Source organism: Zeus faber (assembly GCF_960531495.2).
Source record: "Zeus faber genome assembly, chromosome: 1".
NCBI lineage: Eukaryota > Metazoa > Chordata > Actinopteri > Zeiformes > Zeidae > Zeus > Zeus faber.
In genome coordinates, this window is record NC_137193.1 from 29,256,907 (window position 1) to 29,326,906 (window position 70,000).

Genomic DNA, 70,000 nt, shown 5'->3' on the forward strand with positions numbered 1-70,000 from the left:
TTGATTTATTAATTCATTAATTTCTTTATTTCATTAATGTCTTTACCTGTGAGATTATACTTGTTGTATATATACCTTGTTATGCTTTTGACAATATAAGAATTTGTCTTATGCAAATATAGCAATTTTGAATTGAATTGGATTGACATACAGAAGAGAAGAAGAAAGAATCATCATTTTTATGAGTCTCAGGTGCTAATACACTTAGCACACACACACACACACACACACACACACACACACACACACACACACACACACACACACACACACACACACACACACACACACACACACACACACACACACTTTTTATGCTGGAGGAGACCCATGTGAGCATGGGGAGAACGTGCAAACTCCACACATGTAGAAAGGCCCCTAATCAGAAGTTAACCTACCTGAGCACAGTGCACCCTCTTTGACCGTCGCAAAGATCGCATCCAAGCGGGAGAGTTGGTTGGAGTGCTTTTTTTTTTTCATTTAAAGGTCACAGTGTGTCTGCCTTTGTGCAAACACAGCTTTATGTATCTGCTGTGTGCAGTCGTTTCTTTTCTTTTTTCACTTACTGTCACATTATATGTCCTATACCTGCGTGCATGTATCCTGTTGCCTACGTTGCTTGTCCTTGCCCTGAAAGTTAGGGCAGTGTGTGTGTGTGTGTGTGTGTGTGTGTGTGTGTGTGTGTATACGTGTGTGAGAGATGAGTTTGTGACCTTCACACACAAAGCAGGGTCTCTCTCTCTCTCTCTCTCTCTCTCTCTATCTCTCTCTATAAACTCGAACTAAAACTCAGATGCAGTCCATCTGATGGCCACAAGGGGGAGGATCCGACTTTCGGATCCGGTTACGCATTTGATGTGAAGCAAGCTGTACTGTATGAAACATAGAGTAAGTTTAGCTTTTGAGAGAAGGCGTTTGTACAGCACATTTTATATTCAAGGGCGATTCAAAGTGCTTTACATCAGGCATAAAAGGCATTATATAAAAGCATAGAAATAAAATGCTGAAAATGGATGGAAAGACATTAAGGGGAAATTTAAACTTTTACGGGGGACCCTAACCTGCACCCATTTTGGTCATCAGCACCCAACCAGAAACTCCGGAGGACTCTTAGTCAAGTCAAGTCAAACTTTATTCATAAAGTGCAATTCATACCAGGGCAACACAATGTGCTTTACAGAGACATACAATCAAAGAAAATATATAAAAAGTCTGTGCAATCATAAGAACAGTCAGTGCAGAATAACGGATCTCACAATATACAGAACACACACATAAATCTCACAACATACAGAACACACACAGGAATCTCACAACATACAGGACACATATATACACACACACTACACACTTACACACGAGAGAGGTGGATAGACGGGCTCTCTGGCGCGAGACAGCCACTTCAATCAGGACGGGCTGCCCTCATAATTGCAGACAGATTGGAGACAGTCACCCCCGAATTTAGCCCCAGATCTGCCCAGATAATGAACGGACGTGCTGCCGCACAAATTTCGTGGCGAGGGCTGATAATCAGGTGGCGTAAACACACACACACGCACACGCACACACACACACACACAGACACACACACACACACACACACACACACACACACACAGAATTCAGCCATAGACTGTAGTGAACAGCAAGGTTTTTCACCTGCTTTTAAAAGTCCCTCCCTCAGGTCCCTCGGCGTGGTATTCCATTTACTAGGCCATACAGTAGATACAGAAGGCAGCCTCCTCCTGCTTTAGAGTTGGTACGAGGGATAGTTAAAAGACAACTGCCTGTGGACCTGAGAGTTCTTGCTGGTAATGAGCTTTTATTTTATATACTGAGGTGCAAGGCCATTTAGAGCTAGTTTTAACAGGGAGCCAATGTAGAGATCCCAGAACAGGTGTGATGTGTTCAAACTTTTTTGTCCCAGTGAGAACACGTGCAGCCGCACTTTGGATTAACTGTAGCCGCTGCACAGCTGATTTCGGGAGGATGGTGAATAGGCCGTTACAGTAGTTTAATCTACTCGTTATGAATGCATGGATTCATTTTTCAGAGTCTGCTTTTGACAGGAAGCCCCTTAATTTTTAAATGTGTTTTAGATGGTAGAAAGCTGATTTTGTGATGTGATTGATGTGATTTTGTGCTGATTGTTATAGCTCTTAAAATGTAGATGTCGACGTCTACGATTACACCCAGATTTCTCATTTTTGCTCTCCTGAGAAAGAGAACTGAGATGAGCTGCAATTCCCTGCAAGTCTCTGAGCCTTTGCACCAAAGATGAGTATTTCTGTTTTGTCTTTGTTCAGTTGTGAAAGGTTCTGTGACATCCTTGCATTAATATCATTAATACACTGAGTGGGGGAATGTATGGGATGTAGGTCATCAGGAGATAGGGATATGTACAGTTGTGAATCACCTGCATAATTTTGGTAATTTATTTTGTGTTTCTTTATAATATGTACAAGTGGGATCATATAGGGATTCAACAATAGTGGTCCAAGAATCGAACCTTGGGGCACGCCACATATAATATCCACTTTGTTCGAGACAAAATCTCCAATGGACACAAAGAACTGCCTGTCCTGTAGGTAGGTTCTGAACCAGTTTAGAACCGGGCCAGATAGGCTGACCCATTTTTGTAATCTCTCTAATAAAACAGTTTTATGGATAGTTTTTCAGTGTTTATATGCAGATCATTCACAACTTTATTAATAATAATAATAATAATAATAAGAAGAAGAAGAAGAAGAAACAGTCTTTATTTGTCACACAACACACCACACTACAACACATGCTTGCACACACACACACACACACACGCACATGCTTTGGATGGTGGCCGGTGAAATGGATCCTCTGCATTTAACTCATCCTGGCTTGTCCTTCCTCCGGGGGCACAGCCAGGAGCAGTGGGCAGCATACGTAGACGCGCCCGGGGACCAGGTGATGAGTGTCCATCGCTGGTCAGACGATGATGGGTGCATGTTTTTGGTGGGGGTCCTTACTGACGTGAGGTGGAGGAAACCCCATGTGAGCACGGGGAGAACATGCAAACTCCACACAGAAAGGCTCCTATGTGGGAGATAACCCGCCGGAGCACGATGCCAACAGCGCCCCAGGCGGGAATCGAACCCAGGACCTTCTTGCTGTGAGGCAGTGCTGTTTCTGTGCTATGGTGAGATCAAAAACCAGATTGATAAGTGTGTAAAAGGCTGTTTGATATTAGATAGTTGTTAGATGACGGTAAAGTGATTTTTCAAGTACTTTGCTGAGGAATGGCAGGTTGGAAATGGGCCTATAGTTATTAATAACGGTTGCATCGCGATTGCTCTTCTTCAGGAGTGGTTTAATGACAGCTGTATCAAGTGCTGCAGTAAATATATGTGATTGAAGAGAGCCATTTAACATTTCTCACACCTCATGTGCTGAGCAGTTAAAAACAGTTTTAAAAAATGTGGCAGGGAGAGGGTCCAGGCAGCAGGTGGAGGACCTGAGCTGACCAACAATATTGCCTTTTTTTTTGTCTCAGGGGACAAAGTGAGACATGGCAGCAGTCATGATACTGGAGAACTGGAAGGTAGGTTCATTTCTGGATGCTGACGTGCTAAGATTCTGTGTGATAGCTATAATTTTGTTATTGAAAAATGTCACGAATTCTTCACATTTTTCAATGGAGGGCATCTCTGATGGGGTCGTATGGTGGATTAATAAGTCCATCAACAGTGGAGAAGAGCATTTTACTATTGTTGATATTTTCATGAATGATTTTAGAGAACAAAGACTGTCTGGCCAGTTTAATGTCTTTGTTGTTCTGATTGAGCCTGTCCTTGTAAATTTCATGGTGAACCTGAAGTTTTGTCTTTCTCCACTTCCGTTCTGCCTCGCGACACTCTCCCTTAGGCTGCCTAACAACCGCTCCATTTCTCCAGCTTTTGGTTTTTCTATATTTTTAGTTTTAGGTGCGATTTTATCAATGATATTTTTGTTTTTTCAAGATTCAAGAGATTTATTTGTGACAGATATACCAACAAACATTCATACATACAGTGTATGCAGTGAAATGTCTTTGCAACGCACGCGGAGACAATGCACAATAGTTACTAAACCGTACATAATAGCTAACCTAACTCCTGCCTAGCTAACTAACTGAAACTAACCGATTCCTAATATGTAATGTAGTTAGGGAATAGAATAATATAAATAAAATAATACTCAAAGATAATACAAAGTGAGGGTACAAAATAGAAGGGAATAGTTAAATATATATATATGGGATAAGCTATTTGTATATACAGATATGTGGATTAAAGTGCATGTGAATAAATCGAGGTTGTGTGTAGATACAACAGTACCATACAACAATACAGTAACACCGAACAGAACAGCAATACAGCGCAGTATGCAGTAACCCAGAACAGTGACACAGTATGCAGTACAGTATGCTACATACAGTAAGGCAGTGGGGCCCGTGTGTGTGTCTCAGTGCTTTTTGTTAGGACCCCTGGTGAGGTCAGCGTTGACAGTTCTTATGGCTTGAGGGAAGAAACTCCGTCTCAGTCCCTCTGTTCTCGCTGTGTGACTGCGGAGGCGCTTGCCTGACCGCAGCAGCTGGAACAGTCCGTTGTTGGGGTGGTGAGGATCCTTCATGATCCTGCGGGCGCTGCTCCTACACCTCCTGGTGTATAAGTCCTGCAGGGAGGGGGGGGTAGTTCTAGTGGTACGTTCAGCTGAACGCACCACCCTCTGCAGGGCCCGCCTGTCCTGAGCAGTACAGTCCCCAAACCAGGCAGTGATGTTGCCTGTCAGGATGCTCTCCACTGCTCCAGAGTAGAAGGACTTGAGGATCCTCACCGAGACCCGGAATTTCCTCAGCTGCCTTAGTTGATGTTGCTCACAGAAACCTCAGTTGATGATGCCATGAACAACAGTAACTCATTTCCGGGTCTCTGAAAGATTTCAATGGTATTATTGTTAACGATATGTATTGTTGTTTGGTTACCCCTCTGTTGTACAGGAAAAGCAGACACATAAAAAAAAATATGCAACAGTGATCTGAAATAGCAACGTCCCTGACACCGGGCGGGTCCAGACACATGCTGAGCGAGGTCAAATGCCTCCAATAGGCTAATGAAGTGTCGAGCATCTGGGTCTGTTTGATTGTCAACATGAATATTAAAATGACCTGAGATAATTACACAATCATAATCAGTGGAGACCTTGGACAGTAGCTCAGAGAATTCATCATGAAAGCCACATTTAGGCAATGGCAATAGTAATGATTAAAATTGGAGCGCTGCAGTTTATAGATGTAGCAAGGTGTTCAAAAGACTCGAATTCCCCCGAGGGGCGTTTCCGTGCAGCTATAACTATCAGAGAAGACGGCAGCTATTCCACCGCCTCTCTAATCAGCTCGAGAGGCTTGGATGAATTTGAAGTTGGGAGGTGCTGCCTCAATGAAAGCAACTGCGACATTTCTGTCCAGCCAGGTCTCAGTCCCTAAAGTGAAATACAGGTTATGGTGACTTATAAGGTCAATAACTAAAAATGACTTATCAGTTAGTGTCCTGACATTAAACTAAGCCATTTTTATTGTTCTAGGTGCATGGCTTTGTGTGGGACTGATAGTTGAAGCCCTATTTCTATAGATTTCTTAAAAGATGAAAAACGCAATGATAATTCCCATGAAAACATTCAGCACCAAAGTTGTTAATGTCGACAACCAGAACACTATAAACAAACAAACAGCAGTTTGATCAGTGAGCTAAAAATCAATAAGCTAAAAACTTATAAATAGTAATTTACAAATGTATTATGTTAGGTGCTTTTTCTTAAAATGGATTAAAGAAAAACTGTTAGGCTGCCAATATACAGTGTATATATATATATATATATATATATGGTTTTTTTTCTACAGTAAATTTCCCCCAAACCGGGAGGGAACACAAACAGTGCTTTCTCCAAAGGAGAAAATGACCAAGAAAGACCTTCAACGGGGGTCCTTTCCATTAAGTAATGAAAAAATAACCTTGATACCCCAAGCCCCTCTTGAGGCTTCACTTCACATTTCTACCTGTCTGTCTGTTCTATGTGTGTGTGTGTGTGTGTGTGTGTATGGGTGTGCTGAGGGTCCTTTCTGGGTTGTAATTCAATGTGCGTGTGTGACACCATTGCTGCTTTTCTCAAACTCCTGGCAGAGCTCCCTTTGAGGAAAGACACTGTTCAATAATGCAGGTGGTTAAGTAAGCTTGTCGGGATGAATTGTAAAAAAAGAAATAAAAAAAAGAGACAGAGAACGAGAGAGCGAGAGAGAGAACATGACTACTAGGGCCTCCAGAACCCCATTTACACACTCAGGCAGAATACAGAATGTGGCAGGGAACGTGTGTGTGTGTGTGTGTGTGTGTGTGTGTGTGTGTGTGTTTTACGATACTTGTGAGGACCAGTCTCCAAATTGAATATTTCTTGGTTTAGAAGTGCACCAGAAACACAAATCCTCACTTTGATACCAAAACAAGAATGTGTGCGCGCGTGCGTGGGCTGGTAGCGCTCAGCAGAGTATGATAAAACATGAAAAACTGGAAACGGAAAATCTCTTAAGGATATATGTATTTATTACATCCATTAAAATATTCATATTTAATACATATTTTTAATCATCGTGTGTGTGTGTCTGTGTGTGTGTGGGGGGGTACCACCGATTTAGTTTCTATATTCTCTGTGAAGCACTTTGTAACTCTGTTTTGAAAAGTACTCCGTAAGTAATCACTCTATTATTAAATTATAAAATAACTTTTTTTAATCACAAGAGGAAATGTATTGATCTACTGTATTTAAAAAAAAAGAAATCTGTTAATTCTGTAATATATGTCTGTATGTCAGTCAATACATTTCTATTCTCATTTATGCTGCAAAAATGACTCAAATTCTTCAGAGATCATCACAGTCCTGTGTAACTTCCCCACATCATGACTTGAGTTTTGGGAGAAATTATAAGTAAAATAAAATAGAGGGACATCTTGTTGAGATTACCCTGAGGTGTGTAAGAGGACATGGGATGGGAGTCATAATAATGCAGGACTAGAGTAGATAATTTGTCCAATTAATACAAATAAGTAAAAAATATATATATACTGGATATACACAGCAATCAGCCACAACATTAAAACCATCACTTACATTGTGTAGCTCCCCACGTGTCACCAAAACAGCCCCGAACCGTCGAGACTCCGCAAGACCTCTGAAGGTGTCCTGTGGTATCTGGCACCAAGACGTTAGCAGCAGATCCTTTAAGTCCTGGAAGTTGTGAGGTGGGGTCTCTATGTGTCAGGCTTGTTGTTCCAGAACATCCCACTGTTGCTAGATGGGACTTAACTCCGGCCATCAACGTGATGTAAAAGAAAATGTGATTCATCAGACCAGGCCACCTTCTTCCATTGCGCCATGGTCCAGTTCTGACATTCCTGTGGCCATTGAAGGTGCTTTCAGCAGTGGACAGGGGTCAGCATGGACACTCTGATCGCTCTGCGATGCAGCCCCATACACAGCAAGCTGTGATGCACTGTGTGTGCTGACACCTTTCTATCATAGTAGCATTACCTTTTTCAGTAATTTGAGCTACAGTAGCTCTTCTGTGGGGTTGCACCAAACACTCCCCATGCGCATCAGTGAGCCAATGGGCCCTTATGACTCTTTTGCTGGTTCACCAGTTGTCCTTCCTTGGACCACTTCTGGCAGGTATTGACCAGCATATTGGGAACACCCCACAAGACCTGCCTTTTTGGAGATGCTCTGACACAGTGGTCTAGCCATCATAATTTGGCGCTTGTCAAAGTGGCTCAGATCCTTACGCTTGCCCATTTTTCCTGCTTCCAACACATCAACTTCAAGAACCGACTGTTCACTTGCTGCCTAATATATCCCCCCCCTTGACAAGTGCCATTAGGTTCCTTCCTCATGATAGTAGACTGCTGCCCCCTGCTGGTATAACACCAGTATGCCTACTGGAATCAGCTTTTCCTCTGCTTAAACTCTACAGCAGGGCTCCAGAACCCTGTTCAACTGATGACCCACGGGCCAAATGTGGTCCTCCTATAAACCTATTTGAATACATTTGAGAGTTATAAATTAACTATATGAATTATATTGATGTCAGAAATTCACACATAATAAAACTAACTAAAATTATTGCTATGCAGAAGGAGTATGTATATAATTAGGAATATTAAACCTAAGACAATAAAAAAAAACCAAGTGTATTGTTTTGCCTTTTGATTTTTTGAAAGTGAAATACATTTTGCCGAATATGGAGTGTATTTTATTTTATTTATTTTTTATTATTATTGTTGTTTTACAATGCCTTTTTTCAACAAATAAACATGCCTGCTAAATTTGTGCGGCCCCTTATTTGGTAAACGCCCCCAGCAGAATATAGTTAACTCGCCCTGCCCGGGAGTTGAATAGAATCCGTTTGTATAACAATGGACAAAGTGGTCCATTGTGACACATTTTGCGCTGCTGCGTAAGCAGCAAAGTGAATCATAAATGACCTTAGGTTTACGTCAGCCAACGACTCCGTTATCTGTATCCTAGTGCAGCCCTTTTGAGAACAATGGACAAGGAGATAGCAGAAGATTATATTTCTTATTCAAACTTTTTTTTTTTTCCATTTAAGTATACAATATTAAACTGGCTCAAGGTAGAATCTACTGAATACTTCTGGATTAAAATAAACAAAACAAACAAACAAACACAGAGGATGGCACAGTGCAAATCTAAACATTTTAACCGTATAGTCACATACAACGTTTCAATGAGTAAATGTTACCAGACTTTAATACAGTAGCTTGAAGGCGTTTAAAAGGCAATTTCTTTTTTAGCATATTGTCTATAAAGAGACCGTCAAAAAGGCCACATGGTGCCCGATGTGATTGTCCTGCGTTTACATCTGTTATTAAGGCCTTGAGTTACAGAGTAAACAAATGGAACAAACTGGCTTCACACAGCATACCTATAGTTATCTGAAGTGCATTGTACTCTTGGCATCCCCAATAGAAAAGATCAAATAAAAATATATCTATTACAACTAGACACATGTACACAATCCCTATATTTAAATCAAAGGGAAATGCCTCAGCTGTTGAATGACATTGACAATTCGAGCCAGACACAAGGCAGGCAAATCAAACGTTTCTCACACTCAAAAGTTGGTCAAAAGACCAAAAAATATAAAGTGAGATTTTGTACAGGATAATGAGGCGATGTAGATGTGTTAGGGAGGTGGTGTAACTGTGGGCTTTGGTAACGCAGGGGCCGACTCCCCTTCCAGTAGTGGTGGCTAAAGTGGAGAAGGAGAAGCCCCTCACTTTTAATCAAGCCCCTTCATCCTGTTGGTGTTGCGGCGGTCAGAAGCCAAAGATGGCATCCAGAGGGGGGCTGGTGCCGCTGGGGGCGTTCCCGTCGGTGCTGTCCCAGTCGGGCTCCGTCAGCCATTCCTGGGGAGTCACCCCAATGTCCAGGACCTGGGGGTTAGTACGGGACACCGCCAGTCTGACCAAGAGGAGGAGGAGTGAATGGAAAAAGGTCTTGGGTTACGGCTGACCCAAAATGAACAAAACAGAACAATGGAATAGATGGGAAAAAATATTCTAGTGAGCAATAATCTCTGTTAGCTCCTCGGTCTTGGAATGGACAGTTATGAAACAATTCCAAAAAAAAAAAAAAAAAAAGGTGAAAAGCTTTCAAATTGTTTTTTTCCCCCCCAACCACTGTGGCGTGGAGCTCGCCAGGTGCGCCACGAAATCTTTTCAAATTCCATTAAAAAAACAGACAAAAATAAAAAGCTGAATAATGGAAATGAGCTCTTTTTTTAGTATTTTTAGAGCTTATAGAGCTTATTGTGCGTAATCACCGGGTGTCATGACATTTCACTGCATATATGTATGACCGTATGTACATGTATGTGACAAATAATCTCTTGAACTTGAACTTGTGGTGCAAAATCAAAATTGCGAGGATGTACAAATTCATCTATTTCAGCCAGAATACCAACAAGTCTGACCTTTCTTCTGCTGAAAGGTTCATCACTATTTCGAGATTCGGTCACTAAGGGGAAAAGATTTGTTTGACTTTCTGACTGCTTTAATTCAGTCACAATCATTTATTTGAGTGAGCTATGAAAGTGGAAATCAGTCACATTCTACATGAATTGAGCCAAAGTCATTGTTTGTTTGTTTTAACCTTTAATTTAATTGAATCCTCAATGACTATTTTCAGTTTGTGAGTCATAGATTCACTTGCACGCCCACTCTTTTGCCAGAGTGACTCCAGACTCCCAAGTCATTTTTAAAGATATTTTCTATATGAACTAATTGCTTGCGAGTCGTGCATCAGCAACTATTAGTAGGCCACAATAATAAGCAGAGTTGTACATGTTTGCGACTCCTTCAGTGGTTAACTGGATAGTCTTCTTGTTCTTGGGAGATAGAAATGTGCCATGGCAGCAACAACAGGTTGGGAAACACTGACTTAGGGAGCCTACTGACCTACTTTGGGTCATTTTCTGTTGTTCAGGAAATGCTTGTGTGCTTGGGATAAGAAAGGCGTAGTGGCTCAGGGTGGAGGTCGGCGGGATTAGTTGGAGACATCTCGTTCACGTGGCTCATGGGTCTCGAAGGGGGCGGCCGGTTGCGAAGAAATGTCACAGAGTTTGAACGAACTCGCCGTGCTACTTTTAATCGCCGACCAAAAACGGACAAATATGTTAATCATACCAAAAGGCCCCGGCTCTGAAACCACCTCATTCCCTATGGATGTACCTTCACACACACACTATATATTCAGTCTGTGTGTGTGTGTATACATATATATATATATATAAACACACACACACACACACACACGTGCATATATTAATACACACACACACACACACACACACACACACACACACACACACACACACACACACACACACACACACACACACACACACACACACACACACACACACACACACACACACACACACACACACACACACACACACACCTTTTTTTATTGGACGCATTATCTACTCTAGTCCTGCATTACACATCACACAAACACTGATCACCACGATATAGTGAAATTTTTGGACCTGAGCACGAGGCCATATTTCACTTTGACTGGAATTCAATACTCCAAAAATTGGCTTTCCTTCCCTTGAGCCCAGTTGTCTATTCTGTCCCTTCTCCATCCACAAGAGCGTCAAGGAAGGACAAGTGCAGTTTTTGGTGCATTGAAAGCCAGCCAAGGCTTTCACTCCACTACAGAATGGTAATAAATAAATAAATAAGGGTGTTAGGATCCAGCGGGGGCGGTGAGTGAGATGGATTAGGGGGAGAGTTAGTCATTAGACTGCAGCTAGAGGGTGAGTCGGCTTGGGGGAAGAGGTACTTGGCTTTACCTGGAGACGAGCCATAGCTATCCAGAGCACGGCTGGAGACACAAACACACAGGGAAGTGATTACCGCTCAGTCTGGCCGCCGACTAGAGACTTTCTTAGAGGTAATATCCACCGAAAAAAACATTTAACCTCCCCTCACCGCCCTCCTTCTGACTACCACTCAACTCTCCCGTTGCGTAAAACATGCCATCTAACGGTACCGGGTAAGGCTCTGTTGCCTGCCGTACACTCGAACAGCCAGTAGGTGGGGGCCAAAGAGAGGTGCTGAATTTAAATCAAGAAGGAAATTTAAGGGCAAATTTCTGGTCAGTCGTCATGACCAGTACGGATTCCGTAAAAAGCCATTGAGTCAAAACTCCTCACCTGGAGAAGGCTTCGTCCAAACCGTCTTCCATATCCTAGAAGAGATTGAAAAAAACAAAATAAACATCAAATGATGAAAACAAATATTTCTCCACCCTTTCAAGTTGACATGGTGGAACGCAGGGACCCACCAAGGTGGGCTCATTGTTGTTATTGAGGTGCTCGGGGGCGCGGCGGTTGTCCACCTGGCTCTCCTCGGAGTTGGTCCCCAGCACCAGATCTCCGTGCGCCTCAAAGTCCAGAAGATTCTCTGTGGGAACATCTGGAAGAGACGGGGGGAGTCATTTCACTCCCGGCTCTGCCAAACATTTTTTTTTTATTAAAGGCAGAAATGAGGTGTTTGGGAGTGGGTGTACACCTGTCCCTTTGAGGCTTCCCACGCTGTTGGATCTCTCCGATTGGGAACTGCTGCTGGCCTCTCCTGACGAACCCGACTTCACTCTCTTCTCTTTCTCTAACACACACACACGCACACACGCACGCACGCACACGCACACACACACACACACACACACACACACACACAATCAGTGTCCTGGGAGGACAGGACAATATGTCTCGACCTCCTCTGGAGATAACGTAGAACAAGCTCTCCTCCGCAATCCACTTGTGTTGACACAACATGGTGGACAGTACGTGCACACACCCACCTTCTTTGGCCACCTGCCACAGCTCGAACGCCACCCTGAAGGCCTGGGCCACAGTCAGCGTCACAGCCTGGGCCTGCGGAGGAGGAGACCAGGGGAGTGATGAAGGCTGCTTTAGAGACGACGCTTTACACAAACTATGTGCTATGTTAGTGCAACATCAACATATTCAAAATACAGACATCTTAGTTCTCGCGCTGGCTCAGCCGGTGGCCTGTTTCAGGAGCTCCATACTTGGTTTTTTTTTGGCATTATTTCCTTTTCCTATTTTTTGGGTTTATTGAGTAAATATTGCCATTTTTTATTGTTTGTCTTTTAGTTTGAAATTTAATCTTATTGTTTTTTGCAAATTGGGTACATTTTAGGTACATTTTTTCATTTATTGTAAATTTGTATTTTAATTATTGTAAATTCGAAGGTTTGTTATATATTACTAAATGTGTCTTTTTTTAGGTTTATTGCCATATTATTTTATATTACTTTATTATTATTATTATTGACTATTATTATGACGAGAGCTCGTGTACCATGTTGCAAATTTGTTGGACAGAGGAAAGCGTAGACGTAGCAGCAATTTGGATAAACTGATGTTTGCAAGATGTATGAGGACGAGTGACGAGGTAATGTGGCAGTAGGCTGTGCGTTATCTTTCAATAACAACACACTCTGGATGGTTTTATCTTGTTTCCCAGATCACTTAAAGATTTAAATATAGGGATTTATTCATACACATTTTGCGGCCATTTGCTCCAAAATGTCAAACTTTGTTTCTCTGGAGAAACCTGTTCATATAACAATTACAATGAGTGCAATGAGTCAAACAGTCAACGTGGAGGAAATAAGGAAAGTAAATGTTTATAGAAATCAGGAAACTTAATGTCACTACATCAGTAAATAGCACATAGCTGTGCTCAAGCTGTATAGAAGAATTACACCAGCTGTCAGCATATAACAGATCCTTTAAAAGGCCTGTAACTAAATCATAAAGGGCCTTGGAATAAAATAAAAGTATGACCATGATTTATGATGAACATAATTTAATTCTTACAAAAACGCAGCATATAAAAAGACGTTATCGAACCCGACGGAGCGTTGCGAGAGAGTTAAGGTCAGGTTCAACCTTTCCCACGGACGCAAAAGAAGAAGGGAAGGGAGGAGAAGGGCGTGAGGCCTGTCGTGCCGGAAACCCTAGGAGAGCGTGGAATCGGAGGGAGAAGAGGAGAAGAAAAGTGCACACTCAGTGTTTTGTGGGGGATTCGGCTTAAGGGGAGAAGAGAGGGAGGCACCGGAGGGGAAGGGTGTGACAGCCAAGATGGACATCTATCAGTTCTAATGGAGATCTTGGACTTTCATCCACTCACCACTTTCCTCTTGGAGCAGAGGTAGGCGTGGCACTCCAGCGTCCCGTTCAGAGTGTTTTGGGCAATGTAGGCGAAGACCTTGTCGTGCAGCTTGTCGGCCGTGCAGTAAGATATCCTGATGGCACAAAAGAGGTTGAAAAAAAAAAAAAGGACCAAACTGGTGTCAAATGTAGTTTGAGCCCATTTGTGTGAGCACACACACTTTACATTTTAACCGCTGACCATTTTCCTACAGCTTACTGCTTACCTTTGCTCTCCCAATAATTAAAACAACGCAATAAATCGTCCTTTTTATTTTTCAAATAACAACTCGACTCCGGACGTTCCTTTCTTCAAACATGGACAGCTATAATATTGGTGTCCCTGTTTTTGAACTGAATCTCTTAGGGTATTATTATAAGAGACTCGGTTCCTCAGTTAAACGTCACATTTGTTGCACTTCCATTACAGAAAACCCATTCATTGACTCTTGCTCTGGTTTTGGGAATGGTGCTTCCGCCTTTTCAAATGGATTTTAAAATGAAAAGCAAAAGTTTGACGACAGCTTTGAGTATGGAAATATGGAACTGGAATGGAAAAGACTATAAAAAGGTATTCCTCCTGTATTAAATTTCACTCAGCTTACCTAATACATATGCAAGGATCCCAATTCTCAAATATTATACAATTAATATTATTATTATTACTTAATTATCTGTATTAAGATACTACAATCCACAAATCTATTTAGATTTTTAAATGCAAAATTAAAAAAAATCCACAAATAAATAATGCCCCTTTAAAAAATAACATTTAAAAATTAACTGGATTAAGTGCGAACTTAAAGCCAAAGGAAAGACATATTTTAAGCTATATCACCATGGCAAAAATCCCAGCCGTTTCTAGTGTCCTACTGAGATGAACTTGACAGCTTCAGCCCAATGACCAAAAAGAAAAAGGTTTTAAAAGTCGACGACTCCACACACACACACACACACACACACACACACACACACACACACACACACACACACACACACACACACACACACACACACACACACACACACACACACACACACACACACACACACACACACCTGTAAATGGAGATGTTCTCCAGCACTCTGTTGGTGAGGCAGTCGTAGAGGACGATCCCCTGAGGGGAGACCTTCAGGGCCACTTTGGGAGGCTTCTTCCCACTGGCTTTAGTCTGGAATAAAACAAAACGCATAGAACATCCAATAGAGGTAGGTGGGTGTACCTTTTCTTCATCATCACCACCATCATGGGTCCAGCTCTTACCATGGCAACAATCCTCTTGACGGCAGCCGCTGACAAGTCCTCGCCCTTGGGCTGGTCCACAAGGGTCATGCCGAGGTGGCGGAGGTTAAAGGTCATGCCCTCTAGAATGGTCTCACGTGTGTCAGTCCAGTTCTCCGGAAGCTCTACGGAGAAGGAGGAATAGAGAAAACTCAGCCGGTTTTTTGGGCGGGGGGGGGGGGGGGGGTTGGGGGAGGGTAGGGGTGGTCTTCCATCCACTTCAACTTCACATTGAGTCGCCACCATTTGTCCTCCATGAGACCAAGCGTCCAATACCAAGAAGCCGGTATCAATGAACTCGCCAACCCATTCTGTAAACCCCTTTTACCATGGCCTTACCTCTACAAAAACAAAAAGTGAAGCCTGCTCCCTACTTATCAAAATGTATTCATTTTGAAGGCCGACATGGAAGGAACAAGATGTCCGAAGAAGAAGCGAAACATGAAACGTGCCTTATCGGTTTCACTGCGATGTAGCCCAGCCCTGACCCCGGCGCTGTGTTTACACAGGGTTCCTCAGAGACCCACAGGGAAGAGGGAGGTGGTGGGGTGGGAAGAGAAGAGGAGGAGAGGCCCAGGACCTGACAATTATCCGCATGTAGGAAATTAGGAATCCACTGCCCTCGCTTAAAAGAGCAACAAAAGGAAAAGAAAACCGCTGGGGACCCAAGTACGTGCATTTTCAAATTTGGTGCAAGTTGGACACGTGGCACATGTAATATTAATAAACTTTCAATAAACAAGCAAAGAGCAAGCCGGTGAAGGAATGTCTGCCTCGACAACCGTTCATCTGATGTACTTCACACTCGGCGGCTGTATTACTGGGGACCCAAGGACGTGTCCTGAAGTGTCGGACGTGGACACTTGACAGGTGTAATATTAATAAATGTAGCAGATCCACCTCCCGAGTGGAGTTTTCAGGGCCCTGAAGACGATGGGGTTGCAAACACAGCAGTTTTATTTTAGTGAGTGGGCTTGGTGGAACAAGCCCCAGAGCAGATGGACAGCATGTCATGGGCTCCTCTCGTGTGTGTGTGTGTGTGTGTGTATTATATGTTGCTTGTTGATAACTTTAACGAGCAACAGGTTTACAGCCACCCTAATCCTGGGCCCAATTACCTAGACCCAAGACAGGTGTGGATGCTCAAACTACAGCGGGGGGGGGGCTTCCCGTGAACCAATGAGCTTGTTCCAAACAGGCATGTTTGGTGCTGACATTCGATACGCGTATTAATAAACTTTGAATAAACAAGCGAACAGGGAGTTTATCCAAAAGCGTTTTTTTTTTTTCCCTGCGAGAATTTAACCGGTGTATTTCCAGCGTGACGTTCACAAACAGGCATGTTTTGAACAGGCACTGCACTAGTGAATTTAAATGGAGAGAGAAGGGAGAGAGGAAGAGGGGAGGAAAGCAATGAAAGAAAAAGACAAGAGCAAGAGGAGGAGAGAAAATTACAGTTCCTGGGTCATCACTCAAATCGAACAGTGATGGATGACCATTCGCTCGGTACCAGAGAATATAAAAAAATAAATAAAAGAACAACTTTCTCAAACTGTGACAACGAAGCCCTGAAGCAAACATGCTGATCCGCACCGTACCACCCGACAGGCAATTCACGTCTGGGGGGCTGATTTATGTGTGTGTTCACGCCAAACACTAAATCACTGTGGAAACCGACTAAAACACGGCCGCTCTCTACATCCAACTCCTGCCCTCTCTGCCCAATTTCCTTCCTTTTGACTCCACTCCCGAGCTGGGAGTTCTGCTTCCTGGGAATCCGAGAGCTTCTAAGTTTCTGGATAGAGTTCAGGCCTTCAGTTCATGTAAAACAGAGAAGAAAGGCACAAATAAAACATACAAACGATAACACAGGGCTCTGCGGATAACAAAAAAAGCTAAACAAACATTTTGGGGCATTGGGTGCAGAGTTCACAGATATCAGTGGTGACTGGCCTGACAAACAAGGCCCCGATTCAAGGAAGAGCAGCTTGAACATCAGCCAAATAATCTCCAAACTGCAGGATAACGGACTTTGTTTTATATTTAAAGTAAAAAAAAAAAAAAAAAGGATCTTTGGTAGAATCAGATGCCACAGTAAAAGCCGTCATTAACAGTAACAATATCCCTGTGGTTCCATAACGTTGAAAAACCCCAAAAGGCCTCCGCGACGAGACGAGCACCAGGCCAGTTGGCTGACTGGCTGCCCCCGTAATTTGGGAGAAGCAGTTTAAAAATACAGCCGACTGGAGCTAACATGTTAAGGGGTCGCGAACTCCAAGTATCGAGAAGGCATTGCTATGAATCTGAAGACTGGGAACGGCTCCACAACCCAAGTTGCTGGACAGAGACGATGTTCGTCCCATTACCTGTAAACGTGTGCTTCCGTGTCCCAATTTATATATTCGTCCGAATCGACACGCGCTGAATGGGAACACGAAGGGTGCGACGAGGGCTGGCCCGGTCCAGACCGCCCAGGCGGTGCTGTTCAGCCCAACACGCCGGCACGGAGGTAAGATTTGACCACGACAAGCGCCCCACCACTTTCGGTTTTTCAGCAACGCTTCGGAGCCAGCTAATTCTGTCTGTGAGAGAGGGCCTTGATTTCAAATCCAGAATTTGAGGGACCCCCTAGGGCGTCGAGCAATAAAATAGATGGGTGGGCCTCGTAAGGGTCTGTAGCACTAGGGTCTATAAAGCGGGTCCGTGCCATCAAGGTCACCCAGGAAGTGGTTTCCTTCTGGCTTTCCCGGTTTAAAATGGTGCGGAACAGACTGACTCGCAGCATTCTGGTCCCTCTTAAGACCTCTACAGACCTCCCTCCCTCCCCTCAGTCCAGAATCAGAATCAGGTATTCAGGCCCCCGGCCAAGTGGCCCCCTGGCCTGGGGACCAGCAAGCCATTCACCACAAGAAGAAAATAATAATCCCTTTGGATTACAGTGCAGAAACTTTTGGGGAGTCTCCACTAGGCTTCAACCGGGCGGGGAAGTGGAGGAGTCACATTCTTAATAAACAAACAAACAAACAAACAAACAAAGACCGGGGGGGGGGGCGCTCCATTGACTTGTATTTATTTTGTTAAAGTCCAGTGTCGAGGAAAACAGGTCCCCCCACAAAAAAAAAAAAGATAAAAAGTCATCGTCAACATTAACAGCCAGACAACAAATAATACCAACACTAATACTACTACTACCACTACTACTACTAATAAAAATAATAATAAAGAAAAAGTGATAAATACTCAACCATTGAAAAGTGAGATACAAAGCCCCCCCCGAAACTCCCGAAACTCCCCAAACTTTCCCTACTTGTGTGTTTGCCGGCGCTCCAGGACTGCTTCGCCACGCTCGGGCTTCGGATGATCGCTCTGCCCGCGGACCTCAGGGCGTCCATCGCCGTGTTTTCGGACGTGGGGCCCGGGGGCGGGGGGGGGGGGTTCCGTGTGTGCCTCGTCGAGGAGGATTTTTCCTGTGGGAATGTTGTTGACTTTGATGCCGAGGGACGTGGTTTTTGACCCGCGGGCAGTAAGAAGAAGAAGAAGGAGGAGGAGGAGGAGGAGGAGGAGGAGGAAAAAAAAAGCCCTCGGTCCGTCCCCGCCGAGCCGCAGACCTCCACAGCATGGGGATGGGACGCGGCAGCTCCGCTCCCGAGGGGGGGGCCGACCTGCTTCGGCCCATCGCGTGTCCCGCTTATCTGCGCGGGCGCTCTCCTCCGCCACCACGTGTGTAAAGGTTCCCCCTTCAATTTCAAAATAATGGCATCGCAACGAGGGGACGATGGGTTATGAGGACGTGAATGCGATCGGTCGTGGAGAGTAATAAGCAACGATCGATTGTCGTTGCGTTTCGGGCGATTTTGTCGTCGTTGCAAAACAGTTCATGCAGAAGCGACGGAGGAAAATTAAAAAAAACAACAACTTTGATTGAAAAAGTTCGAGAACAATTCTCGAGTGGGGGGGGAGAGATTAAAAAATAATAATAATCAAATAAAGTTGGTAACCCATATTGACCCAAACCAATCACTCTTCAAATCCCTCAAAATAGACAAGAAGAGCAACAGATTTCCTAAAACACCATACATCCATCTTTACCAATCTAGGAAGCCACCTAAGGTTTATTTGTATGATGTATGTGTGATGACATTTATGTATGTATGATGTCATTTATTTGAATCTATTTGTTTTTATTTTATAATGACATTGTACGTTTTTGTTCAATTGAAAAGGAATCTGTCGCCATCTAGTGGTTTATATTTTATGAACCATTAGGACGAGTCTCCTACATACTAATTCAACATTATCAGATAAATGCCATGACGGGTTTCAATGATACAAAGGCCCAATGAAATTAGGAGTTAATACATTTAACTCAAAGAAAGCAATACGACACAGAGGACTTGTGACACAGTTCTTAGCGGCACCAGCAAGACTTCCTTTAATCGTGATGCTCAAAGTGAGAGGACGCGGGGACATCACTTCAAACAGAGAAAAATGGTGGAACAATGAAAATATTCAACAAAGCACTTTATCCCCTCCTTTTCTAACCTTCCACACCAATTTTGTAAAACAACTTTTTTTTTTTGCAAAACTAAACTCACAATGCCATAGCGATTCCACAAATACTTTTTTGTCCATGTACATACGGTGAGAGCACGACATGTTCAAACCGACCGGTTCGAGGCCGACTTTCCCCCCTCGGAGCCCTTCCTGGCAGATAATGTTGGGGGGGGGGAGCAGAAGTCTGTAACAAATAAATAAACGCAAGAAAATAACACTATCAATCCACTTGGCCGCCTACTGCACCGCCACGACCGCCTATGGCCTTGTAAACACGAGGAACACCATCCAAGTAGTTTCTAATGACAACAAAAACAACAGAACTCTGCTGCGAACATCGTACAAATCACACCAATCAAAGTATGGATGGAAACCAGTTAAAAAAAAAACAAAAAAAACATCAACACTTGGCACTTAATAACTGGAGAAAAAAAAAAAAAAAAAAAAAAAAAACCAAAGAAAAACAAAGAGAAATAAGTGCGAGAATCAAAAAGAAACAAAACATTCCTCAGCAATGTTAATGTACATTGTTGTAAACAACTAATTGCCAGTTCCAGGGCATGGTAATAGACAATCAGTTTGGTTGGTGTTTTGGCATCCTAATATTGTAACGTGTCTATAATTGTGTTTCCCTTTTTGAGAGACGACCCAAGTCTGTCCGTTTAGAGCACACCCCCCACCCCTCATAAACTGCCTCCGAAATACTGTCGACTGGAACGGAAACCATTGGGATGTGAGAAAATGCCTGACGTTGTACAAATGAGATCCACACAAGTGCTAAAGAGAGAGGTTGTGAAACAGAGCCTAGGAGAGCAGGAAAGAGGGTATGGTTTCTGTATCTTATAAAAGATAAATTGCAAGGCACTGTAAAATTGCAAACTGGTAACGGTCGGTTACCAAGACATCATTAAATCCTGTGAATAATAATAATACCGCAATAATATGGCCTAGCAGGTTCCAATTTGGTCCGGAGGAGGAGGAGGAAAATAAGTGGCTTTCTGCGACAAAAACAGGGTGAGCTTCCTTAATATTTTGGCAGTGCCGGGGCGGATCTATCACGAGAATCAAATCTGCCGAACGAAATCAAAAACATCAATATGATCTATGCTATAATCACAACTTCACTACAAAAGAAAAAAGGTTATCTTTTTTTTCTCCCCAGAACCGAAATGTGTTCCAATACGAAATAAACAATCACCTACGGATGATCAAAACATAAACGGTACTTTTTACATTCATCTACTACAAGAGCATTTTTTTTGGGGGTCATTTCCACTTGAGGTGTGTTTTCAAATTGAAATGTGAAATGCCAAGATGTTCCCCGCCACCCCAAAACAAAGAAACATTTTAAACAACTAAAAATGCCAATTGCCGTGTACAATGACCTTGTTTCTCATTCCACACGGAGGGAAAATTATTTTCAGATAGGGGGATGAACACAAAGCAAACGGCCAACATGGAACGACGCTTAATGGCCTTCTGTCAATAAACTCTCTCCCTTATCCCGATCTCGGTTCCTTTCTACCTTCATAGAAATCAAATCCTTTAATGGCTACATCCCAAAAACAAAACAAAAAATAAAAAATAAAGCAACACACTTATTAAGTCTTAGAGTCTAATTCCCCAAACAGAAAGAAACTCAGAAAACAAAGATAAAAGTGTTAGTATTAACACGACTGTTTTATTACGTGACCTGTCTGTATGCTGTATGTTACAGTGCAAAATCTGTCAGGGAGGGTGGGAAGATACAAATCAAAAAAGACCAAAACAAGACAAAAAGTCTCTCCCCGGTTTGTGTGGAAAATGTCCGGTGTCACTTTTTAAGCGGCTGGTAGACTGAGGCGTTGGGGTCCAGTGACGACGGGCTGCTGTCCATGAATTTGGAGGAGTAGTGCGGTGCCACGGGGCTCAGGCTGCCGCCATCCGTGGAGTAGGACAAGCTGGGCATCACCGCCATCACCTCGGCGATCTTCTGCTTCAGGTCGGCGATCTCCTGCTCCCGCTGGTGGATGTGGCCTGGAAGGAGAGGACAAGGGAGACGTGGTGAACAGGAAACTTTTGTTTTGCTGACAATTCATCTTTTTGGCTTGGCTCGTGCCGCTATGGCAAGAGGACCTACTATGCTTTCCCTTATTTTCTGCAGTTCATGCTGGAAAGCTGACAAATGTGTCTGAATTAAAGCTCAGGTTCCATCAGGACTAAATTGATGACCAAATAAATCGAATTTAAATTGGGGTTTTTTTCAGTTGTTTATTAATAAGGAACGTGAAGAAAGTGGAGGCCTGGAAGTCAACTGTTATCAGAGACTAAAGCTCGGACTACCTTGCGCGATCTCCAGCTGCCTCTTGGCGTCTCCCAGCGCAGAGAACAGGTCCAGCTTGATCCGGGTCTCGGCGCTCAGACTGTTCTCCAGGTGCTGAGTCTTTTCCTGCATGGCCGACAGCGCTGACATCAGCACCTCTGTATCCTTCTCGTTCTCCTTGTATTTACGCAGCTCCTGGGTGACAAAGACGGACAGTGGGGGAACAGGAAAGAACAAAGGAGGTGATTAACAGTGGAAAGCATAAAGCTGCTTATCGCGTGTAGGATTTTTGTCTGAGAGGTTTCTCACCTGGCACTTGCCCTCCAGGTCTCTGATCTGCTCTTCCTTCAGCTTCATGTCCATGCCGAGCTTCTTGCACTCTGTCTCCAGCTCCCTCACGCGACTGCGAAGGGAGTCGGTGCACTCTCCCCTGGAGAACGGAGATAAGAAAAAACTCCAAATAAGAGGTTTACTGTAAATTATTTGATACCTTGTTTTACATGATTTGAACAGTAAAACAAAACCAAAAACCAAAAAGTTCCCCTCTATATACACACAGGCAGGTGGACAGGCAGTGTAGGTAGGGTAGGGTAGGTAAAGAATAGATGGACAAGCAGGGTAGGTAAAGGATAGGTGGACAGGCAGGGTAGGGTAGGTAAAGGATAGGTGGACAGGCAGGGTAGGGTAGGTAAAGGATAGGTGGACAGGCAGGGTAGGTAGGGTAGGTAAAGAAAAGGTAGACAGGCAAGGCAGGGTAGGTGCACAGGCAGGGAAGGGTGGGTAAAGGATAGGTGGACAGGCAGGGTAGGAGGGTAGGGTAGGTAAAGGATAGGTGGACAGGCAGGGTAGGTAAAGGATAGGTGGACAGGCAGGGTAGGTAGGTTGGGCTATGGTAGGTAAAGGATAGGTGGATAGGTAAAGAATAGGTGGACAGACAGGGTAGGTAAAGGATAGGGCGACAGGCAGGTTAGGTAGGGTAGGTAAAGAATAGGTGGCAGGGAAGGGTGGGTAAAGGATAGGTGGACAGGCAGGGTAGGTAGGGTAGGTAAAGGATAGGTGGACCGACAGGGTAGGCAGGGTGGGCTATGGTAGGTAAAGGATAGGTGGGCAGGCAGAGTAGGTAGGTAAAGGATCGGTGAACAGGCAGGGTAGGTAGGGTAGGGTAGGTAGAGAATAGGTGGACAGGCAGGGTAGGCAAAGAATAGGTGGACGGGTAGGGTAGGTAAGGGATAGGTGGACAGGCAGGGTAGGGTAGGCAAAGGATAGGTGGACAGGCAGGGTAGGTAGGGTAGGTAAAGGATAGGTGGACAGGCAGGGTAGTAGGGTAGGTAGGTAAAGGATAGGTGGACAGGCAGGGTAGGTAGGGTAGGTAAAGGATAGGTGGACAGGCAGGGTAGTAGGGTAGGGTAGGTAAAGGATAGGTGGACAGGCAGGGTAGGTAGGTTGGGCTATGGTAGGTAAAGGATAGGTGGATAGGTAAAGAATAGGTGGACAGACAGGTTAGGTAAAGGATAGGGCGACAGGCAGGGTAGGTAGGGTAGGTTAAGAATAGGTGGACAGGCAGGGAAGGGTGGGTAAAGGATAGGTGGACAGGCAGGGTAGGTAGGATAGGTAAAGGATAGGTGGACAGACAGGGTAGGCAGGGTGGGCTATGGTAGGTAAAGGATAGGTGGGCAGGCAGAGTAGGTAAAGGATAGATGCACGGGCAGGGCAGGGTACGTGGACAGGCAGGGCACGGTAGGTAAAGGATACATTACATTTACATTTAGTCATTTAGCAGACGCTTTTATCCAAAGCAACTTACAATTGTTCAAACACCGACGGACGCAGCCATCAGGAGCAATTAGGGGTTAAGTGTCTTGCTCAAGGACACTACAGCATGCTAGCAGGAGGAGCCTGGGATCGAACCAGCAACCTGTAGATCACTAGACCAACAGCTCTACCGCCTGAGCTACCATCCCCGGATAGGTGGATGGGAGGATAGGTGGACAGGCAGTGTAGGTAGGTAGGGTATGTAAAGGATAGGTGGGCAGGCGGGGTAGGTAAAGGATAGGTGCACAGGCAGGGCAGGGTAGGTGGACAGGCAGGGCAGGGTAGGGTAGGTAAAGGATAGGTGCACAGGCAGGGCAGGGTAGGTGGACAGGCAGGGCAGGGTAGGGTAGGTAAAGGATAGGTGGACAGGCAGGGTAGGTAGGTAAAGGATAGTTGGACAGGCAGGGTAGGTAGGGTAGGGTAGGTAGAGAATAGGTGGACAGGCAGGGTAGGGAAAGAATAGGTGGACAGGCAGGGTAGATAGGGTAGGGTAGGTAAAGAATAGGTGGACAGGCAGGGTAGATAGGGTAGGGTAGGTAAAGGATAGGTGGACAGGCAGGGTAGATAGGGTAGGGTAGGTAAAGGATAGGTGGGCAGGCAGGGTAGGTAAAGGATAGGTGCACAGGCAGGGAAGGGTAGGTGGACAGGCAGGGCAGGGTAGGGTAGGGTAGGTAAAGGATAGGTGGACAGGCAGGGTAGGTAGGTAAAGGATAGGTGGACAGGCAGGGTAGATAGGGTAGGGTAGGTAAAGGATAGGCGGACAGGCAGGGTAGATAGGGTAGGGTAGGTAAAGGATAGGTGGACAGGCAGGGTAGATAGGGTAGGGTAGGTAAAGGATAGGCGGACAGGGTAGGTGCGTACCTGGTTGCAGCAGCCAAAGCGACGGCCCGGGCAGCCGTGGCCTCCTCCATCTTCTTCCTCTTCCTCTCCTCGGCCAGCTGTTTCTCGGCCAGGGCACGGGCCTCCTGCTCGGCCTTCAGCCTCTTCTCCAGCTGGGAGATGATCTGCTTGTCCTTCTGCTTGGTCTGCACCGCACTGTGGAGCCTGGGGTGCGACACATAGCAGGTCAGACTGGCTGGCAGAGCCGCTGCAGAGGACACTCGTGAGCAGTGGTGCACGGAAATGAAACATTCTTGGTCCAAGCTGAATTTCAGGAAAACTCTGGGCTCAACACTGAACACTAAAAATACAACATACCAGTGTCCCCCCACCACTTCATTTTTTTTAACAATTTGTTCATGCACCATTGCATAAATGAAAAGAAATTGCTTTTGATTAAAAGCTTTTAAATTAAATTGCATTACAGTTTCTTAAAAAGAAGAAAGGGGGGGTATGAAATGGTACAAATGGAACATACAAATCATTTGAGTTTAGATCCATTCACATAGAAATGCAACTGTGCCAACATTGCTGTTCCGCAAACGAATGCCAGACTGCTACTGATTTTATTAATAGCGGCAGTGTTGCCTTTTTTTTGCAATATTGTGTTTAAATTCCTCATATTTTTCCAATCAGTAATTCTTGTTCTAGGGATGTGAAGGACACTTTAAGTCCTGCATTGATCCAGCAGCACTCTGCATTCCACTGCTTGGCACTTAATATTGAGTGCACGTAAACCCACCGGCATCCTGACTTCACTCCAAGTGACGTTACGGGAATGCCGTGAGTTCCGACAGCAAATTGATGCTTACGTAAATAACGCTCTAATGGATTATGCGGGCGGCATTACAGACTCCAAGCCAATAATGAGTGTCTTTTTCAATTGTCTCACTTGTTCTGCAGCAGCTCGTTGTCCTGGCGGAGCTGGCCCAGCTCGGAGCGCAGGCTGCGGTCCTGGCTGGTCAAGGACGACAGGTGGCTCCGCAGCTCCGACTCCAGCTGCCTGCTGGCCTGCAGGTCCGCCTTCAGACGCTTGACGTCCTGCTCCAGCCTGCCAGAGGGTGGTGGGAGAGATGAAAAGAGTGAGCTGGAGAAACACGGAGTAACGGTTAGGGATGGAGCGATCCAACTTTTTTTCCAAGGCAAATACTGATCCTGAATCCCAAAGCTTAAAAGGTAGTTAGTTTCTGTTCATTTAACTCTGTGAAGTCCAAATGAGAAATATTACAATCGTGGGCTTTACAGGGTGAAGTCACTTTATGCACGTTTACAGACACAACGTTCGGCTGCGGGAATGTCCATCTCTGAAAGCAAATTTGTCATTTATTGTGAACCACTAGCACTTTGCTACCATTTGAAAAAACTAAAGTTAACCTCAATGTAATGCAATGTTTAACCACAAATAAAAACACTGTGCGGTTTGGCCTCGACAGTAACAGACCAATTGACTCTGGTTGCCCATGGCAACCAGAGTCAATTGGCAACCGTTTTGTGGTTGTGGTTTGTGGTTTTTCCTTTGGGCAACCACTTTTTTAACATAAAAAAATAGCGACAGCAAACAGCAAACTGTGCACCCACAAATAAAAAAAATTGTTACATTACTGGTATTTATATATTGCTGTTACAGTCAGAACCAGACGTGCACATGCGTTGACTCACGTGCACACCGGTGTGCACAGGCACCTGTTTTAGAGATACTGGCGAAGCAAATTAAGTGGTTTGACTGTGGGCATTTTTTTTCCCGTCCGAGACAACATCGCCCTGCGAGATCGATTAACTAGTGGACTCAACATATAAGATGACCATATTTTCAGTTTCAGAAATCAAAAGCTGATGTCTGGCAAACACTTCAAAGTTAGTGTTGAGCCCTGACGGTTAAACTGTAATAAAATAAACGTGTTTATTGTATTTTTTTGTGTGCTTTCCCTAATTGGAATTAGAAGCACAGCTCCCGCTGCGCTGAGCTCATTCTTGATTAGATTAAATCAAAACATATTTAAATATTCAGTTTGAATATTTAACTATTGAAATGATATAAGAGAAAGAGGAAAGAGCAAGAGAAATAGAGAGAGAGGGTATGGACCTACCCGCTGTCTTATAGCGTCTTACCTTACTAATGCGTCCGGCTTGCCCAGCTGGTTGTTGGGGATGCAGTTCTCCACGGGGTCCTTGGGAGCCTTCCCGGTGCCCTTCTGCTTCCTCTCGTTCTTACTGGAAGAGGATGCGGACGAGGAGGCGGAGCCCGAGCCCGACGGCACGCTCCCATTGGCCGAGGCGTGGTTCCGGGGCGAGGAGCTGGAGACGCCCCCTCCTCCTCCGCCCGCGTTGTTTTTGTAGTTCTTCCCCGTTCCCGCCACTGCCGCCACCACCACTGCCGCCTCTTCTTTAGCGGTGTGCACGCTGTCGCCATGCGTGTGCTCAGCCGCCAGGTCGTTATTCAGTCTCTTGCCCCCGATCTGGTTCTCGATATACTCGGCATCCTGCAGCCGGGAGTCCAGTGTGTGCATGATACTGTTATTATTGATGCCCACCGTGTGCTGCTTTTTGCCCTCGCGCTCCTTGGCGTTAGTGTCCCGCCCTTTCTCCCGGTACTCCAGTTCCGGTAATGGGACAGGGGAGTTCTTCTTTCCGGGCGGCCCTCCGTTCTGGGACGGCACAGGGTCAAGCTCCCCGGACACCCCTTTGGCTAAAGCCGCTAGAAAAAGGAGAGAAAGAATGGTTAGACACAGGGACGGTGCGTTGTGATGGACCTCGGTTACACAGCAAGAAAGTGGCGACGAAACACAACGTTCTGCATTGAAGAATAAAGTTATTGTGTTCTATTCTATTCACCCGTTTATGTATATCAGCAGCTCCCTCACAGTGACACAATCAAGGACACATCATAACGGCTGTGAGTTGGGCGAAGAAATTCAATCTAATCTTATAAAATAACACAGGTCATCCAATCACAGGTATTGGTCCAAAGCGTACAAATACTCGGCACCTGGTTTATGTACATGTCTTTATGTAGACATGTGATACAGCTGGGGGATACGGAAAAGTGTAATATCATATTAATCATAGGGAATTTTACACATTAGCAATATACAGTATATCATCATATCTTCTTATAGATTCAAAATCCCATGTTTATGATCACTATCAAGGTAATTCATTATACGATAGCAGTCAACAACTCTCCAGATACGCCTCACTGTAATATCTCAGACCTCATGTGAACACACATTTTAGGTCGCATCCATCACGTTTTGTGTCATTTGGACCAGAAAACCATCGTAATGATGAATGATTGATTTCGTAATGATATGACACAACCCAAAGACATAATAAACGATAATACTGTGTGTGTGTGTGTGTGTGTGTGTGTGTGTGTGTGTGTGTGTGTGTGTGTGTGTGTACACGTCTCACCCTCTTCCGCCTCCCTCTCCTGCCTCTGCAGCATCTGTTGCTCCGGGGGCAGCGCCTGCTGGAGGAGCTGCATGTAGAACTCGTTCTCCTTCTGCACCTCCTTCTGCTTCCGCAGCCGCATCTTGTAGCTGACGTAGCTCTTGAAGCCGAAACCCAGGGTGACCACCGGGTAGCCGATGCTGGAGGATGGGAGGACAGAAGACAGAAGGCAGAAGGCGTGGGGATTTGTTGCAGGGGTTTAAAAATATCTACCAGTCAGTGATGGGCAGACAGAAATGGAAGCAAACGCAATAACATTGAACGAGGAAGACAACTGATACTGGATGAACAATAGGGCGTTGTTTTTGTTTTTTTTACCAGTGAGCTGCGAAGGGACGACACAAGTCCACGTGGAAATTCTTCAGGTCTTTGAAGCGGATGGCGGCTTCGATGTACACAAACAGTATCCATAGCGATACAGTGGGAAGACAGACGCCTCTTTCTGCACAAAAACAAGAGGTAGAAAATAAATGTGACGCTCTAGAGTTTGGAGCCAAAATATATATATATTTTTTTCTTCTTCTACAAAAAGGTAGCTGATTCACTGGCAGATATATCAAAGGAAGCCTGAGGGGAGAACTTATACTGACCCGTGTGCCAGACGTATTGGACCCATACATAGGTGCTGGCGGCAAAGAACAGCCATTGGATGGGGATAAAGAGGAGGCAGATGATGTCTGACGTGAACGCCACACACACAAAGAACACTGAAAACGCCTGGGGAGACGAAGAGGGAAGATTTACAACGGTGAATATTGAACAGCAATTCCGGTGCCGTAGGTCGTCGTATTCATTGGTCCAGGGTTTTCCCCGGCATCAACCCAATATGAACAATCGACTTTATTCCATCAATTCTGGCCGTGCACCAAACTGCCTAATTACTGGGGAGCTATCTTTAAGTGTTTTTCTGAGGTCTTTGGTTGTGATTTTGAGCCCCGTCCCCTAACACCTCTCTTTGGGATTCTACCAGTGGGCTGTCCATATCTACCAGTCAGTGATGGGCAGACAGACTATCACGTGCCCAGTCTGACGCAGCCTTGCCACACCTTGGGCTGGATGGGTCATTTTGCTTAACTGGAAGGCGGCTTACCTTCTTATAACCACTGGGTTTTGAGACTTATTGGGCCAAAAAAAACCTGGAAAACCCTAAATGAGGCTCTCATAGAAAACCTGAACGCTTCTACGAGAACTGATCCCCAACCTGGTCCTACTTGAGCATCTATTTATTTATTTGAGTTATTTCCCCTTTTCTCTTCCCATTCTACCCCCACCACCCAGGTCAAAAGTATTCTCCTATTTGATATGAAAGTGATTCTATCGTCATTTCCCTATTACTTTTGTAGTTTTGTCCTTTTTTTACTTTAATGTAACAACTTCAGTAATATTGTGGGTATTTGTTTATTATGATTTGTGTTATGTTTGTTGAGTATTTTCCTTGTGAAAATTAAAATCCCAATAAATAGAAAAAAAAAAAAAAACAATAAAAGAAATTCTAGTATCCATTATTTTTGTTATGGAGCACATAACAACCCTAACCCTAACCCTAACGCTAACCCTAACCACCATGGCAAAAATCCCAGCCGTTTCTAGTGTCCTACTGAGATGAACTTGACAGCTTCAGCCCAATGACCAAAAAGAAAAAGGTTTTAAAAGTCGACGACTCCACACACACACACACACACACACACACACACACACACACACACACACACACACACACACACACACACACACACACACACACACACACACACACACACACACACACACACACACACACACACACACACACGGCTCTTACCAGCCCCTGATATCTGAAGGAGTCATAGACGCTCCGGATGAAAAGCCAGAAAGGCCACAGGTACTCAAACCTGAACTCCAGCACAAAGTCTGCGAGCAGCACCAACACCCACACTACCAGGAACTTCAGGTACAGGAATGTGCTGGGAGACCACATAGGGATTAGGAAGAGAGGTGGGAATTAGATGGTGTTATCAGAGATGCTTCGGAGAGAGAGAGAGAGAGAAAGAGAGAGAGAGAGAGAGAGAGAGAGAGAGAGAGAGCCATAGAGACAGAGAGAGAGAGAGACATGTTTGGGCATGTTAACTTTCTGAACAGCTGTTTCCACTATAGCATGACATCACTGAAGCTGTAGGCAAAAAAAAGCTCATTTGAAATGACCTAATGTGTAGTGAGTGAACGGCTTAAATTAACTGTATATGCCTCCTTATTGAATGCCCCCCTTTTCAAAACAGACTTTAAAAGTTTAAATTTAGATACGGTGACTGATACTTCCCCAAGAGGGAAGACCTGTAGAGACTAGTGATGAAAGGTTCGATTCGGCTTTCAGATCCGGTTCTTAGCGAGTCGTTCAGTAGAAAAGGAAAACAAAAGCAGAAAGGAGTTGTTCGACTGTTCGTTGATTTGGTTTAGTTGCTGTAATGCAGATAACGTAATTCAACTGGCGGCTCGCGGGCCAAATCCGGCCCCTGGGATGCTCTCTCGGGGCCCCTGAAATGCATTCCATATTCCAATGTAAACAATCAAGATAATAATAACGTATTTTTTAAATAACATTTTAAATAAGTGTAAGTCTATGTTCGCTATTACGCTATCATAATTAAATGAGTCCAGTCCCTTGATTACACATTCTAATATGATTTCCCCTTCAATAATTCTCAAAAGGCAATAGTTAGTGATTTGTCGTTACTTATTGAATCCTCGATCTCGCATTTGCTATCCTAGGCCAAGCATTGTTTTCTGGTATGTGTTGCCACACAATGTTTCGCTGTTATAATACACCCATCCCTATGGATTAATTATAATAAAGTAGCTTACATTACTGTGTCAGTTGCCTATTTTATTATTATTACTACTACTACTACCTCTACTACTATAATAGAACACTTATTATTATTATGATTGCACGGTTGGTTGCACAATAACAATGGCACATGTGCTCAGGCCTGTCCGTCCCTTCCTAATCCAACCGAATAAATACACCTGGTGTAACGTGCGGTCCTGGGTTGTGAATGGAATTCGGACTAAAATCACTACATTTCGTCAAATGTATTTATTTAAGATAAATAATGCCAACTGGGGGGGGGGGGCAACGTGCGAATAATACAAGTCATTTTACTTCAGCAGACACTGATGTCGATGGAACGCAAATCAGCCCCGTTCAATCTGAATGACGCCTAATTCCTTCACCTTTTTGTTTGTTTATTCATTTTAATGTTTTGATTTGATTTTTTTTTTTTTTTTTAAATGTAGTCCTCGGTAATCATCTTCAGTTGGTGTGGACGAAATCGCCCCTTTCCTGCCTCCCGGGTCGTTCGCAAAGAACGAACCACTCGCTCGTCTTGCGTCGCTAATGGAGAGCGCGCTCTTCGAAACGCGCGGCCCCGTCTGTCACACCTGAAGCCGAAGCCCAAGCCCCTGTTCAGCCAGAAGAGACCGTTAGCACTCTCCATCTCTCGCTGGGGGGCGGGAGTGATCCCAACGCGGCGCTCGTTCGGTCTCGCTTTGAGACTAAATCACCAATGATTAGACCCAAGACACGGCGCGTCGCCCAAAAACACAATTCATGAAGGTGCGTTTGTGCCATGACGGGCATTTCTGCGCCGACGGGTCCACAGAGGCGCCATTGTCTCCTCCTACCTGCTGTATATACCGTCGGTGATCCGGCTCCGTTTTAGCGGCCGTCGGAGTTTGCTGCAGTCCGCATTGCGCCGCTTCATCCTCTCCCCCCCCCCGTGTCGATCCACCTCGGGTATCAGTCTTGCGAATGCGGCGGAGAGCGTCACACGGTCATCCTGGTGCGCGTCGCTCTTCCGTTAAACCGTCATTGTGTGCGTTCTCGTGCACATGAAACAAAGAAATAAATAAAAACAGTCGGTGGAAGGAAGGCCCGCCCCTTTTCACGACACGCTGCGTCGCTCCTTTACGTGGCACGTCACACAGCGTCGTCGACAACGTATGAGGAGGGGGGGGGGGGGTGGCCGTCCCCTGCGTCGGAAGAAGACCCGTTCCTGAGTTTTGAATTTAATTCACACGTACGGAAGGTAGGCGTTTTATGAAGCAAAGAAATTAATAAAAATTTAAAAAAACAAAAACAAACAAAAAACAAAAAACAGTCAGTGGCGGGGAGGCCCGCCCTCTTTCACGACACGCTGTCGCGCCCTTACGCGATGACGTCACACGTGGGTATTCTAAAACGTAAGGGGAAAAAAATGGCCGCCCCCTGCGACGGAACGCTCGTTTCCTAATCTGGAATTTTATTTACACATATTTAAGGTAGGTACTGTATGAATGTCTAGTAGATGAATATACACATTATGAATAGACTGTATTAAGTTAAACGCGTTGTAGTTTTTATGGATTAAACATGTACAGACTGCCAGTACTACGAGGAAAACACAGGCACACGTGCTTTTGACAAAATATGGAAGATAACGTAAGACTAACCCCAAGTGAAAAAACGTGTTAATATTGTATCTCTATCACTAGTATAATAGTGTTTCTGTTAAAACAAATAGCTATTTATTTTGTTGTTTATCGATCAAACGTTTTCATTAATGAGATGCCAAAGCGTTGCATAGGAAGGAGGAAATTAATGGCCGGTATTTCTTGGAGCATTTGTGTCTCTCAATCACATTCATTTCTAATATCTGCAGATGGCGTCTCCAGAGCAGGCGTCGGAGAAAGTGGTGCAGTCCACCGAGGAGAAGGTAGAAGAGGAGACTTCACACATCACAGAGAAGGGTGTACAAAATATCCTGTCACCCGAGGAGCCGAGGGGGGAAGCAGACACGGAGGTACAGCTATTTTCAAGATTCACGAGGTTTATTAGTCACATACATATACATACTTTCATACATATATGCAGTGAAATGTAATGCAACGCACCCGGTGATAACACACAATATGTCCTAGGAAAAATTTATTTCTAATAGACCAACTAACCGACTCCTAAAACGTAATACAGTAAGTTGAATACTTATAGAATAGAATAAAAATATATAGAATAAAATACAATAAAATGAAATAAAATGGAATAGATAGAGGGAATATGCTTATGTATATGGAATAGGCAATTATGTATATACAGATTCAAGATTCAAGATTTTTTTCAGATATGTGAATTAAAGTGGCATGTGAATAAAGTGAGGTAGTGTTTGGGATAATACAGCACAGTATACAACAGTACGGCGCAGCAATACGGCATCACAAACAACCCTGAACAGTGACACAGTATGCGGTACAGTATGTAACATATAGTACAGAAGGTAGTGGAGCCTATGTGTGTGGCTCAGTGAGGACCCCTGGTGAGGTCAGCATTGACAGTTCTTATGGCTTGCGGGAAAAAACTCTGTCTCAGTCTCTCTGTTCTCGCTGTGTGACTGCGGAGGCGCTTGCCTGACCGCAGCAGCTGGAACAGTCCGTTGTTGGGGTGGTGAGGATCCTTCATGATCCTGCGGGCTCTGCTACTACACCTCCTGGTGTATAACTCCTGCAAGGGGGGGAGGGTAGTTCCAGTGGTACGTTCAGCTGAACGCACCACCCTCTGCAGGATGCTCTCCACTGCTCCAGAGTAGAAGGACTTGAGGATCCTCACCGAGACCCGGAATTTCCTCAGCTGCCTGAGGTGGTAAAGACGCTGCCTCGCTTTTCTCACCAGAGTGTCTGTTTGTAAGGTCCATGTTAAGTCCTCTGTGATGTGGACTCCTAGGTACTTGAAGCTGCTCACCCTGTCAACAGAAATCCCATTAATCGCCAAGGGCGTGTGCGTCCTCGATTGTATTTCAAACAATTCTGACATGATCTCCCTAACATTTCCTGGAGTGTGGATTTTCTCATTTTCATTAGTGATATTGGTCTCATGGTGGGTGTTTCTGTGTTTTCAAAGATGACATCAACAGTGGAGGCGGCAGATAAAGCGCCGCCTTCTGCTGAGGAAGAACTGGCAGCGCAGACAGAGATCACTTTACAGCCAGAGGAAAAAGATGAGGAAAAGGTTCTGTCACTTGAACAGCACGCTCTGGAAAATGAGGTATGCTCCAACATTTACTGCAGGCAACACCCATAGATTAATCTGTAAATCAAGATGATTTTCACACAACTAGTCATTTGCAATAAAATAGTTATAGCTAGTTATGGCTGCCTAGAATGCCTATTGCATTCTATACATACAATACATTAGGGCTGTCCCTGATTTACATGTCAGAAAAGTCTTGATTTTCTACTTATTAGACACATAGATGCATGTTTAATATCTTCAATGGAGAAATAGAGATTACATGTCGATCACTTGTCACTGACCTGAAACTCCCGTGGTCCAAGATTACACTTTTCGGTAAAAGCAATGGATCAGTTCAGAATCTGTATCTGTAGTAATATATAGGTGTATCCCAAGTACTCAGCTGTGTACCTGTCCAAATATAATTTTACTAAGAGAAATGTTTTACTGCCGCTTATGTTCCTGGTGCTGGTGTGTTTTCATGCATTTGTAATCTGTAGTCTGTGTTGTGTTTTTCTTATTTTTATAGACAACCACTACTGAAGAGACCCTAGAGAAAGTGATGTTTTCTACTGTGGAAGAACAGGAGGACAAAGAAGATGAGGACAAAGACGTGCCCCAGAGAAAGCAGAATGAGGAAATTCCACCAGCTGAGCAAAAGAGTGAGAAAGAGAAGCAGGCTGAGGTCTTGAACCTCAACAATGAGGTGGTGAAGATGAGGAAGGAGGTGAACAGGGTGAGGGCTCTGATCATCAGGAAGCTAACGCGACAGATCTCCGCCCTGAAGAAGAAGAAGGGAAAAGACCAGGAGGTGCAAAAGAACCAGAGGAGAGCCAGCAGACTGCTGGAGGAGATCCATGAGATGAAGGCCCTCAAACCTGACATGGTATGTTCACCTTCCCCTTCCCTCGAGCGATGTCAAGTATGTTTTATCTCTTCTATAAATCAAACTTGCTAAGAAAACCTATTCGCGCTGAATATCCCAGATTAAAGTGACACAATACTTATGACATTTTCAATGTGATTTCTGAATGAAAGTTCTTTAAATCCATAGTTTTGATTTTTTAAATTTAATTCCTGTTTTATACTCACCCCTCATGTAGTACGTAGGTAGCTTTCATTTCCACAGCCGTCCAGCCTTTTTTCCAAACTGGACACACGGCTCCATCTTCCCATCAGGAGTTTAATGCAAATAATGGGGGACAAATCTCTAATCTGCATTCAGTGCAAAAACACACTCGATATTTCAGGAAGCGCTAACCACAGCACTCTCATTTAGCACATTGGAGGAGTTATTAAAAAAAAAACATGTTTGATTTTATTGCTAAATTCGCTGTTTGTTGGTGCAATTTTCATTGCTGTGCCACATTGATGTTACCAGTGTTACACCCAAAAGGGTGAGCGTTTGAATTGTGACGCTGAAGATGAGCGCTTTTGCAGTTTTGAGAAATTCACTGCATTTAGAGGTGGGCAACAACCAAAGAAAAGCAAGCACTTTTTTTTTTTTTCTTTTAAGATTATCTACATTTCTCTCACAATTGTATAAAAGTGTCGTGTTGAGATGAGGAATGCCAATTTAAAGAAATTTCCTTCACCGATTCTTGTTAACCTTCATTAAATCAACAATCATCGATTATTTGATAATATCAAAACTAATGACGTCACCAGGGGGTGGCGCCATGGCACTTGGGTGACCTACGCGACGTTGTGCTCCTCTGAGATTTTGACTTGGTGGGAGGTACATTAGAGGAGTTATAAAGGAGCGTTTCTCCTTATTTAATTTCAAAATGGAGAAGTTCGAGGCAAGACTCGCTGAGCTCGTTCCCACATGCGGGAATATTTACGACCCGTTTTGGCAAAAGTTATATATTTTGACTTCTTGCCGTCCTTCGCAATGGAATGAGCCAGATGTTACTTAGCAGATAAGTCCGGTGCAGATATGGACATCAAGATACTAATTAAAGTATTAATCATGACTAAAATTCTGATATATAATAGCCAACACAAAATAATTTAGTTCATATTTTATTGGAGTCATCACCATAGCAACATACAGTATTGCTTGTTTCGTTTTGCCGACTTGTACCTCTCCTTCGCTCCGGGGTTTTCTTTTTTTTCATACCCCCGCGCTGTTCAGAAAGTGCTGTTATCCCGTTCCCGTGTTCCATCTCAACGCAGCGTTAGTTGTTGAGCAACAATAAACATAGTTTTCTATGCGCAACCATGTTTGTTGTTTGTCGTTCCCCCGGAAGCCTCCATCTACTTCTCCTACTACCTATTGCTCCACTGGGCATCTTTTTCCCCACTGCCCCCTGTCGCCCCACAAAGACTACGGTTGATACAATATCAACAAGACTGCATATTGTTCAGTTCTTATCGATAAGGCAAAATCTTAGTCGGTAGAATTCTCATTAGCAATTAATGGATTGTCCATTAATCGTTAACATCCCCAGTTCAGATACTTGTGAGGTAGAAACTAGCAGATAACTATTTTTGGCAAGATTTGTGGCCTTTTAAACGCAGTTACGTCTGTGAGGTTCTTATTGATTTTCTTGTGGCGAGCTACTGTCTCCTCATATTTGTTTACATTAATATTTTAGATGTGCAGTAAGTACACAGGCAAAATAATGTTGTACAATTCAACATGTCACACATTTGGGTGTAAAACTGGTAACAACACTGCAGTGCAGCAATGAAAATAGCGCCAACAAACGGTGAATTCAGCAACAAAACTCGATTTTAACTTTTTCAAATAACTTCTCAAATTTGCTAAATCAGACTGCTGTGGTATCATATTAGCCTGGCCTGATGAAATGTGGAGTGAGTTTTTGCGTTGAATGTCGATTTTGAATTTGTCCCCCATTACTTGCGTTACACTACTGATGGGAGTATGGAGCTGCACATCCAGTTTGGAGAAAAGGCTGGACTGCTGTGGGAATGATACCAACCTTCAACCTCATTTCCTTCAAATGCAGTTCAATTTTTTTTTTACCTCAGTTCAATTTGTGTGATGTGAATTGTTATTTACTGATTTTTTTTAAATATATATTCCTAGGTGACCAAGATAGCCTTGCAGCGGGTCATCAGCTTTGATCTGGTTTGTAAGAACCCTGAGTCCACTATAACTGACCGGGCCATCGCTCGCATAGTTTCTCACCCTCAGTTCAGCAAGAAGATCCTAGCCATCAAAATAGCCATAGAGGCTTTCAAAGACAAAATGAAGGGGAGAGGAACAAAGGAAAACAAAGGAAAGGCAGGAACTCAAGCTGAAAAGGGAACTCCTAAGTTTAGAGATGGAAAAAACATAAAAGACAAGGCCGACAGTGTAGTAGAACAAACAGAAAGGACTGAAGGCGAGGAAGAAGACGGTGAAACCATTGATAAACCTGAAGAGGACCAGGAGAAATCAACTCCCACAGCGGAAATGACCTCTACACAAAATCTCCAAACGCCGCACAAATTGACGTCCAAGGATCGTTTCAAGAATGCGGTACATACTAAAGCTTCTGGAAAGAGTTCAAACATCAAGCCCGCTCGTAAAGACATTCCCAAAGCAGCCGTTCCCAAAGCAGCCATTAAAGAGGGTGGCTCTGGATGGGTGGGAAATAAACCTGAAGTTACCAAGAAGAGCCCAAAACCTGAGCCTACCCCGGAAGTGACTCAGAGAATGAAAGATGAGAAAGAGAGCGCCACAGAGTCCTCTGATGAGGAAGAACAGTCCTCTGATGAGGAAGAAGAGCCCTTGGACAACGGTGCCGAAGGAGGTTTCTCCAGGAGTGACAAAGACACGAAAAATAAAAACATGGCTGCACCTAAATACACAGTGGTAGAGGAGCATGTGAAAGATACGCCACAGAGTAAAGTTATCGATAAACGTTCAAAACTCAAGCCTGCCCCGGAGGTGCATCAGGGGATGGAGGACGAGAGTGAGATGGAGTCATCTGACGAGGAGGAAGTGTTGGATGACAGCTCTGAGGAGTGTGATCCAGAAGAGAGTGTTTCCAGGAGTGTCTGTGCCGCATTTTCAAAAGCCACCGGAGCAAAAGATCTGAATAAAAATAAGCCTCAAAGTAAAGCTGCAGGAAAGACCACTGGAGCGGAATCGCACCAAAAAGTGAAAGACGACACCGAGAGCGATTTGGAGTCTTCTGATGAAGAAGAGGAAGAGAAGGAGTACTTTGACGACAGCACGGAGGAGCGGTTCCGTAAGAGGTCCTCGCAATCCGAAAGCGAAAGCGATGATGACTTCTTCGTCGGGAAGGTCAGCAAGTTCAAAAAGAAAAGCGGCGAAACGAGGAATGTGAAGAGTGAGCTGAAAAGCAACCCCTCTGAACCGCCGCAGACTTTGGAACACAAGCCCGGTCAGAGCCAACTGGACGAACTCGCGTCGAGGCTGAACTCCAGAGGGAGCTCCAAGCTCGAGTCTCTCTTCTGCCCGTCCTTGTCCGCGTCTAACACCAGAGGGGGCGGCCAGAGCTGGGGCGGCAGGGGCAGAGGTCGGGGAAGCGGCCGGGACAGATTTTCCAGCGGACCCCCCAAATTCCAGCCACGGGGCAGAGGGGGAGGAGCAGGGTTCAACGCCAACCAATATGAGTCAAACTTCAGAGGGAGAGGGGGCTGGCGGGGGAGAGAGGACGCCGCCAGGCAACCAGATCGCAGGGAGGCGGGGTTCTTATCCCAAGAGCCGCCAAAGCAGGCGCTCCACCCGTCCTGGGAGGCCAGCAAGAAAAGGAAAGAGCAACAAGGACAAATCCAGGCCTTCCAGGGGAAAAAGATTAAGTTTGATGATGATTAGTGAAACCATTGTGATTTCCTGTGACCTTGAGTGGAAAACTTTGGTCGAGCGCGGACGGACACATGGGACATCAGCCAGTCTTTCTCAGCCCTGTTCCGATCCTACTCTTCTACACCTCACTCCACTAAGGCTTCATAAGAATTTATGGCCCTTACCAGAATCGCAGGTTGACCAAATTATATTAAAGAAAAAACTAAAATACTGCCTTTTTAAAAAAAACTTTTTAAAAATAATTCAGCCCACTACAAACGGGCAAATGAAATATCCATGTATACAGTAGTTATTCATGTCATGACATGCAATGTTTGGAGATTTAGTTCAAAACAATATTGTTTGTGTTGATCACATGTATGTATTTTCAGCGCAGTTCCAGTACGTTGTCCATATCCAGTTTGCATTCTTGGAAAATTACGTTAAGGATATTAAGAAGTAGAGCAAGACCTTTGCATTTGGAAGACTATAATTGATCAGGATCAGTATCTCTTTTACTGCTGGTTGATGTTTGTTATGTATAATAAATCATAATGAGGCGGGATGTTTCTAATAAAATATTTTATTAACATTCAATTCACGACGGCGAACGAGCTCAGAATGACGTCCCTGCGCGCTATGGGGGGGGGGGGGGGGGGGCTTCGTTTGCGTGGTGGCGTCACATCCGCGCGTCAGGGGCGTGGTCCAATGGCAGCTTGCGTGGGAATCTGGTTCAAAGTTTTCCCGGGAAGTTCGCTGGCAGCCGCCGCGACCCCAGAAGCAGCGGCGATTAAAAAAAAAAAAGCCACCGCGCTTCAAACTAGAATCCGCGAAACGACGCCAGTCCCCCGATGTCCGAGCGACGACAACTGTCAAATCCTTTTTTGTCCCGGAGCGCAAATGATTTTTACACGGGAGCCTCCGGGGTGGCGGGCGGAGGAGGCGGCGTTCGAGTCTGAGTTGATCGGTTGAGATCTCGGATTCAGGGGAATATTGTTGGACTGATCGGGGACTCCTCGGCGGGCAAACACTCCACGGGAACCCGCCTCCCCCTTACTCCCACGGATCCCGGCCGGCCAGCAGATGACTGGACTGGACCCGGGACCCAGATCTGAACCGGGTCAGATCCGGGCATCAGTAACTAGTTTTTATTATGATGTTGTGATGTATGTGGACTGAATTAGCGTCGCCTTCCAGCTGGTGAGTGCTCCCGTCCGCGCGGTTTAGGTCGAGCCCCCCCCCCCCCTCCAAACAAGCATCTCGACGTTTTGACGCGTTCCCCGCGGCCACAATAGCAGTAAGCGGAGTCCGGCTGCGTCCGAGCGCTCGCTCAAACCCCCCCCCCCCCAAACACCGCCTTCTTGACAGCTCCGTGCGCGCTCCTAGCATGGCGGCTAGCTGGGTTAGCTTCCCAGTCGAGCTGCCGCGGCTGGCGTGAGGGCTGGGGTGGGACTTGTGGGACCGAGCTGGCAGCACAGGATCCGCCTGGAACCCGCTCGGATCTTCACGTCGCGGGGTTCGACTCCTCGGTAAGTAGGCGTGCTGAACGGGTTCGAGGATATATTTACATTTGAGGACAGCCGTGGAGGCTAAGGCCCGGCCCTGCGCTGGTAGTGTGTTGTGCTTGGAGGGGGATGGGGACGCTCTGTTTCAGATTACTCTACACCCCCTAAATGAATCCTCCACACTATACTACACTACACACCACTGCCGTGCAAGATGGCGAGGCCAGCTCAACTAAAAAGCAAGTTTGAATGAATTGGACTCATACCCCCACCACGTTGGGATTTCGTGGAGTTGGAAATTTAAAGCCCACTGAGCCACACCTCACACAGCGCTGTGATCAAACGATAAACAAGGATTATTGCTATGCGTATGACATGTCTATTTTTTATATATCTGACTTTTTCTGTTTTGTATTTATTCATGAATGCTTTTGGGGCTATTTTTATATAAAAGACAACTTGTATGTATATTTTTTTTACCTCTTACTATATATTTTTACTTTTCAAAAATTTGATTTGATCACAATGTTATTTTTTTATTTTTTTATTCGTATTTATATCTTTTTTTTATTTTTAAGACTTAAGTCTTTTTTTTATGCTAATGCTCTGCAATGTCACACCCCAAATCTCACCCGGAACAAATTCTTAGTCTCTGTAATTGTGTCTGGAGTAGTAATCTGTTTCTCATTTCTGATGTCACCACATCTCTAACGACCCCCCTTTGATTTCCCGACATTCAGTTAAAGGCTGGAGCTTGAAGTAAGCGCCCGGTACCTTCAGGATGTTGGCAGGACTTCCAGGGCCAAGAGGCCCACGGCATCACCCTCTCCCAGAGGAGCCAAATGTAAGACTTATAATAATGCAATAATGGTTCATTTGCATGTTACACGTTGGTGGTAATGAATCACGTGGAAACTCATGATTCATTGTAAATCATAAGTGACATTTTAACTCACTGCAGCCTTCTTCATTCTCATTAGCGCTGTCAACTTACTTGCTCCAATGTCCAATATCTGACAGAAACTTGTGATCTCTCAGCAATGACATCACTTCTTGTCCTCCGCCATTCAGTCCCCAAGTCCCCGTCAGAGAGGAAGACGCGACACGTCCCTCGGGCTGCTCACCCAGAGGTTTGTGCAGCTGCTGGCCTCCTCCACGGAGGGAGTGGTGGACCTCAATCACGCCGCCAGAGAGCTCAGCGTCCAGAAGAGACGCCTCTACGACATCACCAACGTGCTGGAGGGTGTGCATCTGGTCACCAAGACGTCCAAGAACAACGTCCAGTGGATGTAAGCAGGGGGCCTTCACGTACCAACGATGCTGCCTGCATTATAGTCATGGTCTCAATCTACTTTTATTATGTTCTTCTCGAAGGGGGTGTCGGTTGAACACCGACGGGGCCAAGGTTTCGTTCGGTAAATCAGCCCTGGAGCGAGAGATTCGGGACCTCTGCGACGAGGAGAGGCGGCTGGACGACCTGATCCAGAGCGCCACGCGCCAGGTCCACCTGATGTCTGAGGACCGGGCCAATCACAGATATCCTTTTTAAGAAATGATGACATTTTTATTCCTTTCTTCCTTTGATACTTGATGCCCACCGTGCAAACACTCTTCCTTGACCTTGTCTCACGTTTTCCTATTTAACGTACGAAGACGTGAAGGCGATCCCCAGCTTGAAGGAGCAGACGGTCATCGTCATCAAAGCCCCCCCGGAGACGCGTATGGAGGTTCCCCACCCAGAGGAGGTAAAGGGCTGACATTTGCCAGTCAGCGCTCCCCCTGAAAGGGTCCGTCATGGTTTAAACTGAAGCATTTTAACTTACTTGTCATGCCAGATTGGCTTGGTTCCCCATAAGAAGTGTATTTTGGAGATCTGTGCTGCCTTAGTAGAGCAGCACAGAGCACTGGAGATGGTTGTTGTCATGAAGTGTCTCTGGTGTGTCGGACATTTAAACGCGATCCATCTCGTCCCCATGTCCTTTGCAGAGCCTCCAAGTCTACCTGGGCAGCACCCAGGGCCCCATCAAGGTGTTCCTCTGCTCGGAGGATGACTTACCCCTGGACGACGCCGACCGTTCCCCCGGCCACGCTGGTGACACGCTCCCCTCCGCCCTCCTGCCGTTTGTAAAGGTGTCCACACCAGGTGAGCCACCGACCCTAGTGTCCACCGCACTGCCATGTCATGGCTTAGTTCACGTCTCACCTATGAATCCATCCAATCCGAGTGAAATTGATACTTTTGGTTTGTTTTCTGTTTTGCGGTTTCGCCCTGCACAAAGAGACAGAAAACATTTTCTGAGGAGCGTGTGGGACGCCGCAGGGCTGGAAACATGCTCACAAAATGCCTTTATTCATTGGTCAGAACTCTAGCTGTGGAAAATCTAAACAAACCTTTTGGAAGCGTGCATAGAAATCACGGAAATCATACGAGCGCGGAGAGAACGTGGTGATCCTAGCAGTAATCTTTCTGTGGTGTTCCTACCAAAGATGATAACTATAGCTATAAGTCACTGCTCAGTTAAGACTCCGGGTTGTCAACAATGTGCTGATCCATTTTTTCCAAAGACGACGTGCTGCAGTCAGACTTTGGTATGAACCGAAGAAGGCGAGCCCTGAAGCAAATGTAAACAAATGCCCGCCCACGACCATAATACGCAGCATGTTTGGTTCACTTACCGCGGTTGGGTCGAATCGGGGTCGAATTGTGTTCTCGACGCATTTGTAGCGTACCAGGGTTCACTTGGCACCGTTCCGAGACCACCTCTCGCGAGCTGTCTCGGACCGGTTCTTTCGGTTCCATGTTCACAGCTGCCCAAATGAACCGCACCAAGGGGGTCAATGGATTGAACCCTGCATATGTGAAAGTGGCCTTAGATCGGGCACTGTTCCATACTGTCACGTATTGATTCTTTAAGTATTCAGATTTTGCGCAGTTCAGCTTTATAGTTGTGAAATATGAAGTTCGTTTTATAGAGAATTTTGTGTAGATTGAGCAAGAATCTGAGAACATTGTCATTAGCCGTGTTCTGTGAGTGGTTATACATGTTGTGGTAAGGATCAGGAAATTAAATGATAACCTCTATATAAAGCTGTACTAACTTAGAATAACAAGTCCCTTCTTTCAACTCTGGCCTTGCACTGCTGTTTAACACACGTTATAGGAAGGATGGAGGACTTATAATTTCCTCGTTCGTCTCACTCCGTGCCTCCACCTCCTTCTTTGGCTCCTCCCCACCTTCTCTCCTCAGACGATGCTGGGAACCCTTGTGGCACCAGCCGCTTCTTGGGATCCGCCGCATGGTCTCCGGCCGTGGCCGTCGTACCCCTCTCTCCCCTGCCCCCCGCCCCCACCTCTCTCCAATCCCCCCCCTCTTCCTCCGAGACGCCCTTCGTCTCCCTCAGCCCTCCGCTGGCACTCTCCCTGGGAGGGGAGGATTACCTGCTCAGCCTGGCCGAGGACGAGGGCATCACCGACCTCTTCTCCTCCGTTGACCTCGACTGCCTTCCCCTGGACTTTACCCTCATCTGACTCGCTACCCCTCGCATCGGATATATATGAGTTTTACGAAAAAAACCAATCCTTGTTCTGTCCAAAGACTAGAGTGGGCATGGGCGGTTGGTGCCGTACAATTGCATGCTTCCTCTGTAGCGAACCGGCTGTAGCATAAGCCCTTCTCGGCCTAATTCCAGAACTTGATGCCGTCTCCGCGCGCCGTGGTCACCAGGCAGCTGCGAAAGGGGATTCTCGGCCCGTGACCCCTGAGCTCTTTGGGTGGATTCCTCCTGGATCGATGGGGAAGCTACCCTCTTGTCGATACCGGAGAGGCTGCATATGCACTGGGTGACCACTGTGTAAAAAACAAAAATGAAACCTACTTCCTCCGTACCACCTTTGTAGCAATGCACAGAACCCCGACTCTTCCCCGCCAGCCGTGACAAAGCCAAGCCTATCTACTATGGCATTGGCTCAGTCTCTGAAGCAGGATTCTCTCAGGTTCCCCTATTGGTTTATACTTGAAGTCCGTTCACTAAACGACTTGGGTGAGGGCCAAGACTTAAGTGCTTCCATCGGCCACTGTGAGCATCTCAAAGATGCATCTAGAGTCAACACCGAATAGAGAAATGACCCTGTGTGTGTATGTTTGTGTAACCCTTAAGGTTACATTTACATTTGATCTATTTAGAAATTGAACCGCACACTTCCTTCTCTTCTATTATGTGGTATTTATTATGTGCTATTTGGCAAAAACAATAGACTGTTACTACCTCTTTTCTCTACTTTTATTTTAAATGGCATAGGTTAGGTCTCTAGGATGCACCCAGAGCAGTAGTACCCAGATCAGATCAGGTAAAACCAGGTAGTAGGTGGTTTCCCTTGTTTCTCCTAGCTCTTAATAAACATCCTAGCCAAGCTTGAATAATGAATATTACTGAGTGAAACTCGGAGGCCAAGTTGGTTGGAGGACTTGGTCAGTTTTCATTGTCTCATACCACAACCTTTGTCCACCATAACTAATGGTTCTCCAAGCTCTAATGTCACAGCTCTAACTTGTCAGAAACTAAATCTTCTCAATGTACTTAGTAGAAAACGTCCCTTGTTTAATTGAAAAAGGCTTTTCTCCAAACTTGTGCCTTTTGCAGTTTGCTTATTGAATATTAACACAAGAAAATCACCAAAGACACCGAAAACACTCACTGTGTTTCATTATTAGTTCTGTTTTGTCAAAAATTGTATGTATATGTCAGTTTACCACTTTTTCAACTTTCTGTTGGAATATTACAACATCTGTCTGTTTTACTCTTACTAGTATGAGTATTTTGTCAAGCCAAGGAGGGGGGGGGGGGGTGTGTGTGTGTGTGTGTGTGTGTGTGTGTGTGTGTGTGTGTGTGTGTGTGTGTGTGTGTGTGTGTGTGTGTGTGTGTGTGTGTGTGTGTGTGTGTGTGTGTGTGTGTGTGTGTGTGTGTGTGTGTGTGTGTGTGTGGTCATTATAGTGCAGGTCTGTTTCAATGTTGTGATGCTTGTCATGACTATGTAATTTTTTTTTCTAATAGACATCTGTTAATTTGATTTTTCAATGTGTTTCATCTTGTTGAGAAACACAGAGATCTGGTTCAAGCATTCTGCTTATCTTTTGACCCTAAGAACTGAGGTATTTCAGTACCTATACCGTAAAGAGGCATCACTGAGGCAGTACATGTTTGAGTGATGACTGACAAATGTAAACGGTTGTTGGACGGGGAGCATGTGTATGCCTGTTAGAATAAAGTTGAGCATTGTAATTTTTCGCCATCCCTGTGGACTTGTATTGCAATTTGATTTCATATCAATATAACTCTAACAGGTTTGGGGGGGTGGGGGGGGTATGGGATGGTTTGAGCAGCCACACCTGACCTGGATCTAGGTGATTGGGGTCAGTGTGGCTGCGTACCTGTTGTTTGGTCTAACAAGCAACAGGTTAAAACCCCCATCCCCACACACACTCAGGAGAGGAGCCCTGTCATGACATGTTAGATCTGCTCCCAGGCTAAGTCCACCTGACCTCCTCTCTACCATAAACTGTTATGTCCAACACCCATCGTCTTCTGTGTCTCTGTGCCGGAGGGCCCTGGAAACTGCCACTGTGTGTGTGTGGGCTCTCATACTGGTCTTGGAGTGGTACAGGTCCAGGAGAGACGGCAGGTTGCATCTGATGACCTTCTCGCTGACCGAATGATCCGCCGCAGTCTGCCCTTGGCATTGGAGGCAGCAGACCAGACGGTTATGGATTAGTTGAGGATGGACTCAATGATGGCCGTGTAGAACTGGACCATCATTTTCTGCATCAGGTTGAATTTCTTCAGCTGCCGCAGGAAGAATCCTCTTCTGGGCATTCTTGATGGTGGAAGTGATGTGCTCCACCCACCTGAGGAGACGTGAGAGCAATTTAGGCCATAATGTGTTTTTACTTCCCCCAAATCTCCAAATAAAATTCCACATTTGTCGTTGCTTCACACGCTTAAAAACTTAAATCCATCCAGACACTGGGAGGCAGTGTCACCCCACAGTACCACAGAGCTGCACACTGTGGTGTGTATCACTAACTACATGAAGTCATCCTTTTCAAGAAAAAAAAAAAAAGACATGCCAACCAAATTCAAGGGCAAATTCTGATGTTCCCTATGGTGTGACCCCCTGATTCCAGCCTCACGTGGTGTCTGGGTGAACTTCATGTGTTCTTACGTCGTTGATTTGGCCTTTTGCTTTGGGTGAGAGTAGCCATTCATTCATTTATTTATCTATTTCTTGTTCTGCTTCTCTTGTTTCGTGCTTGTAGTAACCTGCGAAAGGCCCGGCCCCCCTGAAGGACCCTGAACAGGAATAAGCGCAGAATGAAAATTTAGGGTTGATAAGGTTACATCAGACTAAATGCATTTAACTGCCGGCCATGGAGGAATTTAAATAAAGACTCCTCGGAATTCATCGCAGGTCAAGTCTTGTCAGGTCTCGACACCAGCCGGTAGAGGTCTTGGCCACTTTCACCGGTTTAGATGAGTTGTAGAAGGTAATATAGTTGCAACACCACCGTACAAACTGCCTGAGTTACATGTGGGTTCCAGTAGCTTGAGTCTTCATGAATGTGATTATAATCCATGGCCATTTTTTTAAGAGAGCAAAGCAAATCAAATACCGCAGTCAGCCCCGGGATACTTCGCCATACAAAAAACCTTATGATTTCCTCCCTTTTTAGGGATTGCAATTACTCTCTCTGGATTACCTGCTGCATGCCTAGATTTGCTCAACCTCCCCTTGGATCAGCTGCTTTTTGAATGAGCTGAACAAATGAAAGCCTCCAGTGAAGCCGCCTGCCTACTCTGATCCCCTTATCTACAACGCAAACAGGCCTGTCTGGCATCCGCGACCAGGGCCCTGGCTGGAAGTGGGAGCGCCCGGCTTGGCAAAACCAGGAGCCGAGACGCCATGGACTTTCTTTGACTTGACTAGCATTTCCCACTGCCAAGCTTAGTCGCTTTTTTCTGATTTCCTGATTTTTTTTTTTTTTTTTTTAACCCCCCCACCCCCCAGAGGGACAGCACCACTACTTTGGACAAGTGGCGAAACCTCAAAATACACATTTATATGAAAGGAAGGTAACCTGTCTTCAATGTAGATGTTTTGTGGTGTAAACATTGGTCAATCACCGGTCGGTCTCTCTCCCTCTCCCGCCCCTTCCCCTTCCCCTTTGTCTGAGCCGCACCTCGACATGACGATGATGTAATCCGGCTTCGGGGAATGGTGCTGTATCTGAAATCCTACCGTAGATGGCAGTGTTGACCCTGAGAACCACTCCACATCCCGCCTCAACCCAATTTAACCCAGTTCCCCACAAACGCTAGCACAGCGGCCCGGTTCACATAGAGTCACTGGATCACAGCTATTATCGATTCACGCGTGCTATTTTCTGCTCTCTCCTGCCCCTCAGTGCCTGAAAGACTCGATTTGCACATAAAAAAAAAAAACGCAAAGTGAATATTGAATACGCGCTCGATTGGATTTAGGCCCTGACGTCAGCTGTCCTCATCCCGTCTCTGTAGGCCTCTGTTAAGGAGCGGTCAATATACCTGTGAATCAATCAGTTGATGGCGTGGATGGAGTAGTTTTTCCTTGTCACCTACAATACAACCTAACAACATGGCCTGGGCTGGATCGAGGTGACCTCGGGGCTTCAGAGAACAGGAAGACAGCTCTACGTAAATGGAGAAATGAGTCGGGATTCGGCAGCAATTTTGTCCCAAGTAGCGTCGACTGGGACTGTGGGCTTGATGGGTTTTCATTCCGGTGGAGTTTGGTGCGTCGCTGACTGGAATCCCATCTTACTCTTTGGTCTCAGTAGCCAGGATGTTGTTTTTATTGCTGTTCAGTGCCGAAAGAGAATGAGAGGGAGAGAGAGAGAGACGGGGCTAAAGAGGAGCACCAAAGCAGGAGAGCAAGCCAGACAGAGCCTACTATTCGCCTCCCATTGGCTGCCGACTCTGCGGCGTCTTTTTGCGTTGCTCTCTCTCAGCCAATCTGTTGCCCCCAGAACATTTTTGGGTTTATGAATGAGACTGGGACAGGAGCGCTTTGATTCATCAGCCGGAGAGCGTGCGGCGTGCTTGCATATGCCAAAGCGATAGATGGCACAAGTTCATGCCGTAATACACAGGGCGTCTGCAAAAGTGTGAGGCAAAAGGAGGTATCCATGACCAATACACACCCTTTACGGATTTTGGATGTAACAGCCGTTTAGAGAAGATGGTTCAATACGTTCTGGGTGCCTACTTCTACGAGGTACTGATGTTAAGAGCTGAAATTAAGTATTTATATATTTACTTCAAACTCAATTAGAAAAGCAGTTTCCTCACTGTTCCTGTTACATCTCAAACTATTAACCTACCAAATTAGGATTGCATCCATGGGGCAAGGAAGCCTAAAGCCCTCAATCAATTGTAACTAAAAGTGTGAGCTGACACACAGCAGTTAAGGTAAATCACAACTTTGGCAAGTTACTTTTAACCTCCGTGAGTACAGGACAGAGAGAGACGGGCATTGAGGAGAAGGGGGCAGATCGATAAAACGCTGAAAACCGACCGCGAGAATCCATACTGCTGGTCTTTGTATGGATCGGAGCATTAAGAGAGAGTGATCTTCCATCTGTCACCGGGCCTTCAGGGGCTTGTCCGCACAAAGGTTTGACCTCCTCGCGGGTTTGTGCCTGCCTCTGAATCTCTCTTCCATCATGTGTTAATAGACTTGAGCCCCGTGCGCCTGGCTCTCCAGAGGGGAACGTATGTGGCACCATTTAGAGAGGCAGCGGGGTCAGGAGTGGTCTGGTGTTTTTCTTGCACACAGCTGTGCCATGGCTGAGTCGGCGAACACCCAGTGGTTAGAATGCAATGTCTGCCCTCCCTTCTTGTTCTCCACTTTGAGGTTTGTATTTTTCCTCTCTGAAACTGGCTGTGCTGGTGAGGCGGCGCTTCAAGTGGCTCTGATGGCAGCCTTGTGACCTGTGCTGAGGTTCGCCCCACCCCACCCCACCCCTCCCTTACACCGGCTACATACTTCCTTTGGTTCCACTTGGCAAATAAATCTTGTGACAAATAAACAAAATACATCACTTGCGACCAATGAGTCTTTGGGACTCGGAAACATCTAATATTTGCATAGGCAAAACTAGGAGTGCGCCCAGCCTGTAGGCCCACACCCTTTGGGCCAATAGAGACGGAGACAGCCAGTTTCATTTGAATGTCATTTGCATACCCCACTTCACACACACACACACACCCACACCCCCCATGAGTGTTTAGAATGTCAGGAGGCCAAATTAACCAGTGTTCCGTTTTACCCAGATTTGCATCTCATTTGCATGCCACTTGCTTAACGAGAGTTACTTAGCAGAGTTGACCCCGCGGAACTCCTTACCTCGCCAGAGTGGGCAGTGGGCGAGATGGGCTAATTTCATTAAGGGAGCGTCCGTTTCACTGAGCCTTCGCCTTTGGATGTTGTCATTGTGCAGGGGACGGAATGTGCAAGCTGTTCCTAATCAGGGTTGGGGATTTTTTTTTTTTGCATGCATGCATATGGCAGTTGTGTCATATTTACTGTAAGGATGAAAGATTAGCCGTGGAGGGGACGACGGGCAGCATCCATCTCACTCAGGATCTTAGAGCGGGCACATTAATCATCCCATCTACGGAAAATGGAGTGTATGCGGGTGGTGGTTGTTTGCTCACAGAATCGGCGCACACATGGTGTTCATCAGAGATGGCCCCGGACGCACGCAAGGGACAGCAGGATGGCTGCACAAAGAAACACCAGCCAGAAGAACGTCGTTCCCCGCCCCAGAAACAAACAGGAGTTCTCGTCTGTACAACCGTCGCACCGAACACCCACCGGCCACTTAAGGGTCGTGCGGGCCTGCAAAGTCGGGCAGAGCGAGGAAGTCCTGAGTCCCACTCCTGCCCTCGCTCACAATCCTACAGGTGGATCTGCCCAGCCACACCCCTCGTTTGTACCGCTTCCTCTTTTACAGTCCTCTTCTGCATTTACAGAGGGCATGGAGGGCGTCGTAGGGCTGAGGCATTCCATGGTATATTACGTGGAGGATTTCAATAAGGAGAATCCACCCTTGGCTTTTGTTTGTGCAATCCTTCCCACGCCGCTCAACTTGTACACAGACATCCAGTGGGGCAATATATCCGCCGAAATTTCATTATGTTTTTCTATTGGACTTAGGATAGGCAGGGAATGGAAGCCTCTACTGTATATCCGGGGCCCATTTTTCCACAAAGAGAAGATCATTTTCCAATACGGTGGTTTTTACAAAATGTTCTCTTTTCCAAACCGTGTCTATGTTTAACGTTTACGTTCTTGAAAAATAGATTACAGCCGTGATCATTTGATTGAATATACTTTATTTATTTATTTTTTTTCCCCCCTCCCTTATTTTACTAATGCTTGATAAATATTGTGACTGTTCCGTGGGCGCCGCTCCGGCAGCATTTCTTTCTGCATTTTCCCTCCTCTCGAGTGGTTTTATTAGGCAAATGTGACTCTGGCTTGTGTACATGCACTAATCCCATCTATACAGGGAACGGGAAGTGCCCTTGTTGGCTAAATCTGCAATTATTTCCCCTCTAAGCGGACTAGCCAGCACTCACACTCTCATTACGAGTGTTTAAGAGTTTAGCGTTGTGTGAGATGCTTAGCCGCGAACACGCACACGTGTGGGGACATGCACACACCTACACACACACACACACACTCAAGCGCACACGCGCCCACACATGCGTACGCGTACACGCACACGCCAATAAGCACACTCTCTCTGGGAGGCCAGTGCTAAGTCTAATGAGGGAGAAGGCCTTGAATTCGTTCCTATGCTCTGATGCATTAAAGCTTAATAATCTGTCCTTTCAGCTTCCTCTCGACAAGCTCTAGACCTGATAATTGGATAGATGCCCCCCCCCCCACACACACACACACACTCCACTCTCTCTGATGCCTTACCTTTGTCTATCCAGTTCAATATGGCTGCTTCTATGCCAGCTGCGTCTGTTATTTGTCCTTTAAAAGATGTATTTTTTTATTTTTTATTTTTATTTTGTAATCATAAGAACCATTATACAACTGCTCTCGAGATGAGTCCGTGGAACAGGTGAAAACTGAAAAAACATGGCATTGATTATGTGGTAATTACCACAAATGCATCTGCCCAATTTTACTGCCGCTGCTATTTGCCAACTGAATAGGCCTCAAAGAAACAGTGGACTTAGACTCGCCGAAATCAAAAGTGGGTGTTTGGGGGTGGGAGTAAATGTGGCAGACTTTGCAAAAATGCAAAAATATTTAAACCAAAACCGATGGCAGAGGACCGCCGCGGCTCCATCGTGGTTTCAGCGAAGGTGGTGGCTCGACGGCAGCGGTAGCCCGCGACACCACACGCTGTTCTCTAACACACTCTGACACCGGACATTATCCTGGCAACGTTTCCCTCCCGTGTTTACGCCGTTAGCGTGATCCGTGTGGGACCGTCCGCCATCTGAGCCAAGGTTCGCATGCGCGCACACAGACACTCATGGGCAACCAGTCGGTAAAGATGTAGGTCTTGTGCATCCCTATGTGCTGTGATTTAGACGTGAGCGCTACGTTACCGCTTTGGTCGTGTTGACGCCCAGAGTGCCGCCCCGCACGGCTTCCTGCAAAGTGGCTAATGCGCGCTCCGAGTTGGAAGAGGCCCCAGCGTCCACGCGTGTGGCCCAAGGGGGCGTTGGAGGAAGAGGGCCACTAAGCCCTCCCTAGCACCACCACCACCCCCACCCTGCTCCTCCTCCTTCTCACCTAATGCTCTCCGACCCAGAGAGCTCACGGCCTGACCTCTTTACAGTTTCCCCGTATAGGAACCCTCTCTCCGCTCCGCTTTCTATCCATCCCTCTATCTGCCACTCTCTCTCTCTCCTTCTGGCTTCCCAAGCTGCCCTTTCTGGAGCTTCTTTCTTCCCATCAGAACTTTGCGTTCCGCTCCTTTTTCGCTCTCACATCCTTTTCCAAGGCAAATTGACTTCCTGCTACTCCCCTCTCCCTACTTGTGATTCACAAGCTCATTTTATTCATTTTTATATTTTCCTTTTCTTGGCCATTTTGGGGCTTCTCTGTATGTACTCAACAACCCTCCCACCCGCCCCCACATCTCTCGGTGCTTCTATTGTCACTTGGCTGGGTCTTTATTGTGACTTATATAAGCTGTGTTAATGTCGCCCCATGACCTCTCACTGTGGTGACAGTAAGCGCTGTGAGAACACTCCCCAGTCATATTCAATCAGAGTCTAGATTTAGAGTGTGTATGTGTGTGTGTGTGTGTGTGTGTGCGTGTGTGTGTGTGCGTGCACACGTGTGCGTGTGCAGAAGTGCAAAGTTTAGGGAAATAGTTTTACCGCCGAGGTTGAGCCTTCGCTTGAGCCTTCGCTTGAGTGAGATTTATTTGACTAGAAGTGCGAGCGCTTGTTTTGGAAATGCTTTTCGACTACAGGCTGAAGTTTCCACAAGGTAGCTGCTGAGAGGAACTCCAGCAGTTGAAATAACAGGGTTTACATTATTATTTTTGAAAATCCGTGTGTGTTTGTGCCTGCCTTTCTGTCTCTCCTATTTCTTTTTTTGCTTTTCAAATTTGATTGTTTCAGTCTTTATTTAGTTTTAAGTGAATACCGCATGGACATTTTATGGGAACAATATTGAGCCTTGAAGGTGTATGAAATGTACTGTTAAAGCCTGCTCCATCTTATAATTAACATTTATCTCTGTGTTTTTGTGTGATAAACCCAAATAAACCCTGTATCTCCATCCATGTTTCTATAACGTGTGTGTGTGTGTGTGTGTGTGTGTGTGTGTGTGTGTGTGTGTGTGTGTGTGTGTGTGTGTGTGTGTGTGTGTGTGTGTGTGTGTGTGTGTGTGTGTGTGTGTGTGTGTGTGTGTGCGTGCCTGCGTGCCTGCGTGCCTGAGTGTATTTATTTATTTGTTAGTGCCTCTGTGGATTCCTGTGTGTGTGTATCCGTCCGTCTGCCCGTCCTCTCTTTTCTACATCTCGATCTCTTTTGGCGGCTGGCCTCCGTTGTGGCAGAGTTTAAATGTCAGTCCCCCCCTTTGCGCTCGCGTCGCTGGAGACGTTACACAACTTACTCCGTGGCGGCCGCGGCTCTCGCGGCGTCAACAAAGCCTTTCTCCCCCGTCTCCGATACAATACGTACTCGACAGGCCCCGTGTTTTGGCCGTTGTTGCTGTTGTCGCTTTGGGTTTGGTCTTTGGTCTGCTCCGTCCTGCTCTGTGTGATAAGGGCATACACATTAGGCACTTTTTTTTTTTTTTTACCTTTTGACCTCACTTGTCCTGATGAAAAAGAATAAATATAAATAAAGTCGATTGAACTAGGGCTGGGAACGTCTGTGACAAAGGCCTCTACAAATAAACTCCACAAATAAACGTACACAGTATATCTAATAATAATAATAATAATAATTATAGCTGCAGGCAGCAATACATGGGGTCCAGTTTACTTGTGTTGGGTGCATTTTACAGTTTCCTGGGTTCTCTGAAACACCGTGCAATTTTCCGAGTTTACTTGACCCCAGCATGGGCTCCACCCGGTCTGTCGTCTCCTGGTTGCTCATTTCGCAGAGCAACCACTATGTTGTTTACACAGCTCAACCCTCCTGCCTTTAAAACAACCGTCCATGTTTGCCTGTAAACTAGAACTTCTCATTGTTATAACTCAACGTGTTGTCTGTCAAAATAGAGCTGCGCTCTCAGTGACGGGTGGCTGTTTGATGCCCTGTCGGGCACGTCATTTATTTGTTGAGTTTTTTTTCTTCGATTTCATTTTCAGTAAGTTACGTTTCCATGAAATATGATAAACATTGTGGTATTTTTGTGGGTAATTACAACAGCATGGCTTATATTTCTTCCGACGCCACACTGGATTTTGAAGGTATCACAGAGTCGGACATTTCAGTTTTTTCGAGGCACGCGCTGATGTCATTTTAAGGATTATTTTCTATTATTTTTTGTTAATCCAGCAAAGTAATGTGGGCCACAGATTTAAAATATCAATCGAACAGATCTCCTGACATCTACCAGGTAAGAAGCTCTATAAATATACAGGTAAATCGATAGTTTGGTAACTTCTTAAGACTAGAGTGACAGTCTAAACTGCCCAATGGACACGGTTGAACATTCTCCATTGGAATCTGTACATTTTTAGTAAATAATATGATGACGTCATAAAGCGTATCAATGTAAATCTCATATCATTCATTTTAGAACAAGACATGTTGCATCTCAGTGAACCAAAACCAACTGAATATTTCGGGTCAAAGTTGTTCGGTTCACTAATATCTGCTCCGTATGTGGATCGATGTTGGATGAAATTTAAACCACCACCAAATTCAAACGACACCTCAATCATGTTTGTAGCTTATGCTGAAGAATGTTTTCCAGATAGTTTTAGCCGGGTTGGACATATTTCAGCGTCAGACGTACCGGCTCGTTGGTCTTAACATCGCTCAAAATTTGGTCTGTTTTTCGCTAGTATCTGCTCCGTATGCGGATCGATTTGGATGAAACTTCAACCATGAGGGTTTTGTGACAGCATGGTTCAAACAAGACATAACCGTGTTGGTGTGTTATGGGCAAGTTGGTTTTCCAGGTAGTTTTAGGCTTCAAAATTCAGAGACTCGTCCTCTTACAATGACAATAAGGGGCTGCTGATCAATTACAATTACAATAGGCTAAAACAGTCCTGCAGACTGGACCCCTAAATATAGCTGCAGGCAGCAATAGAAGGGGGCCAGTATCAACATCAATTACAGATTTTAGAGTACCCATGGAATATAGCATCAGTTCATGCTGTCGCTCTTTTTAACATCAGAGTCACGTCTAAAACGAGTTACAAGAATTTCCATTGAACGCAGTATCAGCTGACGTAATGACTCCTGGTGACACGCAGAATTACTATTAAAACCCTGATACACTTATTACGTATTATAATGTTATCCTGAAAGTTAGAAGGTGGCTGTCTGCTACCACGGAATCCTGCCTCTTTTTGAAGAAAATCACTCCGTGTGGAAGTTCCCAGCACCACGGATACTTTAAAACGGACGAAACACTGCATGTCCCTCAGAGACATTTCATCAACTTTTTAAACTTTTGTGACTAAAATCAAACGATTCAGGACACGATTCAGACCTCCAACTGCAAGCCAACTCCATCAGAATCAGAATAGTCTTTATTGCCACGTAAGTTTAGACGAACAAGGAATTTGTCTTGGTGTTTGGTGCATACATGAAACATAAACGTAAAACAATAAGTAAAATATCGGTGAAATATATAAGCATATGTAAAATAAGGCTGTTTTTTTTTTTTTTATCAAGCTGTACAGTTGTGAAGGAATGTGCAAATGTTCAGTATAAAGTGTAACAGTCTGTGCAATGTTCACGGATAAAGTCCAGAAGAATGAGGAATGTGCGTTTATGTAACGCATTGACATACTAATTTTGTTTAAGGCGTAGTGGGGAGTGGGCCTTGTTGATGAGGCCAGTTGCAGAGGGGAAGAAACTGTTCTTGTGGCGAGAGGTTTTGGCCTTGTTGGACCGCAGCCTCCTGCCAGAGGGAAGTGTTTCAAACAGTTTGTGTCCGGGGTGGGAGGGATCAGCCACAATCTTACCTGCACGCCTCAGGGTCCTTGAGGCCTACAGGTCCTGGAGAGATGGCAGATTGCAGCCAATCACCTTCTCAGCAGAGCGAATGACACGCTGCAGTCTGCCCTTGTCCTTGGTGGTTGCAGCAGCGTACCAGATGGTGATGGAAGAGGTGAGGATGGACTCAATGATGGATCATCGTCTCTGGCAGGTTGAACTTCCTCAGCTGCCTCGGCAGCGGCATTTAAAACGGACTAAACACATGTCCCTCAGAGACATTTCATCAACCCTCTCAACTTTTGTGACTAAAATATAATGATTCACGACACGATTCAGACCTGTTGCTCTGGAGCTGCAAGCCAACTCCATGTATGTGGACAGAAACACGGAATATGTTTTTGACTGTTTTCAACTCATACAGTTTGTATGTTACCACTGACTCAAACGCAGCAAAATAAGGAAGGACACCAGTTTGGATGCGAACAGAATGCGTTTATTTACAACAAGGGCAAAAGAGATAAAATATCAAATGAAAAGCCCTGCCAACGTCAAGTAGGCGATGCGCACACACACACACACGCACACACGCAGTTTGCAACCCCGACAGAGCAATGGAGTCTACACCACGCTCCTTCGTACGATGCAAATGCATGTCCGGAGCCACAACCTGCACCTAACGAATTGGATGATGATGTCACAAAGCGTCCTACTCAACAAACTCATGACACACAAATTTTCTGCTACTCCCGCTAAAATTTTATCCGTTTTTGACTAATTCCTGCTCCAAATGTAGATAGATATGGATCAAACCTGACCACAAGATGTGGAAACGTCCCGATTGTAACAAGACCTCAACCATTTCCAGCAGGTCCAGCGGTTGTCTTTGACACTTTTAGCCCGAAAAATGCCAAGGAGAATAATAATAAAAATAAGGACACAGCTCTGCGGCCTTGACCCCTCACAATAAATAAATGTGCATAATATATGTATATATTTTATTTTTCATATATAAAAAAAAAAATAATCCCAATATTTACATTATTTTTTGATCACTCATCGGTAGAGGTTAGTCTGGTTCCCACACGTCAAAACTAGTTTCTTTATGTCCACCCTGGCTGACAGAGCAGCGTGTGTGTGTGTGTGTGTGTGTGTGTGTGTGAGTGTGTGTGTGTGTGTGTGTAAGTGCGCGTGTGCGCGCGCACGTGTTTGTGCGGGCGCACGTGTTTGTGCGCAGGGGGGAATGTGGATTGTGTTTTAAGGTCTCAGGCCCAGTTCTCTTTAGGTCTGTTTATAGCTTTGTAACCAGAGGTGGCCTGGTTGTTGGGTTCCTGTGCACTGAGTTCACCTCGCTCTCGCTCTCTCTCGCTCTCTCTCCCTCTCTCTCGTTCCCTCATTCCCTCTCTCGTTCTCTCGCTCTCTTGCCCCGGATGAGTCATGGTTGGGATAATCGGGCCCAGAGCTTTACGAGCATAACTCAGCAGCTCTAACCACACAGACACGCTCTGGATCTCTCTCCCTCTCTCTTTCTCTCTCTCTCTCTCTGTCTGTCTCTCTGTCTGTCTCTTGACCCCCCTCACCTCTCCCATCCAAACAGAGGCAGGCACTGGATGGAGGGATGGAGGGGAAGAGAGGATTAGATTGATAAGAAGGTGAAGAAGCTGATGAGCAGAGACTAAATTAGCCATTGCTGTTGCGTATGCACGTGCATGTCTTTGCACCTGTGTGTGTGTGTGTGTGTGTGTTTTGGTGGATCATTGAGTGCAGTGAGTTGGCACACCACGGTTTTCCCCAGGTTGGTGCCAAGGCTGGTGCCCAGAATAATTATGGTATTATTTTGTGTGTGTGTGTACTTTACCAGAACATTCTCCTCTTCCCTTCATTCTCGTCACATTCCCGCTCCACACGTTTGAGCCAGCGGTGCCATCTGTCACTTCTGTGTGTGTGTGTGTGTGTGTGTGTGTGTGTGTGTGTGTGTGTGTGTGTGTGTGTGTGTGTGTGTGTGTGTGTGTGTGCGCGCGCGTTTCAGTCGCCATCTCAGCACACAGAGCTCCAGAAGGAGAGGGAGGGGGGGCTCATGCCATCAGTCAGTCCTTTTACTGGAAGCACATGGAAGCGTCGCTTTGACCAAGGCCGTGGCGGAACTTGTTACAGGTGGCGAGATGCGGTCAGAGGATGAAAGTCCTCGTCCAAACCTCAGATCTTGCCGAAGCACAGCGGCAGATTAGAGGAAGAGCGACTCACGCGTCATCAGCAACACCCCTTCGTGCTCAACGGGGTCGGATTCAAAGTTCAAAATGAGGCCGAAACAAGTCCACCAGCGAGGGGCTGACTTTGTGTTGAAAAGCACAAAATTCACTGTATTCTTGTGTGGATTTCTCTCCTGCACCCACTGCTGAGCAGAACTTGGTATTTCTTGTTTCTTTTATTTTTTTGTTGGAAAGCAATGCTTGTGTTCCATTCTACCATCTACACACACACACACACACACACACACACACCACCTCTCCTATAACCTGTAATAGAGACCGATCTCAAGAGCAATCCAAATTTAACCGGCACTCAAGCACACGAAAAATTGTCCCAGACTTTATATTGAATAAAAGTGTTAATGTGAAGATGGGGAAATGGGAACATGAGGCTTGGGCTACAGGAAGACAAATTATGTTCGGAGGGATTTTTTTCTCTTCTTTTTCTCCCGCCCTCTCATTGCTGTGAAAGACGTTCTCTGTGTGAAATGCTGTGTGGATTAATGATGATGATGAGGAAAAGTGGGAGGTGTGATTGGAATCTAATGACATCACATATTTCCGTCAGACTCAGGTGAGCACTTCTGGCCTTTACGAGCACGTTGTTCCAAACAAGATGAGGGAGAAGGTTTTTGTTATCTATGGCCCCGAAGCTCACCTCTGACCTGTTCCCTCCACGTCCTCATGTGGATTTACTATATTCGTTTATTTACTTACATTTCGGCCACTCACTGCACGCAACGTCTGGCGGAGTCCTGTTCTGCCTGGACCGCTGCACACACTCTGCGATTCTTTTTTTACCGCAAAGATGTCAGATGGCACTCCAGTCCCCGGCTGGAGTGCCGTGCTTAGACCTGACAAGGTTAACAACAGCCCACATGTGATTTGGTAAACAAACGCACACACACAAAGGTCCTCACTTTAAGGATCTAAAATGCAAGCCGGTCCTCACAAGTATAGCAACACACACACACACACACTCACACAAAATGCAAGCCGGTCCTCACGACTATTGCAACACAAACACACACACACAAACCTGTGTGTGCATTTTTCATACCTTACCGTCGCACAGACTCTGTCTCTCTGATTACCTCCATCCCTCCCTCCCTCCCACAACAGGAGTTTGCGGGAGCAGTCAACAGGCCCGTAACTGTGGTAAACACGGAAATGCAATATTCTCACCGCGGCTGCCTTGCCTCCGCTAATGGACATCTCCTGTCATTCGTCTCACACCTCCACCCCCGCCTTACTTTCTTTCCTCTGTTTTCACCCTTCCTCCGCTCTTTCGGTCTCTCTGTGTCTTCTCTCCCTGCCCGAGCTTGGACACCGCCCGGTTGGTTCGGGTTCATTTCTTTACGTTTGTTTCGTGGGGATTATTAGCTTGTGTCCCGCAACTCCTCGCCCGGCGGCCTCCCACACTTCTCCCCTCCCTCCTCGACGACCAATTAAAAAGAGCTAGCCTTGCGCGAAGAGCATTTAGGCGACAGTTCCTCCCGCGCGCCTCGCCAGACAATAAGCCCAAGTGGAGGCACGATGAGGCATAGACAATGGCAGAGAGAAACTGGAAGGGATGGAGGGAGGGAGGGAGAGAAAAATGTGTCACTAAGAAGTTTGTCTCACATCAACAGAGACCCGAGAGCCGCCTGTAAAGAGCTCATCAGCATATCTGATGCAGACGAAGAGATTGTCAATTAATAGAAGTGTGTGTGTGTGTGTGTGTGTGTGTGTGTGTGTGTGTGTGTGTGTGTGTGACAGCACATACGCAGGCAGACATGTCTGTCTACTTCCTAATAACAAATTCCGATCACCGCCCACATTGTCTGACTTCCCCTCCAGAGAGAAATAAGGCGGGGTGCGGGGTGGCGGTGGGGTGGGGGGCGATCGGAAACAAAGATGGCGGAGTGGAATTCTATTTGTGATGAATATGCAGATGAATTGTGATGAATATGCAGATCGGGTTGAATCCTCTGGATAGTTGGCTCTGGCTCTTTCGCTCTCTTTTTTTTTTTTTTTAAACAATAATCATCTGCTTCAATGTTTAGAAAGAGCTAAAATGATAAGTCCAGGCTGAGACTACAGGCAGCCAGTCAGCACATTTATCCTTTGCTGCCAGTTTTCCCATCTCTTGAGGCAGAGTGTGTATTGGTGTGCATCACTTTTCCCTTGCTCCTCAATGTGTGTTTATACATGGTTAAGGCTTATAACAACCTCAGGAATATGACTGGTATATCGAATCGTTTAATCTCTCAGGGCAGGGTGTGTCTCTCTCACAGTGTGTGTGTGTGTGTGTGTGTGTCCGTGTCCACGCTTTTAAGTGTCACTTTGTGGTCGGGCCCTCTGACGAGGTCAAGAGCGTCTTTCACCCTGCGCTCTTTCACACTCGCTAACTTGAGAGCGGCGCAGAGTACCTGGAGTGAGGTGTACACACACACGCACGCAAGCACGCACGCACGCACGCACGCACGCACGCACGCACGCACGCACGCTCGGAAGGAAAATAGAACCCTCGTGAGGTCACCGAGACCTGGCGTCGACCTTTTTACCTCAGCCCCCCGCACGCTGCCAGGCCGCTGACCTATAAAAATAAATAGACACAGCCCGTCCAATATGTTCCAGCTAATGTGCTTGAAGCCAGTCGCATGCTTCCCCGCTGCTCTCGCCGTAACGTTTTATGACCACATAATTGCGTGCTGGGAACGTCTGACTGCCACATAATTGCATGCCGGGAGGTTCCGTTAGCAAATCAGATTCGCCCAACGTTTGCAGGCGGCGTGTTCCACTTCCTGCTAAGGTAGCGATCCTGGACAAAGCAAAGGTTCCAAAGCAAGCGAGAAGAGGAGGTATCGTGTTATTGTATTATGTTATGCTACCGTTGCCAATCGAATAACCTATGTAAATAACCTGTGTAAATTGCATGGACCAACAGGCGGTTTGGAAAGGCCCATGACAGCTTTCCTACTTGTTTTCTAAAATTCGACAGCCATAATTGTGGCAAATAATACTTGCATAATTAATTTTGAAATGTGAGGAACTGACTTTGATACGGGAGGAAAACGAGGCAACAACAACAACAAGTGTACGGTCACGCGACTCAAGGCCTTGTGGGCAGCCCCTGTGCCGGCCCAACAAGCCTTCCGGCCGCGGGTTTGATGTGCACGTGACCACTGTCAAGGGTGAGTCACGCTGCCATCTGATGCGGTGTGTGCCCGGTCAGTCTGTCTGTCTGTCTGTCTGTCTGTCTGTCTCGCACTCTCCCCCTCTCGCCCCCTCTCTCCGTTAAACCGTGGTCCAGCCAACTGTGGTTCTTTGTCGGTGTGCTCCGGCCGCGTGGACGGGCACTGGTGAGGTGGCAGAACAGTTGGTCATCGGGTGTGGGCTGAGAAATCACAGCCTGGGTGTGAACCATCGGGAGGAAGGGAGAGAGGAAGTGAAAGAGAGAGGGAGAGACGAAAAAAGTAGCGTGTTTGACAACTTGGCACAGCCAACTGTGGCAGAAGGCTCTGGGAGTTATAGATTTTATTTCAAGGGATGGCAATGAGCCAGTGAAAGAAAACGGTAAAATGTAATAGCAAAAAATGGAAAATCAGTGATTACAGGCTCTTGGAGTTGTAAGCAAAGTAATTATTCGAAAAGTTTAATTGCAAAACGCTGCATTCAAGATTTGGTCTGAATGTGACAACTTTTTCTAAAAGATGAATATGCCAAATATTGGCGAAGGTTTTTTGTTTTTGTTTAGGAAAGTTAAGTCACTCATTCCTCGTCCATTGCCTTGGATGAGTGGTTTATTGTACCGTGAAGTATCCTGTTAATTAAAATCCAAAGCACTGGCACCACGGTTCAGCGGAAGCTTGTGTAGATGTTGTGTTTGTGCCCATGAGAGTGTTCAGTGCTTATATTGAATTATCTCCTCTCTCTTGTGTCTCTCGTTAGGATTTTCATCGTCATTATGCTTTTCAGCAACAACCCCGTCTGCGCCCGCACCCCACCGCCTCTGTGTTGTGAATCAGGGACATGCGATTCTAGACAGTGGAATATTTAGTGGTGTTATGTGTCCTTGGATGAGTCTGCTCTCCTTGGGCTGGGGCAGGGGGGGTGCTCGAGTCAATAGGTGCATTGTATGTGTGTGCACGTACGCATCACAACGTGCGCGCTCGGCGTGCATGTAAGGTATGATGCACAGCGGGGAGCGGGGCCTGAGATGGGATGAATCTTGTTGTCCTCCATGAATTATTTAGCGCTTGGGGGAAAATGTGCGCCTTCACCCCCCTCTATTACAGGAGACTGGTGTGTGCGTGCGTGCGTGCGTGCGTGCGTGCGTGTGCGCACCCCCAATAGCCTGCCTTTTGTAGTCAATTTGTTAAAAAAAGATGCCTCCACTGAGTGTCATGTGTCTCAAAATCATTAGAAATTACCGCCTGGTTCACAAAAAGTTCAATTACATTTATCAACAAGCTCCCTCGCTTCGCTCTCTCTAATCCTATTTTCAATTTCTCGGAATTTAGGAGAAGAAACATGAAAGAAAGGACAGAGTGGCGGATGAATGTGTCATTTGTCCCAGTAAAACTTCTTACACGCTGGATTTTCACTTCTGCTCTGATGGTGTGTGTGTGTGTGTGTGTGTGTGTGTGTGTGTGTGTGTGTGTGTGTGTGTGTGTGTGTGTGTGTGTGTGTGTGTGTGTGTGTGTGTGTGTGTGTTGTGAGGACCAGTCTCCGGGTTGACAGTTTTTTGGTGTAGAAGTGCACCAGGAACATGGGTCCTCACTTATCACATCTATTTACTCGGACCTCACTTTGAGACTGATATGTTTTACCTGTTGTTACAGCGAGTCCCTGACCATGACCCAGTGAGCTCTAACTTTTGACCCTCATGCACACACACACACACACACACACACACATACACACACACACACACACACACACACACACACAGAGACTGTACCAGATCAAGTTTGAAGACTGCTTATAGTTCCTCATTAGTGGCTCCACCGACCTTGGGTTTACCCTCTCAACTCCTCGTTTTGTCCGGTTCGTACTTCGGCGCTGCACACAGACTCCAAATGAAGTGTTTACTCTCTCGCTCCCTTTTTCTTTCATTTTTCACCTCCACTCCGCCACAATCTCCCTTTGCCCGTAGCACCAGTCCGCCCCCACCCCACCGCCTCCCCCAAACATGTTGGCATCCAAACACTGTTTTTAGAAAGCAAAACAACCTCAGGAATACGACTGGTATCTAGAATTGTTTAATCTCTCAGGGCAGTGTGTGTCTCTCTCACAGTGTGCGTGTGCGTGTGCGTGCGTGCGCGTGTGTGTGTGTGTGTGTGTGTGTGTGTGTGTGTGTGTGTGTGTGTGTGTGTGTGTGTGTGTGTGCGTGCGTGTGTGTGTGAGTGTGAGAGAGAGAGAGAAAGAGAGAGCAAGGCACTCCAGAGGAACACTGTGTTCATTTTGCCAGTGCCAGATGGTGAGGGCAAGCCTTGGTGTTGCACTGTCTCTCTCGCTGTCACACACAGATGATTACCTCAGCCTGTTTTTGTTTTTTTTGTTTGTTTTTTTTATTCCAGCGATGGTCTTCTCTATATGGCTAAGCTATCCGGCTAAGCGAGTCGGTTATTACATTAATCTTTTATTTGTCTCCCCTCTGCGATGTTTTTCATTTGGACATGACAGCGAGATTAGTGGAGGAAGGCGTCAACTGCTTTCTGTGTGTTTCTGCATTTGATGGCGTTAGGCTGGTGCAGGGGATAGCGGACTATTTCTATGGCAACTTACAAACATTTCACTTAAATCTCACAACAACAAAAAATCCTCACCTATCATCCTCATTAGTGTGGGTGTAAAATATTTTTAAAAACAACCCCACAAAATAAGTTTTATTTATAGAAAAATTAAAGAACATTTGGCTGCCGACCCCTTACAATTCATTCACGGTCCTAACGGTGAATCACATAACATCACACCGGTCATCAACTGTTCAGTGCGGGCTGGACACGAGGCTCCTCCTTTGTCTCTTTCACTCTCGAGCAGCAAATGCTTTTTTAATTAAATTCACATTAAAAAAAACAAAAACACGCAGCCCTTGCTGCTAGGTGGACCATATTCCCCCACTAAACCCTGTTTTAGCTTAACAGCATGCAAACCTCAACATTTTCATTCCACTAATATATTCTCCAGGGAATCAGAGAAAGCTGACCCTACTTGACTCATCTGGAGATGCTCTCCCAGTTCTTGGAACGCCGCTCGGAGCGACGGCGCTGGCGTTCTTGGATGGCGCGGGCCGAGTGTGTTGGAAGCGGAGACAAGACTGTGTGTACCGCGTGCACCGCCTGTATGTCGTGTTTGCCGTGCCCATCGCAGTCCATTATTTTTTGTTATCTCTATCTTTGTTGCTCCTATTTTTTGCAGAGAGAATAAACTCACTTGCCCGCTTATTATGACTTTTCCTGCAGTGTTGTATGTTGGACGCTATCGCGGCGCAACAGCAATAGCGGTCAATTTGCGCGCCGCAAAGGTGAACCCTAGCCCTGTATATGAAAGGCCTGCGGCGGGGCTCGTTTTTTTTTTAAACCCCCGCCAGCCGAGCATGGCTGCATGGTGAGATCGAGCCGTTCCGTCTGAAATAAGATCTCCGCCATCGGGAAAGAGGAACACACGCATGCATTTCTTACGTAGCTATCACAGAACAAGAAGAAGAAGAAGAACAATCTTTAATCGTCACACAGCACACCACACACACACACATGCTTTGGATGGTGGCCTCTGCGTTTAACCCATCCTGGCTTGTCCTTTCTCTGGGGGCACAGCCAGGAGCAGTGGGCAGCATTCGTGGACGCGCCCGGGGACCTGGTGACGAGTGTCGCTGCTCAGACGATGATGATAATTATAGTTACTTCATATCCATTAATACACATACACATATGTGTGTATGTGTATTATATGTTGTATATACTGTATGCTTGTCATATGTTATATGTTTTAGCCATGAGACCTGAAGTGCTATAAGCTGCTGGATTCAATCCTACCGTCATGTTGATTGGATGTGGCCTCGGACCCCCGCGCCCCTCTACCACACACCATAAACAGATGCAGTGGGTGTTATGTTTGATTTAAAGAGTCCTTCATCTGGTCGGGAAGCAACTGATCAGGGCCTGTTTATTCTCTCTGGCCAAGCAAGCCCTGGCCTACTTTAACAACTTCACTACACTTTAAATGGAGTTAAGCATATGATTGCATTTGTGTGTGTGTGTGTGTGTGTGTGTGTGTGTGTGTGTGTGTGTGTGTGTGTGTGTGTGTGTGTGTGTGTGTGTGTGTGTGTGTGTGTGTGAGTGAAAGCCTGGTGGTGCAGGCGCAGAAGATTTCCTTTGCATGTATAATGCAGAAGTCTTCAGCTATAGATCCATACAGAGTTGGCACTGAGGGGTAGAGATATCTTTAGCTGCTCCCAGAGACTTGACTTGAGTGCGAGTGACGGGAGTGCAGTGCTTATGTTGGCCGGCCTCTGCGGATAATGTATCGCCGTTGTCGTCTGACCCCCTTTGGCTGCCTCTGATCTCCATCACTCCAGGCCGGCGGAGAGCGCTCAGAAGTTTGAGCTCGGCCTTGGCGACAGCAATGGCTGTCGTTTGAATTGTGCTTGCGGTTTCTGACACACCCTCCCATGTCATACCTCAAAATAAACATGTACAGCCAAACCATGTTTGTGTTGTTCTGGAAATAAAGCTGACTGTAAGTATACAAAAGTAGTTATTTTTGTTCATCTAGCTGGGCTGTATAGTCTAAGGGAGCCTCTAGATCTGTCTCTGACCATCTGTTCCTTGGAGTGCCATTTAATGTCATTTTGTCATTTTATTGTGTGTGTGTGTGTGTGTGTGTGTGTGTGTGTGTACATGTCTGTACAGATAAACCTGGATGTGGCTGTAAATGGATGTGGCCCCATGTTTGCGAGTGTGTTTGGAAATAATTGCGTGGCGTTTGTGTGTGTGTGTGTGTGTGTGTGTGTGTGTGTGTGTGTGAGTGTGTTGGTACACTCACTTCTCCACTGGCCTGGCCGTGCTCGGCGCTAACAGCCTTGTGGCTGAGCAGATACTGGCCAAAGATTAGGATGTAATTACACGCCACTTTCTGCTCCATCTCTCTGTTGGCAAGATAGAAAGAACAGAGGGAGAGAAGGCGAAAGAAAGACTCCCAAAGAGGGAGAGAGATGGATAGAGGTTTGTGCCCTCTGAGCAATGAAGGAAAATGGAGGTGAGGGAGAGATAAGGCAAGACAAGCCGTTGTGTGTGTGTGTGTGTGTGTGTGTGTGTGTGTGTGTGTGTGTGTGTGTGCGTGCGTGTGTGCGCACGCGCGCGATCGATCATCCTAATATAGAGGCACACCCACACGTTCCTCCATTGAGTCTTGCTATCCGAAATGATAAAAAAAAAAAGTCCCTTCACGCCAGCCTTTTCACCATGTGCCGAATATTTTGATTTGGGATTACTTCAGCTGAGCTTTCACTGGCTGTCTGTCGCCATGGTAACCCATGCAACACGCCTTAGCAACCCCCTAAGCGACAGACATAAGGATAATCCTCTCTCTCATTTAAATGTAAACTCAGCAAAAGAAAGTGTCTTTGGAACAACTCATCTTTGTGTGTGTGTGTGTGTGTGTGCGAGAGAGAGAGAGAGAGAGCGAGAGAGCGAGCGAGCGCGAGCTTTATGTGTGTGTGTGGCAGGATGGTTATGCTCATTTAGCCTTCCATTGCAGGGGGGTGTGTGTGTGTGTCAGTTAACACGTGCCCCATGTGTACACGCATCGCAAAAAAACAGCGAATTTCGATGCTACCGTCAGATCTCTCTCCCTCGTTTCTTTTTTTAATTCACTCGCCCCCCCCCATTACTCCTCTTGTTTCCCCTTCTCTCGTGTGTCGTGGTTCCCCCCACCCCCCACAACCCCCCACACCCCTCCACCTCCCCAACCACCCCCACCTCCCTTTGGTGACATTTTTAGGTCACCGCTCGCTCACTTTCATCTCACCCCGGCACGTCTCTCTCTCTCTCTCTCTCTCTCTCTCTCTCTCTCTCTCTCTCTCTCTCTCTCTCTCTCAGGTGAGCACGGGAGGCGGGGGAATCCCTCCGGGAGAGATCACGCACCAATCTCCAAGAGTGTGTTACCTCCATCGTGCTCCCGCCGGCTGTCCCGCTCTCGCTCTCTCTCTCTCTCTCTCTCTTTGAAGACAGCTGTCACAAAAATGCCTCCACCTACTGTATGTGCACGTAGACACACACACACACACACACACACACACACACACACACACACACACACACACACACACACACACACGCACACACACACGCACGCTGGTAGATTTGAAGCTCTTCGGCGCTCGCCGGAACTGTCAAAGTTTGACGCGGGGAAATGGAAAGAAAGAGAGAATTGCGGGAAGCCGCCGACCGTTAAATCCCCGCTCCCGTGCACCCACGAGATAGAGAGAGAGAGAGTGAGTGGGGTGGGGCGGGTGTGTGTGTGTGTGTGTGTGTGTGTGTGTGTGTGTGTGTTGTGGGGGTTTGAGGGTGGGGGGGCTGCTTCCACATTTTCACTGGATCAAAAGCTTTTACGGGATTTTCGGAGCTCGGTGTCTGTGTCTGTGTCTGTGTGTGTGTGTCTGTGTCTGTGTGTGTGTGTGTGTCTGTGTGTGTAGGCCTGTGTGGTGGGTGGGGGTGAGGAGGTTTGTGACACAGATGCGAATGTTTGTGGGAAAAACAAAGAAAGAGCGAGTCAAATCACAAAACTGTGGCAACTTACCAATACCAATAATTTATCTCGTGCATAGAATCACATTTGTATATTCTGTTTTGTATATTTCATCTCCTTTTTACAACAATTTTAATTTATGTTTTTACTTTTTATTGTATATATTTTTATTTTTACTTTACTTTTTATTCTATTTTATTTCGGGTTTTTTTACTTTACTTTTTATTCTTTTATTTTTATAATATTTCATTTGTTTTAGTTTTACTTTTGCTTTCCCTTTTAATTCTATTTTATTTTATTATATTTTCTTTTACCTAATTATCATGTGTATTATATTTCATATTATTTTCATGTTATTTTATTTTTTTATATTTTTCTCAGACTGTCAAGCTTTTCTTTTAAATGCTAATTGTCTGGAGATGCGCACCAATAATCACCATCATTAACATTCTGATTCTGATTCCGATTACGTCCGCTACACATCTCACTTCTCAGATCTCCGCTGCCACGCCCGATTCTGGGGGTGAGGTGGGGCGACTGGATTACACCGGAGCTTCCGAATCGTACCAGAAATCATCATGTCTGGATTAACTCCATGTGACATCATCTTATCGGGGGCCGGCTCCTAAGCCATATTTAAATTGATGAGCAAATGGCTTAACTTGGTCCGGTCAATCTCATACTAATATTCTCGCTAATCTGTTCACAATCCAGAACGGTAGCAGAACAGACTTGTTGTTAATGTTCGCTGGGATGTTTATTTTTTTCCCATTTGTTTGTTTGTATTTTTTTTTTGTTTTTTTCCCCTTCAGCCAGAGATGAGTGAAACACCTGTGGTGTGTGTGGGGGTGTGTGTGTGTGTGTATGTGGACCTAGTGTCTGTTATTCCGGGGCTTGACTGTTTTCCTGAAAATATTTGTTGGTTGCCAGGGGATGACAGATGTTTCAGAGACCATGACTCACATTCTGGCAGGCCCACCATCGCTCTCTCTCCCTCTCCCCCGTAAACACACACCTAAAGACCCGTTGTGACCACCGTGGCCTCGTACATCTAAGTCACAAGCCCAAACAGGGGGGGATTGTGGGTGACTTATCAGACAGTAACTACGCTCCACCATCTGGATGTTGGGGAATTTTATCTTCCTTTTTATTCCCAGTAAAGTTCCAAACATAAACACTTAATGCGTTATTAATTCATTCATCCATTCCCTGCATGTGTTTTGGGAAGTGCACTCTGCTTGATTGAAAGCAAGTTAACGGCCCGTGTGTGTTTGTTTGTTTGTTTGAGCCGATCTAATGCCCCGTAATCAGATCAACTTTTCTGCCGGGGGGGATGATGAAGAGCGGTAGAAGAGGATGATGATTAGGATCAGAGGTGGCGATGAAGGGCGGTGACAGGAAGTGTTAGTCCAAGGGGGGAGGGCTGGAGAGGAGACGGTGTAGGAGGTGACAGTGGGTGTGGGAGGTGGGAGGGGGGCAGTAGAGCTTCAGAGTCCAAGCATGGGTGTGCTGAGGCAAATTGGGGGATGAAGAGGGTGATGGGGTTATAAGGGGAGGTGTTCCCCAACATTTGCGCCGTCCCCATGACCCACAAGGAGGAAGGCAGATGGCAACTTTGAAGAATGCCCAGAGCTTGGGTCGAAAGGATGAAAGCTATTCCTATTGTGTGTGTGTGTGTGTGTGTGTGTGTGTGTGTGTGTGTGTGTGTGTGTGTGTGTGTGTGTGTGTGTGTGTGTGTGTGTGTGTGTGTGTGTGTGTGTGTGTGTGTGTGTGTGTGTCCTGAAAACATGCAACGCAATTTATTAGATAAGCTTAAAAAAATCCAATTGGCTTCGGCCCAAGGCGGGACCTCTGGGAAATTGTTTGATATACAACAGTGAGGTTGGGAGATTTGGGCAATTTTTTGTTCTTC

At 45.8% G+C, this 70,000-nt stretch overlaps 4 protein-coding genes across 6 annotated transcripts; 2 read left to right on the plus strand and 2 right to left on the minus strand.

Moving 5' to 3' along the window:
* Nucleotides 1-8,435: 8,435 nt before the first annotated feature.
* Nucleotides 8,436-18,591, minus strand: ldlrap1a (low density lipoprotein receptor adaptor protein 1a). Of its 3 annotated transcripts, XM_080004672.1 has the most exons (10): nucleotides 18,424-18,591; nucleotides 15,099-15,241; nucleotides 14,894-15,006; nucleotides 13,815-13,929; nucleotides 12,457-12,529; nucleotides 12,165-12,260; nucleotides 11,938-12,068; nucleotides 11,807-11,841; nucleotides 11,444-11,475; nucleotides 8,436-9,546 (listed from the first exon to the last, which is right to left on the minus strand). In XM_080004672.1, the coding sequence occupies exons 1-10, from the start codon at nucleotides 18,506-18,508 to the stop codon at nucleotides 9,500-9,502; spliced, it is 870 nt and encodes a 289-aa protein (XP_079860798.1). In that variant the 5' UTR covers nucleotides 18,509-18,591; the 3' UTR covers nucleotides 8,436-9,499. The 3 variants fall into 3 exon arrangements, with proteins under 3 accessions (XP_079860798.1, XP_079860797.1, XP_079860796.1); XM_080004671.1 differs by lacking the exon at nucleotides 11,444-11,475 and having other exon boundaries at nucleotides 11,992-12,068; XM_080004670.1 differs by lacking the exon at nucleotides 11,444-11,475.
* Nucleotides 18,592-21,340: 2,749 nt separating this feature from the next.
* maco1a (macoilin 1a) lies at nucleotides 21,341-31,885 on the minus strand. The gene is made up of 11 exons (XM_080010130.1): nucleotides 31,774-31,885; nucleotides 29,915-30,056; nucleotides 28,704-28,830; nucleotides 28,432-28,555; nucleotides 28,075-28,253; nucleotides 26,773-27,358; nucleotides 25,556-25,714; nucleotides 24,646-24,828; nucleotides 22,282-22,402; nucleotides 21,993-22,167; nucleotides 21,341-21,686 (listed from the first exon to the last, which is right to left on the minus strand). The coding sequence occupies exons 1-11, from the start codon at nucleotides 31,851-31,853 to the stop codon at nucleotides 21,484-21,486; spliced, it is 2,079 nt and encodes a 692-aa protein (XP_079866256.1). The 5' UTR covers nucleotides 31,854-31,885; the 3' UTR covers nucleotides 21,341-21,483.
* A 464-nt stretch (nucleotides 31,886-32,349) lies between these two features.
* srfbp1 (serum response factor binding protein 1) lies at nucleotides 32,350-39,416 on the plus strand. Its single transcript, XM_080000910.1, has 5 exons — nucleotides 32,350-32,409; nucleotides 32,790-32,930; nucleotides 34,022-34,165; nucleotides 34,662-35,018; nucleotides 37,188-39,416. The coding sequence occupies exons 2-5, from the start codon at nucleotides 32,790-32,792 to the stop codon at nucleotides 38,925-38,927; spliced, it is 2,382 nt and encodes a 793-aa protein (XP_079857036.1). The 5' UTR covers nucleotides 32,350-32,409; the 3' UTR covers nucleotides 38,928-39,416.
* A 910-nt stretch (nucleotides 39,417-40,326) lies between these two features.
* Nucleotides 40,327-43,931, plus strand: e2f3 (E2F transcription factor 3; the record flags this gene model as incomplete). The annotated part of the gene is made up of 7 exons (XM_080020841.1): nucleotides 40,327-40,426; nucleotides 41,143-41,246; nucleotides 41,474-41,691; nucleotides 41,777-41,903; nucleotides 42,034-42,147; nucleotides 42,389-42,545; nucleotides 43,651-43,931. Exons 2-7 carry the CDS (start codon nucleotides 41,184-41,186, stop codon nucleotides 43,929-43,931), a joined length of 960 nt encoding a protein of 319 aa, XP_079876967.1. The 5' UTR covers nucleotides 40,327-40,426; nucleotides 41,143-41,183.
* Nucleotides 43,932-70,000: the final 26,069 nt, after the last annotated feature.

What these genes read in the sequence shown, in the direction of transcription:
- ldlrap1a (XM_080004670.1), bottom strand. Translation starts at nt 18,508, where the DNA reads ATGGACGCCCTGAGGTCCGCGGGCAGAGCGATCATCCGAAGCCCGAGC. An exon ending in GAGAACATCTCCATTTACAG is followed by an intron (nt 13,930 to 14,893) that starts GTGTGTGTGTGT and finishes TTGTGCCATCAG; the next exon opens with GATATCTTACTGCACGGCCG. An exon ending in TCTGCTCCAAGAGGAAAGTG is followed by an intron (nt 12,530 to 13,814) that starts GTGAGTGGATGA and finishes CCTCCTCCGCAG; the next exon opens with GCCCAGGCTGTGACGCTGAC.
- maco1a (XM_080010130.1), bottom strand. Translation starts at nt 31,853, where the DNA reads ATGAAGCGGCGCAATGCGGACTGCAGCAAACTCCGACGGCCGCTAAAA. An exon ending in CCTTCAGATATCAGGGGCTG is followed by an intron (nt 28,831 to 29,914) that starts GTAAGAGCCGTG and finishes TCGTCTCCCCAG; the next exon opens with GCGTTTTCAGTGTTCTTTGT. An exon ending in AAGCCGGACGCATTAGTAAG is followed by an intron (nt 25,715 to 26,772) that starts GTAAGACGCTAT and finishes ACCCTCTGGCAG; the next exon opens with GCTGGAGCAGGACGTCAAGC.
- srfbp1 (XM_080000910.1), top strand. Translation starts at nt 32,790, where the DNA reads ATGGCGTCTCCAGAGCAGGCGTCGGAGAAAGTGGTGCAGTCCACCGAG. An exon ending in GGGGGGAAGCAGACACGGAG is followed by an intron (nt 32,931 to 34,021) that starts GTACAGCTATTT and finishes GTGTTTTCAAAG; the next exon opens with ATGACATCAACAGTGGAGGC. An exon ending in AGGCCCTCAAACCTGACATG is followed by an intron (nt 35,019 to 37,187) that starts GTATGTTCACCT and finishes ATATATTCCTAG; the next exon opens with GTGACCAAGATAGCCTTGCA.